Below are 72,089 nucleotides of genomic sequence, written 5' to 3'. Positions count from 1 at the left end.
GACGAGGGAGGAAGAGGAGGACAGGACGTGAAAGTATTAGAGGGGGGCAAAGCCGCAGAGGGTGCGGGGGTACAACCTCCCCCAAAACCCCCAGGCCAACTGCAAAACCTCCAGCTGCCTGAAAATAAGCTCTGATTAAATTAAAAAATAAATCATGGAAACGCCCCCCCCCCCCCCCCGGCGGCCCCAAGGGACCGCCTGCCCAAACAGGGGTCCCAGCAGAAACCTGCCCCTGTTTTTCCAAGACAGGGGGAAGGTCACCTGAGGTGGCAGAGCAAAAGGAGGGTTTATTGTGCAAAAATGAAGAAGTTCCCACAAAAAATAAACCCTCCAGGGCCTGTAGTGGCTGGGAAGCCTGAACTGTCCCAGCCGCTAAAGCAGGCAAAAGCCAGCATCAGCTGAAAGAAAACAGCTGATAAGAAATCCCCAGCCGCACCGTCATCAGGCTGCAGCATGGGGAAGGGACTGGAGCATCCCCCTTTGGTCTACACCTGGGGCGGACTTCCATTCCCCCCTGCCCCCCCCTCCCGTTGTTATGCCACTACCAGGGCCCATCCTTGTTCACATTACTACAGGGACCAACTGGGGAGGGTGCGAGAAAGCACTGGGGGGCTGGCAGGAGGCAGAATCAGTGATAGGAGGTGATAAACTGGGCAACTGCCCTGGAAGGAGGGAAGATAAGAAGCAGATGGAATGCTTATAGCAGAGATGCCAAGAGCTTAGGCACCAGCATCCCCAATATTTATGGGACCTCACACACTGTCATCGCAGACACACACAGTAGTTTTTCACTGCCACTCTGTCTTCTGTGGACTCGCACACTACAGCACCACTGAGCAGGCTCAGTAAGGACTTGGAGTAGGCAGGGAATGATGACGTGCACACATGCAGCCAGAAGCGAGCGGCCGACAACAGTGTGCTGCATGAGGGAAACATCAGCTTGACATCTTGGACTGAAGACTCATGACAGAGTGGCCTCTGAGTGTCTCACTGTCGACCTCTTTACATCCAGGATTGGGGGGAGGGGAGGGAGGTCAGGATCTGCAGTCCTCCAGGCCCTGACCGAAACAGCCTTGCTGTCCTGCATCGGGCTTAGTCTGGTGAGCTGCCTGCAGTGCAGGCGCCATAGCTCCTACCTGATTCGCTGCTCCTCTTTCCTTCTGCATTGCAAATATTCTGTGACTGAGCTTTTAGCTTTGTTTTTAAAATATTATTTGTTATGTGATTGTGAATTTGTTTGCTTTCTCATCCATCCTATTTTGGCTGCTCGTAATCTCGGGGTCATCTTTGACTCCTCTCTTTCCTTCACCGCCCAGATACAACATATCGCTAAAACCTGCCGCTTCTTCCTCTATAATATTACCAAAATCTGACCCTTCCTCTCGGAGTACACTACCAAAACACTTATCCATGCCCTCATCACCTCATGCTTAGACTACTGCAACTCACTACTCTCAGGCCACTTAGCCACCTCGCTCCCCTCCAATCCGTCCAGAATTCGGCTGCACGACTCATATTCCCAGAGAGCCGCTTTACTCACATTATCCCTCTCCAAAAGTCACTTCATTGGCGTCCCATCCATTTCCGAATACAATTCAAACTCCTCTTACTTACCTACCTACTTACTTACCTATCACTCAGCTGCCCTTCACTATCTCTCTTTACTTATCTCCCCCTATGATCCCCCCTCCCGTGAGCTCCCCTCAGCTGGTAAGCCCCTCCTTTCTGTGCCCTTCTCTTTGGCTGCCATCCCTTCTGCTTTGCTGTGCCGTATGCTTGGAACAAACTACCCAAATCCCTACGGCGAGCTCCCTCTCTGGCAGAATTCAAGGCCCAGTTAAAAGCCCACCTCATTGAGAGTGCTTTCAACCCCTAACTCCTCTCACCTTGGGCTCTGCATCCCCAACCCTATACCGTATGTCATGTCTGTCTGTCCAAGTTAGAATGTAAGCTCTTCTGAGCAGGGACCGTCTATAAATGTCAAAATGTACAGCGCTGCGTATGCTTTTCAGTGCTATATAAGTGATTATTAGTAATAGTAGAGTATGGAGGGAGTGGGATATTACTACTACTACTACTACTATATATTATTTATATAGTGCTGAAAGGTATACACAGTGCTATACATATTGATATTTAATAGACGTCCCCTGCTCAGAAGAGCTTACAGTCTAACTTGAACATGAGTGGGGGTGGGGTGCATGCTAGGACTCAAGAGGGCATGAGCTTTGAAACAGAGCAAGCAACATCATTTTGAGATGGGTATAAAAGGGGACTGAAGGATGGAGAGTGGTCTGAACAGGGCTGTGGAGGTCTAGGGGTAAGGAAAGTTGATGGAAAGTAGGATCTTTGCTGGGGCTGGGCAGGAAATAGGAAAGCAGAAGAGGGAAGGGAAAAGAGCACAGATTGGTGAGAGGTGGTGAAGCACTAGGCACAAGAAATTAGAGCTCAGCCTTGAGAAGAGATGACTCAGGGGAGATCTATAAAATATTGAGTGGAGTGGAACAGATAGATGTGAATCGCTTGTTTACTCTTTCTGAAATGAAGCTACTAAGTAGTAGATTTAAAACAAACCTGAGAAAATATCTCTTCATTCAATGTGTAATTAAACTATGGAATTCATTGCCTGAGAATGTGATGAAAGCAGTTAGCTTACCAGGATTAAAAAAAAAAAAAGGTTGGATAATTTCCTAAAAGAGAAGTCTATAAGTCATTATTTTTAAGATAAGCAGCACAAAATCTAGTTTTCTCCTTGTGATCTTGACAAGTTCTTGTGACAAAGTTTAACAAAATGTAAGATTATTTCTTATTTGGTGGTGGCTGAGGGAGGAAGGATGTTGGGCACCCCTAGTAATTTCAAAAAGTTGGCTGCTATGGCCAAGGGTGAACCAGTCCAAAGAGTGAGATTGAAAACCAAACAGTGAGATTTTTCAGATGATACATCTAGCATAGAAATCTAGAATGATGGCTACGTTTCTTTTAGCTTATCCCTGTAAATGTCTGGTGAGGTATTTGAGAATTAAGTATACTTTCTTCTCTCCAGACCATTTGAGGGAGTTTTGAGTTTCTAAAAGTCAAAAAGATCATCAAGGATTGGTTAAGGAATGGATTATTAGTTAGATGGTAACCGTATTCACACTAAGGGCTCCTTTTACTAATTTGCGCTAGCGTTTTTAGCGCACACAGGATAGTACCGCGCGCTACGCGGCTAGAACTAATGCCAGCTCAATGCTAGCGGTAAGGTCTAGCATGCATGGCAATTCAGCGCGCGTTAAAGCCCTAACGCAGCTTTGTAAAAGGAGCCCTAAGCTTTTTCCTCTGAACTTATTACTTTAAATTATCTCCATTATTATGTGATTATCACCCCCCATATTGTGGTCTAAGAAAGGGATAAAGCTATACTTCTGTATTTTGACAAGTTTTTGTTTAATCGGTAAAAAATTGTTTCTTTCTCTGTGTTGCATGAAACAAGATTTATTCTTGTGAACTGATGTGAAAATTTAATAAATAAATAATATTTAAAAAAAAAAAGAAATCTAGAATGATTTAAGTGTAGTATTGCTTTGCAAATGAATCAAGGCAGCATTAAATATTGGCTTTTCTTTGGAGCCTCTGAAAAAATATAGACAAAGTAGGGAGCAATTTGGATTAAAAAAAAGTGTGTTTAAAAAAATATATATTATTTACATTTTATTACAATTCGGCATATGCAGCAAGGACAACATAATACAAGAAAATATTTCAGTTACGTTACCATAATTCACATCAATATCCCTCTAGCCCACATTGTTGAAGGACCATTCATCTTTATATACATCAATAACAAGGTAATCCAGAGAGCATTTATACAACCAAAAGAAAAAGGATATTGTCCATATTAAACAAAAATAACCAATACTATACTCTCTATTCAATCACAGTGTGAACTAATTCTTGACTTCTCAAAAAAATCTATTATTTAGCATTAATGTTGTTCCCGTTGGATTATAAACCGTTCTAATCGATTAACATCCCAAAAAATGTACTCATGTTTTACACTTGATTATTATGTTTGAGAAGTACCATATCTTGCTGTTGTAACATTTGTTTATGAAAGTCAAGGCTTTTGTAAATGTAAAACATTGAAAATTCAATATAAGTGATGTTAAAAAAAAGAAGCTCTCACAGTCACTTCACCTCAGTAACATATATTCGTGGAATTCAGGGTGCTGGTTTCTAAAGGGAGACACAGTCTGTGGTCCTCCCTACCAAGGACTAATATGCAGATTGGTTTAGAAAAAATACAGGCTAAAGGAATCCCCAGTAACTACAAATGAAGGTTCATGGCACTGTACTTTTAATTGGGTGCCTTTTTATGTGATTACTCTACAAATAAAGGTTTCACCGTATCTGCTTTTATCCCAGGACAAGCAGGCAGCATATTCTCACACATGGGTGACGTCACCCATGTGTCAGTCAGTATACATGAAGGTAGTTATGCTATACAACAACCGCAGCATACAGGTGGAGACTAATGAGAGTGTGCTGCCAATCCCTCCTCCTATTCCTTCATACGTTTGCAGTTTCAAATCCCTGGAAGATAGAGGATGTTATTTACATAGAACCAATAGCCTTGGTCTCTTTTAGAACTGGGAAAGTATCAATGCTGGGCACATTACAGAAAGACAGTGTGTGGTGCAGCGGTTAGAGCCACAGCCTCAGCACCCTGAGTTGTGGGTTCAAATCCCACACTGCTCCTTGTGACCCTGGGCAACTCACTTAATCCCCCATTGCCCCAGGTACATTAGATAGAGTGTGAGCCTGCCAGGACAGATAGGGAAAAATGCTTGAGTACCTGAATGTACATCACTTAGGTTATAAGTAGTATATAAATGCTAAAAAACAAAACAAAACCCTAAAATCCCTCAACATAAGCCTTGCCATACTGGGACAGACCAAAGGTCCATCAAGCCCAGTATCCTGTTTCCAACAGTGGCTGTCCCAAGTACCTAGCTAGATCCAGTTTAGTAAAACAGATTTTATCCACTGCCATCTCAATGGATTTCCTTGGGTTTTGGCTAGGTACTAGTGAGAACGGGCCAGGCACCTATGAGAACGGGCTATTGGGCATGATGGACCATTGGTCTGACCCAGTAAGGCTATTCTTATGTTCTTAAGCCATCTCAATGATGGCTTATGAACTTCTCTTTTAGGAAATTATCTGAACTTTTTGTAAACCCTGCTAAGCTAACTGATTTCATTAAATTCTCTGGCAATGAATTCCAGAGTTTAATTACACGTTGTTTGAAGAAATATTTTCTACGGCTTATTTTAAATCTATTACTTAGTAGCTTTATTGAATGCTCCCTAGTCCTAGTATTTTTGGAAAGCGTAAATATGCAATTTACATCTACCCTTTCCACTCCACTAAGCATTTTATAGACTTCTATCATATCATGCCTGAGCTGTCTTTTTTTCCAAGCTGAAGAGCTCTAGCTGCTTTAGCTTTTCCTCATAGGAAAGTTGTCCCCATCCCTTTTATAATTTTTGTCACTCTACTCTGTACCATTTCTAATTCTGCAATATCTTTTTTGAGATAAGGCAACCAGAATTGAACACAGTATTTGAGGTGTGGCCATACCATAGAACGATACAAGGGCATCATAACATTTTTATCTTTGTTTTCTATTCCTTTTCTGATAATTTCTAACATTTTATTTGCTTTTTTTTAGCTGCCACCACACATTGAGCTGAGATTTTCAACGTATCCTAAATGATGGCACGTAGATCCTTTTCCTGGATAGTGACTCCTAACGTGGAACCTAGCTATAGTTCAGGTTCCTGTTTCACACATGCATCACTTTGCACTTGCTTACATTAAACATCATTTGCCATTTTGATGCCCAGTCTCCCAGTCTTACAAGGTCCTCTTGCAGTGTTTCACAATCCTCTTGCAATTTAACAACTTTGAGAAAATTTAATTATCTCACTAGTTGTTCCCAACTCTAGATCATTGATAATTATGTTAAAAAGCAGCAGTCACAGGACAGACCCATGAGGAACCCCACTATTTACCCTTCTCTATTAAGAATATTGACCATTTTAACCCACTCTTTGTTTTCTGTCTTTCAACCAGTTCTTAATCCATAAAAGGACATTACCTCCTATCCCATGACTCTCTAATTTCCTCAGAAGTCTTTCATGAGGTACTTTGTCAAATGCCTTTTGAAAATCCAAATATACAATATCAACTGGCTCACCTTTGTCCACATGTTCATTCACCCCTTCAAAGAAATGCAGTAGAATGGTGAGGCAAGATTTCCCTTGACTAGCTTTCTCTCATGAATCCATGCCTATGTATATATACTGTCATTTTGTTCTTTATAATAGTCTCTACCATTTTGCCTGGTCTAGAATTTCCTGGATCACCTCTTGAACCCTTTCTAAAAATTGGTATCATGTTGACCACCCTCTAGTCTTCTGGTACTATGCTGAATTTAAGAGAAAAACTACAAATTACTAACAATAACTGTGCAAGTTTATTTTTCAATTCTATCAGCACTCTGGGATGTATATGATCCAGTCCAGGTGATTTGCTACTGTTCAATTTGTCAAACTGACCCATTACATATTCCAATCTTACAGAGATTCGTTTTAGTTTTTCTGATTCATCAGAATTAAATATCATTTCTGACACTGGTAACTCCCCCACATCTTCCTCAGTGAAGATGGAAGCAAAGAATTCATTAAATTTCTCTGCTCTGGCCTTGTCCCTGAGAGCCCCTTTTATCCCTCAGTTATTTAGCAGTCCAATCGATTCTCTTCCCGGCTTCTTGTTTATACCTAAATAAAGTTTTTACTATATGTTTTTGCTTCCAGCACAATCTTCTTTTCAAGGTCTCTCTTTGCCTTCCTTATTATCACCTTGCATTTGACTTGCCATTCCTTGTGCTGTTTACAATTATTTTCAAAAATGATAACAAATACCACTTCCAGAGAGTATGTATCCAAAATCTATTCTACAATAGTTCTAGCTACTCAGGAAAAGGCCTCAGAATAGGAGCCTACGCACAGTCCTATCACAGACTGAAACTTCAGCGTAGCTGCTCCTTGCTCCAATCATTGGCCAAAAAACCTGAGAGTTTATTCAGTACATTTTAAATAATTTTTGAATAAATATAATTTTTTAAACTTTTTTTATACTTATTTTAAACTATAGGTACATCTCTCTACTAGTTTGAGAAAGAATTTGACAACTGGATATTTATCTCAATGTTGTCATAGTTAGTTCATATATTGCCTGTGAGCTGCCAATAAGTTGCCGACGTGGCCAGCGTTTCGTGGACATAACACTCGGTCCACTGCTTCAGGGCCAGAGGCTTTTGGCAGCTTACAACGGAAAAATGCCTGCATGTCTCTGCCTCTGGCCCTGAAGCAGTGGACCGAGTGTTTTGTCCACAGGCAATATATTGCTCACAGGCAATATATGAACTAACTATGACAACGTTGAGATAAGTATCCAGTTGTCAAATTCTTTCTCAAACTAGTAGAGAGATGTACCTATAGTTTAAAAAAAGTATTAAAAAAGTTTAAAAAATTATATTTATTCAAAAATTATTTAAAATGTACTGAATAAACTCTCAGGTTTTTTGGCCAATGATTGGAGCAAGGAGCAGCTACGCTGAAGTTTCAGTCTGTGATAGGACTGTGCGTAGGCTCCTATTCTGAGGCCTTTTCCTGAGTAGCTAGAACTATTGTAGAATAGATTTTGGATACATACTCTCTGGAAGTGGTATTTGTTATCATTTTTGTACATTGTGTTTTGAACCACTTCGGGTGAATATTCTTGGAGTTTACAATTATTTTCAGCCAGATCCTTCTTCCACTTTCTGAAGGATTCTCTTGTAGCTATAAGAGCTTCCTTCACCTCATTCGTTAACCAAGTTGGCTGCCATTTGGTCTTCCTTCTTCCTTTTTTAATACGAGGAAAATATATCTAGTCTGGGCTTCCAGAATGGTATTTTTGAATAGCATACATGATTGATTTAAATTTTTGACCTTTGCAGCTGCTCCTCTAAGTTTCTTTTTTACCATTCTCCTCATGTTATCATAGTCACCTTTTTTAAAGTTATACTGTAAATGCTTTTGTCTTGGATTTCCTGTGTGAACTTATTTCAGAGATTATATAAAATTTATATGAATTATCTTGTCAGTGGGATCACAAAAAGGACTCTAACTAGAGAAAATATACTTTGAAAACCAAAATTATAAAAAAAGGGAGAAGTTAGCTTTCATCACTATAGTGGATTGCAACTGATTGCCTCTTACAGATACTTATGTAAAGCACAGTTACTTACCGTAACAGGTGTTATCCAGGGACAGCAGGCAGATATTCTTGACTGATGGGTGACGGCACCGACGGAGCCCCGGTACGGACAATTTTAGAGTGATTGCACTCTAAGAACTTTGAAAGTTCTAGTAGGCCGCACCGCGCACGCGCGAGTGCCTTCCCGCCCGACAGAGGCGCGCGGTCCCCAGTTAGGATAAGCCAGCTAAGAAGCCAACCCGGGGAGGTGGGAGGGACGCAAGAATATCTGCCTGCTGTCCCTGGATAACACCTGTTACGGTAAGTAACTGTGCTTTATCCCAGGACAAGCAGGCAGCATATTCTTGACTGATGGGTGACCTCCAAGCTAACAAAAAAGAGGGATGGAGGGAAGGTTGGCCATTAGGAAAATAAATTTTGTAAAACAGATTGGCCGAAGTGTCCATCCCGTCTGGAGAATGCATCCAGACAATAATGTGATGTAAAAGTGTGAACTGAGGACCAAGTAGCAGCCTTGCAGATTTCCTCAATGGAAGTAGATCGGAGGAAAGCTACAGACGCTGCCATAGCTCTAACTTTGTGGCCCGTGACAGAACCTTCCAGTGTCAGGCCCGACTGAGCATAACAGAAAGAAACGCAAGCAGCAAGCCAATTGGAGAGAGTGCGTTTAGATACAGGATGACCCAACTTGTTAGGATCAAAGGACAAAAATAGTTGAGGAGATGATCTGTGGGGCTTAGTATGTTCAAGATAGTAAGCCAGAGCACGTTTACAGTCCAAGGTATGCAAAGCCTGTTCACCTGGATGAGAATGAGGCTTTGGAAAAAATACAGGCAGGACTATGGACTGGTTAAGATGAAAGTCAGACACAACCTTAGGAAGAAATTTGGGGTGTGTACGGAGAACCACCTTATCATGGTGAAAAACAGTGAAAGGTGGATCGGCCACTAGTGCATGCAGTTCACTGACCCTCCTGGCAGAAGTGAGAGCTATAAGGAAGACCACTTTCCAGGTAAGAAATTTGAAATGCGCTTTGGCCAAAGGTTCAAAAGGAGGCTTCATTAAAGCGGAAAGAACCACACTGAGATCCCAGACCACAGGAGGAGGCTTGCGAGGTGGTTTCACATTGAAAAGGCCCCTCATGAACCGAGAAACCAAAGGATGAGCCGAGAGGGGTTTTCCATGAATTGGCTCATGAAAGGCAGCAATGGCACTAAGGTGAACTCTGATAGAAGTAGATTTAAGACCAGAGTCAGACAAGGAAAGAAGATAGTCCAACACCAGTCCCACTGCTAGAGACATGGGATCATGGTGATGTAAGAGGCACCAGGAAGAAAACCGAGACCACTTCTAACATTGGAGCGTGGCCGGTTTCCTGGAAGCATCAATGATAGAGCGGACAGGCTGAGAAAGAAGTGAGTGAGCCGAAGTCAGCCCGAGAGATACCAAGCTGTTAGGTGCAGAGACTGTAGGTTGGGATGCAGTAGGGTCTGCTGATGCTGAGAAAGCAGAGAAGGAAACAGTGGAAGAGGTATGGGTTCCCTGGAACTGAGTTGAAGTAGAAGGGCCACCGTGGAGCGATGAGAATCATGGTGGCTTGTTCCCTCTTTAGCTTGAACAGTATTCGCAGCATGAGCGGTAGAGGGGGAAAAGCATATAGGAAGAGACTGGTCCAATCCAGGAGAAATGCATCGGGCGCCAGACGGTGAGGAGAGTAGAGTCTGGAGCAAAACAGGGGCAGCTGATGGTTGTGGGGAGCTGCAAAAAGGTCCACTTGAGGAGTGCCCCATTGAGCGAAAATGGATTGAAGAGTCGAGGGATCGAGAGTCCATTCGTGAGGTTGGAGAATTCTGCTGAGATTGTCCGCTAAGGAATTCTGTTCCCCTTGAATGTAGACAGCCTTCAGGAATAAGTGACGAGCTGTCGCCCAAGACCAAATCCGTTGGGCTTCCTGACACAACAGGCGAGAGCCTGTTCCTCCCTGTTTGTTGATGTAGTACATTGCAACTTGATTGTCTGTGCAAATGAGTAGTACTTGAGGAAAGAGAAGATGTTGAAACGCCTTGAGGGCATAGAACATCGCTCGGAGTTCCAGGAAATTGATGTGGTGTTTCTATTCCTGGGCAATCCAAAATCCCTGAGTTTGGAATTCGTTCAAGTGAGCTCCCCAGGCGTAGGGGGAGGAATCTGTGGTGATGACTAGTTGATGAGGAGGTAGATGGAACAGCAGACCTCTGGATAGATTTGAAGATGTCAACCACCAAAGAAGCGACTGTCGTAGAGACGAGGTCACAGATATGTGTTGTGAACAAGGATCCGTCGCTTGGGACCATTGGTTCGCTAAGGTCCATTGAGGAGTACACAGGTGGAGACGTGCGAAGGGTGTGACATGTACTGTCGAAGCCATGTGCCCCAATAGCACCATCATGTGATTCGCAGAAATGGTAATCTGTTGAAACACCTGCTGACAGAGATGGAGGATGGCGTGAAGGCGGTTGGATGGAAGAAACGCCCTCATCAGAACAGTGTCCAGAACGGCTCCAATAAATTGAAGTCGCTGGGTCGGAATGAGGTGAGACTTGGGTAGATTGATTTCGAACCCTAATAGTCGAAGGAAGTGAATGGTCTGATTGGTGGCAAGCAGAACCGCCTGAGGGAAATGAGCTTTGATCACCAGTCGCCAAGATAAGGGAAGACTTGAAAGTTGTTAGAGCGGAGATAGGCTGCTACCACAATCAGACATTTGGTGAATACCCTGGGAGAGGAGGCCAGGCCGAAGGGTAGCACTTTGTACTGATAATGATGTTGATTGATGAGAAAGCGCAGATATTGCCTGGACGTCAGATGGATAGGAATATGTGTGTAAGCCTCTTTGAGATCGAGGGAGCATAGCCAGTCGCCCTGAGCGAGAAGAGGGTAGAGGGTGGCAAGAGAGAGCATTTTGAACTTCTCCTTGACCAAACATTTGTTGAGATCTCTGAGATCTAAGATGGGTCTGAGATCTCCGGTCTTTTTGGGAACTAGAAAGTACCGGGAGTAAAAACCCTGACCTCGCTGATCTTGAGGAACTTCTTCGATAAGGTGAATAAATCACGACAAGAAAATAACGCGTGAGCGGGAAGGCGAGAAAAATTTGAAAAAATTTTCCAACAGCAGTTGGAACACGCGTCTTCTTAGCTCCGCGGAAACTAAGAAACTGGGGACTGCGCGCCTCTGTCGGGCGGGAAGGCACTCGCGCGTGCGCGGTGCGGCCTACTAGAACTTTCAAAGTTCTTAGAGTGCAATCACTCTAAAATTGTCCGTACCGGGGCTCCGTCGGTGCCGTCACCCATCAGTCAAGAATATGCTGCCTGCTTGTCCTGGGATAATAGAAATTCCCTCTCTAACAGGAAGTCTCTTTGTAGTCGCTCCATTGTTTCCCCAGATACAAAACTTTTCAAGCCTGAAGTTTATATAATTCTACATGGCCATCTAGTGGCCAAAAGACTTCATTCACAATACAAAGCAAAGCACCCATTATTTTGCCCCATATACGAGCTATATGAGAAGCTGCTGAAAGGTTCTCAGCCCAACTAACAAAGTTGGGGCAGTCTCCATCAAGGGCTATATACTTAGGGACTCTTCTATCAAACTGCGCTAACAGTTTTTAGTGCAGAGAGCCGCGCTGAATGGCCCACGCAGCTCACTGCGCTACAAACTGCTACGCAGTTTGATAGAAGAGGTCTAAACCAGTGATTTTCCACTTTTTTCATTCTGTCAGAAAAATACAGAACAAAAAAAAGTGGAAAATTGCTGGACTAAGTGTATAGCCCTCAATGGCTCCAACTTCATTGGAGAATTTTTCAGTGGCCCCTTGTACATTACAACATTTAAAATCTTAATTTCCCAAAGATAAGCAGATAGAATATCTGTGGAAACTTTTCAGAGAAGTTGCAGAAAATGGAGGATCCACCACAAGCAGCACAACCAGCATCAAGTCAGCCATACTCACCAAATGCAAACAACCCCAAACAAGAAAGATTGGAGCTATGCAGCTTGAATGAAGCCTCCCAGCAGGGCTCCACAACTACAATAAAGGAGAGACTCAACCTCAGTGCCAATGGTACTTCAGCCCTCCCCCACCCCACCCCCGCAGTCACAACCTCCACATACACACACCATACACCCTCCCCAGCCTCCCCACCCCCGAGCATACAATCCCACAATCAATCCCCCAGCCTACCCGGAAAGAACCTCCCCCTCCCCCCTACAAAAAGGTCCCAATTCTGCATCCCCACAAGAACCAAACAGCATAACCAGCAAAACCAATCCCAAGTACAAACAATGCAAACCAGATCTCGGCTGGAGAACCAGTGGCCCAAAATTAGAAATGTCCCTCTGATCACAGATGTAGATCCACAAAGGCGCAGGTGCTCGATACACAAGCATCCTCCAGTCATCACACCCCAGGGCAGCACCCACGAATGCCAGGCGAGGCTCCGGAGAACCCACTATCCACAAGAGCATAATGAAAGGGGCACACTCAGTCTAAATCAGTCAAGAGGCTCCGGAAAACCCACTGTCCAGAAAAGCACATCGAAAGGGCACACTCAGTCCAAAACAAGCAATAAGCCTCATCGGAGGCCACAGGATTAACCATCAGGGCCCCCCGCAGATTACAGCCTGCCGGCCATGAATGAACGGTCCAGCAAAACAGAACCAAGGGCACCCCGAGGTCCACAGCAAGGCAGGGGAGCAAAGTCAGGTGGGAAGCCACACTAGAACACAAGCTATTATGAAAATGTTCTTTTATTCATCCAATGGTTCAAATTACTTTATTCATCCAATAACTCAATGACTCAACATGTACATGTTTCGGCCAAACTGGCCTGCTTCAGGGGTTTAGAGAGTCTTCTGGGGACTACCAGATGATATTTTGAAAAATATTGGGACTGGGCATCCCTCCTGCCACTTCAGTTCGGGGGTGGGGTGGGGGGTGGAGGGTTCCTCTGGGCAGGAGGGATTGAACATAAGAACATAAGAACATAAGAAGTTGCCTCCACTGGGTCAGACCAGAGGTCCATCTCACCCAGCGGTCCGCACCCGCGGCGGCCCATCAGGTCCACGACCTGTGAAGTGGTTTCTGAACACCTCTACAACCTACCTCAAGTTCTATCTGTACCCCTCTATCCCCTTATCCTCCAGGAACCTATCCAAACCCTCCTTGAACCCTTGTACAGAGTTCTGGCCTATCACATCCTCTGGAAGTGCGTTCCATGTGTCCACCACCCTCTGGGTAAAAAAGAACTTCCTAGCATTTGTTCTAAACCTGTCCCCTTTCAATTTCTTCGAGTGACCCCTAGTGTTTGTGGCTCCCCACAGTTTGAAGAATCTGTCCTTATTTACTTTCTCTATGCCCTTTAGGATTTTGAAGGTTTCTATCATGTCCCCTCTAAGTCTCCTCTTCTCCAGGGAGAACAGACCCAGCATTTTTAACCTGTCAGCGTATGAAAAATTTTCCATACCTTTTATCAGTTTAGTCGCCCTCCTCTGCACTCCCTCGAGTACCGCCATGTCCTTCTTGTGGTACGGCGCCCAGTACTGCACACAGTACTCCAGGTGCGGGCGCACCATTGCGCGATATAGCGGCATGATGACTTCTTTTGTCCTGGTTGTGATACCCTTTTTGATGATGCCCAGCATTCTGTTTGCTTTCTTTGAGGCTGTCGCACACTGCGCCGATGGTTTCAGTGATGTGTCTACCATCACCCCCAGGTCCCTTTCAAGGTTACTCACCCCTAGTAGTGTTCCCCCCATTTTGTAGCTGAACATCGGGTTCTTTTTCCCTATATGCATGACCTTGCATTTCTGTACGTTAAAACTCATTTGCCACTTGTTTGCCCAGTCTTCCAGTCTCGTTAGGTCCCTTTGCAGGTCTTCACAGTCTTCCGTGTTTCTAACCCTGCTGCAGAGTTTGGTGTCATCAGCAAATTTGATAACCTCACATTTTGTCCCCGTCTCCAGATCGTTTATAAATATATTGAACAGTAGAGGTCCCAGCACCGACCCCTGCGGAACTCCGCTCGTGACCCATTGCCAGTCTGAGTATTGGCCTTTTATTCCAACCCTCTGTTTCCTGCCTGCCAACCAGTGTTTGATCCATCGGTAGATATCCCCTTGCACCCCGTGATTCCACAGCTTTTTATGTAGCCGTTCGTGAGGTACCTTGTCGAAGGCTTTTTGGAAGTGTGTTTGGCTGTGTTCATTCGGGGGGGGGGGGGGGTTTCCGGGCAGGAGGGACTGGGCATCCCTCCTGCTGTGTTCATTTGGGGGTGGGGGGACTGGCAGCTGCAGCCACTAAACTTATCGCAGCAGGGAGATCCCTTGCCACAATAAGCTCAGTGGCCGCATCTACTTACAATGTAGGTCAGCATTTTGCTGGCCTACATTGTACGCATCTCCTGCTGGCCAAGGGAGACGCGTATGGCTGCCTAGGTCCGCCTAAGGCTACTTCCAAGCCAAACCACACCCGCGCCTAGCCTTAGGCGAGCCTAGACAGACTTGTGCTCCTCCCTAGGCTTCTGGAGGCACCTCCAATGTAGGCGGCCTATCTCAGGAGCTTTTTTTAAAAAAATGTGCATCCCGTTTGGCTGGTTAGACAGCGATAGGACGTCTACCGCTACCTACAATTGGGATGCCGTTTATAGAATCCAGGTCTCAGTGTTTGAACATAGGAACATAAGAATTGCCATCTCCGGATCAGATCCTGGGTCCATCAAGTCCGGTGATCCGCACATGCGGAGGCCCCGCCAGGTGTACCATGGCATAGTTTTAGTCCCCATATCACTGTATGCTTCTCAAGGGAGATGTGCATCTAATTTACCCTTACCCATATCACTCTATGCCACTCTTAAGGAGATGTGCATCTAGTTTACCCTTAAATCCTAGAACGGTGGATTCTGCAATTACTTCCTCTGGGAGAGCATTCCAGGTGTCCACCACTCACTGCGTGAAACAGAACTTCCTGATATTCATCTTGGACCTGTCCCCCCTCAGCTTCAATCTATGTCCTCTTGTCCGTGTCACACTGGACATTGTAAATAACTGCTTTCCCTGCTCCATTTTGTCGAATCCTTTCAGTATTTTGAAAGTCTCGATCAGATCCCCTCGCAGTCTCCTCTTCTCAAGGGAGAACAACCCCAGTCTCCTAAGTCGTTCCTCGTAGTCCAGGTTCTCCATACCTTTCACTAGCTTCGTTGTTCATCTCTGCACCCTCTCTAGCAGTTTTATATCCTTCTTTAGGTACTGGACACAGTATTCCAGGTGCGGTCTGACAATGGCTCTGTAGAGCGGTATTATAACTTTCTCTGATCTACTCGTAATTCCCTTCTTTATCATGCCTAGCATTCTATTTGCTTTCTTCGCTGCTGCCGCACATTGCACCGACGGTTTCAGGGTCCTATCTATCAGTACACCCAGGTCCTTTTCCTGTTCGGTCTTTCCCAGAGTTACACCTGACATACTATACTTGTGATCTTCATTTTTTTCTGCCTAAATGCATCACTTTTCTGCCTAAATGCATTTTTCCACATTAAAATTCATCTGCCATTTATCTGCCCACTTCTCCAATTGATTCAAGTCACTCTAGAGTTCCTCGCTGTCCTTCTGCGATCTGATTTCCCGGCATAGCTTTGTATCATCTGCAAACTTGATGATTTCACTGGATGTTCCTTCTTCCAAATCATTTATGAAAATATTAAATAAGATGGGTCCAAGCAGGGCCGCCATCAGAAATTTCTGGGCCCCTTACTGAGCAATCCCATTGGGCCCCCCACGCACCCCTTTCCCCCAACCCCCCCCTTCTTCCATGGGCCGAATATACACATACATTTCTCTGTCGCCGCACTCTTTGACCAAAAGATTTGTAAGCCTGCAACCACGTCAAGGTAGACTCTTTCAGCAGGGCCCTAACCTAACCTAAACTAAACTAATCTATACCTATCTATTCTAAACTAACATATGTCTAATACTGAACTAATAACAAACTAACAAACATCTGCATAATAAATAACTAATAAATAATAGTGCTAGTAGCTATAATTCACTTTTGAATATAAAATCTCAGTTAAGGATTTCTTTTGACCTTTGTAGGCCAGAAGTAGATCACAATTGCACAATATTTTTTGTAACAAGTATTAAATGTGTTTTTATAAATACTGTAAGCTTAATAAATATATCAGAAAAAACTACACATCTGAGCGCATATCTAAACATACACATCTGAGCGCATATCTGAACATACACATCTGTATGATCCCATCCTCCTCAGCTTGCCTATAGCTGCATCATGCATGTTAAAAATGTACGATATGTTGATATGTGCACCTTCCTTCCTTCCCATCCATCCTCCTCAGCCTGTCCTTACACATCCACAGCTGCATGTTAATGATGATGTATATGTTATGATGATAAATAAGTGCATATGAGCACATCATGAACATGCAGCTATGGATGAATATATAATGATGTTATGAGTGTGCACCTCTTTCTTCCCATCCTCCTCAGCATGTCACATACAGCATGTTACATTACACAGACTTTGTGTAATGTAACATGTTGTATGTGACATGCTAAAGAGGATGGGAAGGAAGAGGTGCACACTCATAACATCATTATATATTCATGAATCAATCTGAAAATCATCACCACCAGGCTGTGTGTGTTATGGGATGGAGGAAGAAAGGTGCATGGGATGGAGGAAGAAAGGTGCATGTTTAAATTGATCACTGCCTTACTAGTTCTGCAGCTCCTCGTGCTGCTCCTTTCGTCCTGTCCTCCTAGAGACGTGGTGACGTCATCCGGCCGACCCGCTCTCGCAGATTCAGTGTCAGGCAAGTGATGTGTCTCCTGATTGGCTAGGCACCCTAAGCCCAAGCCAATCGGAGTGGAGACAGGGCGGGCCTTGGTGAAGGAGTCAGGAGACGAGAGGCACGCACCTAGTATATCGCCGGCTGCGGCCGCGGGCCAGGTAGACGGATCCACTTTTGTCCGGGGGGGTGCTATCAGGAAATCGGCAGGGGACAAAAAAAATATGACAGCAGTGTTTATTGTTTATTGTTGTGCACAGCAGAAGCATAATACAGGAATTTGTGCTACGGTGGCCTAGGACCCTGGGGTAGAGAGTTGCGCGGGGACAGAAATCCCACCCGTCCCCGCCAAAATCCCACCCGTCCCCACCCATCCCCGTGAGGACTCCCACCCATCCCCATGAGGAATCCCCTCCGTCCCCGCCCATCCCTATAAACTACAGAAATAGTTATTTCATTTAATTATGCTACTGAATTAAAGGCTCTGGTAGAAACCCATTTAAAAATAAGCAAAAAGACTTTATTAATTTGGAAATATTAATTGGGAAGAATACATACTTTGTAAACGGGTTTCTACCAGAGCCTCTAATGTTTATAAATTTTTAGCAACACAACTAATATACTACTTTATCCTGAAGCAAAAAAAAAAAATTTTTCCTACCTTTGTTGCCTGGTTTCTGCTTTCCTCATGTTCTCATTTAATTCCTTCCATCCACTGTCTCTCTTCTTTCTGTGTCTTCCATTTGCTCTGTTACTGTGCCTCTCCCTTTCTCCCCCCTCCCAAATTGGTCTGGCACCCATCTTCTTCCCTCCGCTCCCCCCATAGTCTGGCATCTCTGTCTTCTTCCCTGCCAGTGTCTTCTCCCCACTCTCTCTTCCCCATTTCCTTTCAGCGTCCTTCTCCTCCCATCTTCCCCATGTCCTGTCAGCATCCTTCTCCCCCTCTGTCTTCCCCATGTCCTTTCAGCGTCCTTCTCCCCCCTCTGTCTTCCCCATGTGCTTTCAGCGTCCTTCTCCACCCCTTTGTCTTCCCCATATCCTTTCAGGGTCCTTCTCCCCCCTCTGTCTTCCCCATGTGCTTTCAGCGTCCTTCTCCCCCCTGTCTTCCCCATGCCCTTTCAGCGTCCTTCTCCCCCCCATCTTCCCATGTCCTTTCAGCATCCTTCTCCACCCCTTTGTCTTCCCCATGTCCTTTCAGGGTCCTTCTCCCCCCTCTGTCTTCCCCATGTGCTTTCATCGTCCTTCTCCCCCCCTCCCGTCTTCCCCATGTCCTTTCAGCGTCCTTCTCCACCCCTTTGTCTTCCCCATGTCCTTTAAGCGTCCTTCACCACCCCTTTGTCTTCCCCAGTGCTTTCAGCGGCCTTCTCCCCCCTCAGTTTTACCCATTTCCCTTAAGCGTCTTTTCTTCTCCACTCCACATTTCCTCCCTTTCTCCCTCCCTGCCCCTTACCTTTGTGGCGCTTCCCCACCCAACCGACAACAGAACAGGCCCGGTCGGACAAACCTCCCTGCCCTGTAGCCGCGAATCTAAATTACCTTCTTACAGCAGCTGGAGTATTGAAGCTGCTATAGGAAGGTAATTTAGATTCGCGGCTGCAGGGCAGGGAGGTTTGTCGGCCGGGCCTGTTGTCGGTCGGTCGGGAGATGCGCCACAAGGCTAAGGGGACCTGACCGGCTGTGCACACTCCCTCCCCCCCCCCCCGGGCTCCATGGCTGCACCCAGGGCGGACCGCCCCCCCCTTCGGTACACGATTGCCTTTTCCCTACCTGCCCTGCCGCAAGCAGCCGACTGGAAGTCTTTCCGTTGTCAGCGCTGACGTCGGAGGAAGGGATGGCTTTGCTTAAGCCCTCCCTCCGACGTCAGCACTGATATCAGGAAGACTTCCGTTCGGCTGTGTGTTGCGGCAGGGCAGGTAAGGAGAAGGAGAGGAGACTATGCTTGCGACCCTGGGGGAGCCCGGGCTCCTGAATGCAGGACTGGTAGTACTGCCCTGATGGCGGCTCTGGGTCCAAGTACTGAGCCCTGGGGTACTCGCTAGTCACTTTTTCCCATTCTGAGAACTTCCCATTTATGCCCACTCTCTGTTTTCTGTTCTCTAGCCATTGGCCTATCCATCTTAGTATATCTCCCTCTATTCCATGGCCTTGTAATTTCCTGAGAAGTCTTACATGTGGAACCTAGTTGAACGCTTTCTGAAAGTCCAAGTATACAATATCCACTGGTTCTCCACTATCAATTTGTCTGTTCACTGTCTCAAAAAATTGAAGTAGGTTCGTCAAACATGATTTTCCTTTCCTGAAGCCATGTTGACTGGCTCTCATCAGGTCGTGTGTGTCTATGTGTCGGACTATGCTATCTTTGATCAGTGCCTCAACCATCTTTCCAGGGACAGACGTGAGACTTACAGGTCTGTAGTTGCCTGGAACTCCTCTCGATCCTTTTTTAAATATCGGCGTGACGTTCGCTATCTTCCAGTCGTCCGGTATCTGTCCTGTTTTGATTGACAAGTTGGCAAGTTTTTGCAATAGTTCTCCGATTTCAAATTTCAGTTCTTTTAGGACACTCGGATGAATTCCGTCTGGTCCAGGAGATTTATCACTTTTAAGTTTGTCGATCTGGTGATAAATCTGGTCCAAGTCCACTTCTACTGTGGTGAGGCTGTCCTGTATGACTCCCTTGAACACTTTCACTGTCAGGTATTATTGCGGTGTCTTCTTTTGTAAAGACAGATGCAAAGAAGGAATTCAGTCTGTCTGCAATTTGTTTGTCATTTGCATTATACATTTATAGATTACCTTTGAAGATTTCTTCTGATGGGTATTTGTCATTCAATGTTTGCATTATACATTCATGGATTTGCTTTGGAATTTTCTTCTGCAGGAATAAGAACTTCATGACAGCTCAAAATTCTTCACCTGAAAATTCTAATCAAATCTAATATTTGTGAGTCGCTTTAGGCCTACATAGGTTCAAGGCGATGAACAATTCAAGTGACAGGTAAAATTGAAAGAAGATTTAAGGAGTGAGGAGACTGTAAACAGGAGGGGGAGAGGGAAGGAAAGGGTGAAGAGTCTTCTACAGGGAAGAGGTGAGTACTTAAAAGAAGTGCAATTTACATTGGATGAGGGAGAGATCTTTGAATTGGAACAAGTTACTGATTTTCAATGGAGGGAATTGTCTCAAAGAGAAGAGTTTAATTTTTTTTTCGAACTCTGAGGTAACAGGGTTATGTTTTGATGGTTATCGGGAAGTTGTTCAAGGTCTTTGCGGCTATGTAGGTGATAAGTGTGTTAAATATATGCTTGTACTTAGGGCTAGATTCACTAAGGTGACGGATCCGATCCGATCCAATCCGTGGCCTGGGGGCTGATTCATAAAGTGCCTTCATGCAAATGAGGGCGATTGGAATCATGCCCCCAATTGATCACACAGATCGCTCTCCAGCAATCCCAACGCATGTACAGATCATCTGTAGATGGTCTGCGCATGCGCTGGCCCTCCGTGCCCGGCAGAGCTAGAAACAAAACTTTTTACTACTTTTACTTCGCGAGCCCTACTTTTTACTTTTACTTCACAAGCCCATAGTTTTAACCCACTTTAAATCCACGGGTTAAAACTATGGGCTTACACTGCGGGGAAGGGCAGGAGAGTTGGGGCAGAGAGCAGGACATCGGGGCAGAGAGCAGAAAGAGATTAGGGCAGAGAGCAGAAGGAGATCAGGGCAGAGAGCAGGAAATTGGGGCAGAGAGCAGGGCGGCCAGAGCAGGAGAATCAGGGTAGAGAGCAGGGTGTCCAGAGCAGGGGAATCAGGGCAGAGAGCAGGGTTTTTACACAAGCGACTGGTCCTCAGCAGTCGCTTGTTTTGGATTGGTCATCCCAGTCATTGTGCCTGCATTTGTTTAGTGAATCGTGTCCTTCCTACTTTGCATGCCATTTCCCCTTATTTGCATGCATGGATCGGATCGGAGAATGATCGGCCACGAGGTTAGTGAATCGGGTCGGAGGAAATTGGGTCACAAAGTGGTCGGTGTCCTTAGTGAATCTAGCCCTTAGTTCCTTTAGGAGATGAAAGGATCAGAAGTTTCTTGATATTTCTGATTGATGTGGACCAAGAATGGACATGATCGAAATATTCAAGATAATGAAGGGAATAGACTTAGTAGATAAAGACAGGTTGTTGACCCTCTCTCTCAAAGGTAGTGAGAACGAGAGGGCACTCTCTAAAATTAAAAGAGGATAGATTCTGTACAAATGTAAGGTAGTTCTGTGGGGTGTTTCCTTATTTGCACCTGAAGGTTAGGCCTCTATGACATCATCAAGCCTGAACCATCATTTAAGCCTGATCCATTGTCTGCAAGAAATCTTTCCAGCAAGAACCTTGCAAGAAGAAAAAGAAGAACATCTTTGCTGTTTCTGCCTGATGCATTCTGGGTATGTACCAGAACTGTCTTCTAGTCAAGGACATCCAGCTATGCCCATGTTAATCTTGGGGGAGGCATACTCCTATGCTGTGCTTATCTATCGAAGGTGCCTCTGTCTCCCAGATAGTACGAGACTTTACACAGAAAGGCTATTCATCTAAGTTCTGTTTCTGGATTGGTCCGAAGAGGTCATCTGACGAGATCCAAGGGAAATGTGCTAATTATAATTTAGTCTGTGTTAGGTTGTGGGTGAACTCGCATCTCATCACAGGTGTTCTCCACGCACCTCTTTTATAATAATTAAGACTTGAACAGTTACCTCTTGTGCCTCTCTGCCTGAGAGTGAGAACCGGACCTTTGAACAGATCTGGATTCCATCACATAAAGGAAACCTTTGCGGACAACCTAAGTTACAGCTTCTCCTGTGGCTGACAAACTCCTGTTCTGGTACCAAAAGAATTCTTATCTTCAGTGCTTAGTAGAGGACGACTTCCTTTTCACCTGATTTTGTGCCAAGGCATAATTGGATGGTGAGAATACCGAATTCTATTATCTTATCAGCTGGGGTTAGATAAGTGAATCCTATTGTGGTTCGGGATAAGGAGAAGTAAAGCTACTCTTGGTGATAAGCGATATATTTAGTTGCTGCTAATCAGGAATTGTTATTATAAGGAATTGTTTAGTGTGTGTAAGAATTAGTTTTACTTATTTATCTACCAAGTGTGTTGTGATAATTATGTACTGAGTTTCATATATATAATCGGATATTTTGTGAACAATATTTAGATATTGCTGCTGGCTTGTGAATTATATTTTTCTATTTTCATAATAAAAGTATTTCTCATTACCCTGGATCTGGTCGTGTAAGTAGGCTAAGCAAGCTGAACCTGGATGAGATATTATGGTCTTCCCTAGAAACTAACAGGCACGTATTTGTTTATGTAACTGATTAGTGGACCATAAATCTTCCTACAGTTCTTCTTCACTCAGAGAGTGGTAGAAAACTGGAAAGCTCTTCCAGAGTCTGTTATAGGGGAAAACACCCTCCAGGGATTCAAGACAAAGTTAGACAAGTTCCTGCTGAACCAGAACGTACTGCAGTTAGGGCACTGGTCTTTGACCTAAGGGCCACCGCATGAGCAGACTGCTGGGTACAATGGACCGCTGGTCTGACCCAGCAACGGCAATTCTTATGTTCTTATTTCACTCAATGTTCACATTCTCTGGTGTGAAAACTTGGAACAACCTCCCTACAATCATCAGATCCGTTTCGCAAAAAACTAAAGACCTTTCTTTTCGACCCCACAAACTCTACCGGCAACTAAACTCGACATCCATCTTCGTCCATCAGACTTAAACACATCAGACTCCCAGAGAAATAGAAGCACTTACCACTCTTCTTTCTAATACCACCATGGAACCAAGTACTCAGCTAACCACTAGCTAATAACTGAAATAGATTCTACCGCATGACATCTTATTGAATTCTCTAGCTCTCATGTTGCAAATATTCTTCCCTTAATGTTCACTCAATGTACCTCCAACAGCTTCACTGAGTTATATCAAACTACCTCTTTAATTGCATAATATGATAATCTCTATCTTAAAGAATCCCAAACGTCTTAATGTATCTCTAATGCATCCTTAAACTGTAACGATTATCCATACCTGTACTGTAATGCATATCTAATTCTCCAACTGTACTGTAAGTCACCTTGAACATCTTTAGGCATAGTGCGACTCATAAAATCCAGATTAGATTAGATGGCTTTTTACAAACAGAGGCACAAAATGTATAAAAACTTTGCTGATTAACCATTTTCACTTACTTTTTGCCTATGCTAAAAAAATAGAGACAAAGATTTTGTCAAAAAGGAGGGTTACTAGTGAAACTGATCTTCGCTACTGGATGGTTCAGGGCACTCAGGCCAGCCTAGGGTTACCATTAGCCCTGGAAAACCCAGACATGCCTTCTTTTTAAGGACTGTCCAGGCCCGAACAGTTTTTTTTTGTAAATGGGAGAGTGTCTGGGTTTAGCTGGCTCTCTCTCTAGAGAGCTGCATGGAAACAGAGGCAATGGGAATCATGCAGGGATCCCCTCCCATGCACTTACTTTCTTCAGCAGTGTTCCTTCCTACACGCTGCTGGTGGCTGACCTGGAAGCCTTCCCTCTGATGTGTGTGAAAGGGAAGGCTTCCGGGTCAGCCACCGGCAGCGTGTAGGAAGGAATGTGCTAGCGGCCTGAAGAGAAAGGCTTGTAAGGTCTAGAAACATGCTGAATGGGCTGGGGAGGGGAGGGGGTATGGGAAGACATCCTGCACAAATTGGGAGGGGGTGTAGAAAGGGAAGGAAAGAGATGCTACACAGGCTGGGAGGGGTGTTGGAAGAAAGGGAGAGATGCTGCCAGTGGGGGAGGGAAGAAAAAGGGAGAATGTTTGGATATGGACTGCATAGAGGAGGGAAAAAGATATGGTGCATATGGGGACAGAAAGAAAGTGAGAAAATTGTTAGATGGTGGTGGAGAGGAGGGAGGGAGAAATATTGGATATTATGGAGAAAGAAGGGTGGGACAGATGGAAAGGGATGCAAGAGAGAAGGGAAGAATGTTGGCCACTGTGGTGGAAGGAAGAGATGTGGCTTGTGGGAATGGTGGCACCATGGGGAGAGGGGGTTGGCAGAGATAGTGATTATAGTGGGTGAAAATATGGTAATGGAGAGTAGACTAAAGATAGAAGGGAACAGGGAAGAAGATGGAAATTTAACATGTAGCTGAAAAGTGAAGAGAAGGGAGAAAGAGAGTGAAATTTGAGTGGAGGAAAGAGCAAAATGGAAAGGTTAATGTGTCAGAGGCAGTCATAGTGAGAGAAGAAATGACTGATAGCAACCGCTTGAAGAAAAAAGAGAAATAAACCAACTTGATGGAAAAATAAATTTCAGAAAACAAAAGAAAGAAATTTACTGACTGAAAATATCTTAGATTTGGGGGTTGGGCCATGTGTCCTCTTTTTTTTTTTGTCTTCACAAATTTACCCTAGGTCGGCTACTCCGGCTCCACTAAAGCCAACAACCTGTTCAGCTACATTCCTCCTGCAAGAGAGGGCGGCTGCGAGACATTCGCAATTCAAAGCTCCAAACTTTCACTTTCTGTTCTTCCCTGACACTAACGAAGCTACACAGAGAAATCTGCTTTCCGCTGCCAACTTGAGACCCCCCCCCCAGCTCTCAAGTTAACACTGTTCCTCCCTCTAAAAACGGATTGCCCTGAACTGGGCGAAGCTAACAAGAGTCACGTCTTGGCCCCGCCTACTCTGACGTCGGCATTGAAGCTGGTTTCAGTGCTATTTTCCTTGAGCAGGGTGAAATCTTGTGACTGTTTGGATGCCACTTCTTGATGAGTTCCGTCTTTCTCTTTTCTGATCTCAGTGGAACACGGGGGAGGAAGTGGTTACGACCCTCGGACACTTGGCTTCACTTTATGGTAATGCAAAACTGATCATTTGTTTGAAATAAGAGAACGTTCCTTGAAGAAATTGTATTTTGGGAGCAGAGCTTTGTGGCTTTTTTTTTTTTTTTTTTTTAGCAAATGTGTATTTCTTATCCTACTGTTCCACTGTGCCCTTGCTTGGTTGTTGTTTTTTTCTGTTAATAGTGTCAGATCTTCAATGGAGTATTGTTTATAGACATTTTAAAGTAGTTGTTAGGTTGCATTTACCTTTGTAGTTTAGCTTGGAGCAGGGCAGGCTACACCATTAGGAAATATTAGGCAGTCACCTAGGGTAGTAGCTTTTAGGGGCCAGCAAAAAATAACTGTACAGTCAAAGCTAAAAAGTAGATCATTCATGATAGTACCAAAACTCAAAGAATCATCACTGAATACTTTTACCTTCAAGAATGATGAGCAATTTTCGGTTTACCTGTTTAAGTGGCTTTTGGAATTTGGCAACATTATTTGTGTGCATAAGATTATGCTATATATCTTGGGCTGGGAGGTGAGATAGGAGCTTGAAAGTTATTTGGGGAAGGTTGAAGATTCACTAGGACACCCAACAACCTTGTGCTCAGAACCAGATTAAGACATAGGCTACTAGGGTCCAAAAGTTTAAGGGTGGGGCCTAAAGGAACCATAGGAGAGGCTTAAGGGAGCTGACCAATTGGAATCTTAGGCCACTTCTAGTGCTTACCAGAATATACTGGGAGAGAGGCCTAAGATTCCGGTGGAGGCGGGCCTGCCGGCTGGAGGGACAAATCAGCACTCCGGCTGGCCAACTTAAAAAGGTACTGTGGGGCCCGGATGGGCTTTGGGGGCATGCTCTTGGGTGGGGGGTTCTAGCAGGAGGGAGAGGGCAACCCTCCAGCCGATGATCTTTGGGGGGGGGGGTGTTCCGGCAGAAGGAACTGGGCATCCTTGCTGCCGATGATCTTTGAGAGGGGGGTCCGGCAGGAGGGACTGGGCATCCCTCCTGTCAATGATCTTAGGGGGGGTTCCGGCAAGAGGGACTGGGCACCCCTCCTGCGAGGGGATGTCTTTGGGGTGGCAGCAGGAGGGATTGGGCACTCCTCCTGCCGTGAACATTCAGATGGTAGTGGCAGGAGGAATTGGACACCCCACCTGCCGTGGACATTCGGGGGGGGGGGGGGCAGACATTTTGGGGTTCCTGCAGGAAGTACTGGGCAACCCTCCTCATGGGGGGGAAGATGAGTTCCCTGTCATGACTGCTAAACTGATCTTGGCAGGGAGATTCCCTTGCTGCGATCAGCTTAGCAGCAACCCGACATGTGACATGGACGCCGGTTAGAGAATTGTGGTGTTAGGCTGGCTTAGGCGTCTGTCGATGAAGACAGACACGTTTCTATAAAGGACGCTTGTGTGTGATTCTCAAAAGCCGCTTATGCAACATCTGAGACCGGACGTCCTATACAGAATCTGGCCCTTTGTGCTTACTAAAAGTTTAACTGCTGAAGATAATACCCTAAACTTTTGAATAGCCATAAGGTTCATCTTTCGAAGCACATTGAGCAATATTGTAGTGGAGCATGGGTTATACTCTGAAAAGGGAAAACTTATCATATCCTCTGTGGAAGTTATGATTTGGGTTGCTAGTTAACTCCAATAGCTGTCTTATTTACAAAAGTGTTTATAAGCTGTGCCAAGGCTTAATTTGAAACTCACAATCCTATTAGGCACTCTAAGCACTTAAACACTCTAACCAACAGCTAAAAATCTTCAAATGCTGTTTAAACTTATATCATGCCTCTTATAATATATTTGAACCACATGTGGGGAATCTCAGAATGCCACCTGTTTGCTATAGTGTCATGCAGTACAGTATGGCAGCACTTGTCACTGGCTCACCCAATCGTGTATTTTTTAACCTATATTTTTTTCTTTTTTCTGAGTTTTATATTATTATCTTTTCTTGATATTTCTGCTCTTCATGCTATTTCATGTACTACTTAATAAATAAATAATCTAATAGTTCATATCAAAATCATTTCAAGGGTTTCATTTCATCATAAATTATCTATTCCATATAATTCATTGTCATTTCATTCATTTCAGTGGTTTTCATTATTTTTTCATTCCCCTAAAGAACATAAACTTAGCTTATTTGTTCAGTGTCGCTGTTACAGACAGGTGGCGTTCTGAGATTCTGAGTGTGGTTCAAATATATTATAAGAGGCATGATATACCTTTAAACAGCATTTGAAGATTTTTAGCTGTAGGTTACAAGACTTAATTTGAGCATATACAAGTTTTAATGGTATGTGGTGAGAATTTGTAGCAATGGGCTTTTTTTACCTCTGCCCGATAGCCACTTCAGTGCTACCATTTCTCCGCCTGATGACCAGCCAACCTGCACTGTTCTTATTGGCACTGTTCTTTTCTGGTCTGGAGCAGGGCCTTGCGCATCTGCGCATGCTCAAGGCCTCTGCTGGCTCCTTTCCTTTCCAACAGGATGAGGATGGGAACTGGCAGGCCTTGATCATGCGTAAATGCGTAAAGCCCCGCTCCGGCTCAACACACAGCATTGGCCTCAGCTTCAGACCGGAAAAGAACAGTGCTGGTCGGCCAGGGGGAGGGACAGATGTGCTGGTTATTGGGTGGGGAGGTGATAGCACTGAAGTGGCTTGGTAGGGGTGAAAATAAGTGAAGGTTAGTGGGTAGGGAGGTGGTAGGCCTGAAGTGCTTGTCGGGTGCAGTCAGGAACAGAAGTGCTGGTTAATGGTAAGGAGGTGGTAGGCCTGAAGTGCCAGGTGGGGTCAGGTACAGAAGTGCTGGTGAGCCGGGAGGGGAGGGAGATGTAATCTTCGGAAAGAGGGAGGAACAGAGGGAAGAAGCAAGAAAGATCAAGGCTCTAATATAAATAGAGACCACCCATTTTGGGTCCTTTTCTTGGCCCCAAATATCTCGATTTAAGAGGTTTTACCCAAAAGTTCAGGGAATTCAATTGTAAAAAATCCTGCTTACCGAAATTCTTAGTTTCCACCATCTCCTTTGAAGTAGTCCCCTTGAGAATGTATACAGCAATCCCAGCGTTTTTCCATGAGTCCATGCATCTATGGAAATCTTCTTTGGTGAGTGCTTTGAGGACCTCTTGCAATTCTGCCTGAATCTCTTCAATCGTGTTAAAATGACACCCTTTCAGTCGTAATTTCATTTTGGGGAATAGGAAAAAATCACGGGGCAAGGTCAGGCGAACAGGGAGGGTGTGTAATAACTGTAATGTTTCTGGAAGTCAGGAATTGTCGAAAAACAAGTGATTCTGTGAGCGGGCGCATTGTCATGGTGGAGCAACCAATTATCTCAGGACAAGCAGGCAGCATATTCCCACACATGGGTGACGTCACCGACGGAGCCCCGCAGCGGACAGCCTCGAAAGCAAACTTGCTTGAAGATCTCGATCTTTCGAGGGCTGCACCGCGCATGCGCGCATGCCTTCCCGCCCGAACTAGGGGGCGCATTTCCTGAGAGGATCCTCAGTTCGTTTAATTCCGCGGAGACAAGAAGACACGTTTTTCTTCAGCTCTGCAGCACTTTTGCCTTCTCTTCACCGCGGCTGTTTCTTTTTTTTCTCAAAGTTCGGTCGCTGTGCTTTTCTTTATTTCTCCTTTCTCAAACCAACTAGAGGTTTCAAACAGACTCCACGTCGTTATCCTCAGAAAACGACTCCTGCTTTTTCCAGGCCTCCACCTCGTCGTCCTCCTCAACAACAGCGCCAGCAAAAGTCTCAGACTCCTGCTGCCACCAAACCAGCTCAGTCTTTTTGACAGTCTCAGCCTGAGCATTCCAATTTCTCTATTTCCAAATTCTCCCCTCCCCATAGGGGGTCGTCTGTCCACATTTTATCACCAGTGGGAGCTCATTACATCAGATCTCTGGGTGCTTTCCATCCTACGAGAGGGATACTCTCTTCGGTTGCTACAGGTGCCTCCAGATCGCCATCCAAGAGAGTGTCCTTCCGATCAGTCGCATCTTCCCCTTCTTCTTCAAGAAGCTCAGGCTCTGCTTCGCCTGCGAGCTGTCGAGGAAGTTCATCTTCCACAAAGGAACTTGGGATTCTACTCCCGTTATTTTCTAGTTCCCAAAAAGACGGGGGATTTGCGACCGATCCTGGATCTCAGAGCTCTCAACAAATATCTAGTCAAAGAGAAATTTTGAATGCTCACTCTGCCAACTTTATATTCCTTAATGGATCAAGGGGATTGGATGTGTTCCCTCGATCTCAAAGAGGCGTATACTCATATCCCTATTCATCCAGCATTTCGCAAGTACCTCGGATTCCAAGTAGGAAGCCTTCATCTACAGTACCGAGTTCTCCCCTTCGGATTGGCTTCTTCTCCCAGAGTTTTCACAAAATGTCTAGTGGTGGTGGCTGCAGCTCTTCGAAACCAGGGTCTCCAAGTATTTCCATACCTCGACGACTGGCTCATCAAAGCTCCCTTCTTTTCAGGGGTTATTGCAGCGACCCAACAGACTATTCTTTTTCTACAAAGTTTGGGATTTCACATCAACTTTCCCAAATCTCAGTTGACTCCTTCTCAGTCTCTCCAGTTCATAGGAGCAACTCTGGACACTATCAATCTGAGAGCCTACCTTCCACAACCACGTCAGGCCGCCCTTCTTCAGATTTCTCAACAAGTCTTCCACCTTTCAACTGTTCCAGCACGAAAGATGATGGTTCTGCTCGGTCACATGGCTTCTACAGTTCATGTGATTCCTTTTGCCAGACTTCACCTTCGTATTCCTCAATGGACACTGGCATCCCAATGGCAGCAATCCGTGGATCCACCAACTCGACTAATTTCCATAACTCCTTCATTGCGGAAGTCTCTCCGTTGGTGGATGCTCTCTTTGAATCTTTCAAGAGGCTTGCTGTTCCACCCTCTTCCTTATCAGAAAGTCCTCATAACCGACTCGTCAACGTACGCATGGGGAGCTCATGTGGACGGTCTTCGCACTCAGGGTCTCTGGACTCAAGCAGACCGTCGGTGTCATATCAATCTGTTGGAACTCAAAGCGATATTCTATGCTCTCAAAGCTTTTCAACATCTCCTTCACGACATGGTGATTCTTGTACGTACCGACAACCAGGTAGCCATGTATTATGTCAACAAACAGGGAGGGACGGGATCTCATTCCCTATGTCAAGAAGCTCTGAAATTGTGGCATTGGGCAATTCTTCACAACCTCTTCCTCAGGGCTGTTTACATTCAGGGTCAACACAATTGTTTGGCGGACAAATTGAGTCGTCTTCTACAACCTCACGAATGGATGCTCAATTCTCCTACTCTTCACCAAATCTTTGCTCGTTGGGGAACTCCGCAGATAGATCTGTTTGCATCACCTCTCAACTTCAAGCTGCCTCAATTTTGCTCCCGCATTTACACCCCTCAACGTCTCGAAGCGGATGCGTTTCTACTGGATTGGAGGAATCAGTTCCTTTATGCCTTTCCTCCGTTTCCTCTGATTCTCAAGACTCTAGTCAAACTGAAGTCAGAACATGCCACCATGATTCTGATAGCTGCTCGGTGGCCCAGGCAACCATGGTACTCCCTTCTACTTCAACTCAGCACCAGGGAGCCTCTACTTCTGCCAATCTTTCCTTCTCTACTCACGCAGAGTCAAGGATCTTTGCTTCATCCCAATCTGCAGTCTCTACACTTAACAGCTTGGTACCTTTCTGCATAACAGACTTTCCTCAATTTTCTCAGTCTGTTCAAGATATATTACTTGCTTCCAGAAAGCCATCAACTAGACAATGTTATGGCCAGAAGTGGACTAGATTTTCTACTTGGTGTTCTACACGTCACTTGCAACCTATCTCGTCCTCCTTAGCATCAGTTCTGGACTACTTGCTTCATTTGTCACAATCTGGACTTCAAACTACATCTATTCGAGTCCATCTTAGTGCTATAGCTGCTTTTCATCAGCCTCTGGATGGAAAACCTCTTTCTGCACATCCTATGGTTTCTCGCTTTATGAAAGGACTTCTCAATCTCCATCCACCACTTAAACCACCTCCAGTGGTTTGGGATCTCAATGTTGTTTTAGCTCAACTTATGAAACCTCCTTTTGAACCGCTTGACAAAACTCACCTCAAATATCTTACTTGGAAAGCTGTATTCCTGATTGCTCTCACATCTGCTCGACGAGTCAGCGAGTTACAAGCGCTGGTTGCAGATCCACCTTTCACAGTTTTTCATCATGACAAGGTGGTCCTCCGTACTCATCCTAAATTCCTACCTAAAGTTGTTTCAGAATTTCACATCAATCAGTCTATTGTTCTACCTGTATTTTTTCCAAAGCCTCATTCTCATCCTGGAGAAGTGGCCCTTCATACCTTGGATTGTAAATGTGCCTTGGCTTTCTACCTCCAACACACTCAGCTGCACAGAACATCTCCTCAACTTTTCATCTCATTTGATCCGAATAGGTTGGGACGTCCTATCTCAAAGCGCACAATCTCCAACTGGATGGAGATTGTGCTATGCTCAGGCTGGTCTTTCTGCTATGCTCAGGCTGGTCTTCCTCTACAAGGTCGAGTGACGGGCCACAAAGTTAGACCACAAGTGATTCTGTGAGCGGGCGCATTGTCATGGTGGAGCAACCAATTTTTGTTTTTCCACTTGTCTGGATGTTTGTGCCGAATGCTCTCGCTCAACCGCTTTAAAACCTCACAGTATGACTGTCCTACAATCTCACAAACATCGTGGATAGTTTGCCTACGATCTGTAAGGATAGTCTCACGAACTTTTGCTATGGTTTCCGGTGTTGTGCTTGTTGACGGTCATCCAGAACGGTCATCGTCGTGGACAGATGTTCGTCCATCCTTGAAGCGTTTGTACCAAAGAAAGGTTTTATGTCATTATCTCCAAAGGCTTCCTGGATGGGTTTCTACAGCAGTTTTTTAAAGTTTGAAACAAAATTTGATGCAGATTCTTTGCTCAGTAAAATCTGTCATATTGAAATCCGCCGAGTCACTAAAACAGAACCTTACAAAATCGCATAGCACAGATCAAAACAACGCGACCACTCAGCTGCACTCCCATTGGCACACTGATTCAAAAGAATACTCTAGTGGTGGAAGGGCATACTATATCCAGTTTGCACGCTGTTCACATTCCCCAAACCTTTTGGGTAGCACCTCATATATTCCAGTATATACGGTAGTTATTCTGACATTCACAGGTGAAATCCAGCTGTGATATGAGTTACTATTTTCTATTCAGTATTGCTTTTGTCTGTTTTGCAGACTTTTTTCTGAGCTGGTTGTGAACCTTCTTGTCCATGGTCCACTATTCTGTGCTGCAAGTCTCAAGCTTTCATCTTTAGATTTACAGCTCTCCTTCCGAATTTGCGGTTTCCCTACTCGCAAATTCGATTATTTGCAATTATTTTTTCTTCTTTTTGCAGGCTGCCCGAACCTTCCCGGACCTTACCTGGTGGTCTAATGGTGACGCGGGGCAGGAAAGATCTTCCTATGCTCCTGTCCCGTGCAAAATCATCATCAAAATGGCTGCCGTGAGTTCCCGTTGTAGTCTCGAGACTACAATGGGAACTCACGGCAGCCATTTTGATGATGGCTTTGCATGGGGCAGGAGCATAGGAAGATCACTCCTGCCCTGCGTCACCGCTAGATCACCAGGTAAGATCCGGGGAACGCAGAAGGAAGGCGGGGGTGGGTCAGAGCCGGCACAAAAAATTATTTGCAATTTTTCTCTATTCGCGGGCCGACTCTGCACCTAACCCCCGTGAATACGGAGGGAGAGCTGTAAATGCACTTCTCCTTACCCATTCATGTGGAAGTAACTCTGTATTTCCCACTGTATTTGTGCTTTAGCAAGTTGGTTTGTCCTTACTTTGTTATGTGGAAATATGGGTCAACAAACAGATTGTAGCTGATACCTTATTATTGGGATGACAATATATTATTAATTTTAGATTTTACTCACACCTTTTTCAGTAGTGGCTCAAGGTGTTAACATTCAGGTGCACTAGGTATTCATATCAAGCGAGATCCTCGCCATCGGTCCCCAGTGTTTTATGAATTCTATTCTTTTTTTTTTCCCCCTTTTGCTCATGGATTTTCACTCATTCCTTCCAATATGGAGACCGATTCTGGCTGTTTGCTTTCATACTTATGCGCCTGAATATTTGGGTCTGTTAATTATGCCTGAAGGCATATGATAGTACCAAATATAAACCGAGGTAACCTTTTTTTCTCCCAAAAGAGGGGAAAAAAGGTTGACTCAAAAATAAACCGTGGGTTTATATTCAAGTGTAGGTAATGTTTGCTCTCCTTTCTTCCCCTTCCCTGATATCCACGTACCTGCCTTCACCGAGGTGTCCTGTCCTTCCTGTCTCTGCACCTAGCCCCTCTCTCCTTCCCACCCCCAATGCCCTATGCAGGCCTCTCCCTGGGCTTACCTTAAACCTTGGTGGGCCAGTGGTGAGCCAGAAAAAGAGCAATCACTCCTTGTCCTGTCCTGGCCAATTCTGTGATTGATTGATTATTGAGAGCTTCTATACCGCTACTAATGAATGGAGAGTCAATTCAGAGCGGTCTACATGAGCCTCTGCAAAGGCGTTACACTACATGAGCTTCTGTAAAGGTGTTATGATACATTAGCTTCTGTAGAGATGTTACTATAAGGAGTTGTGAGGTGTTACAATACATGGGCTCTGTACTGAAATACACGTAGCTCTGTGGTGGTGTTAGAGTTATTAATACCGGCATGGTTATGCCATAATCCATCATCCTACTTATATGCACATGTTTATACCAAATCAGTTGTCCTATGTATATACACATGTAATACTAGGTTTACTCTTGCAGCTGAATACACTATACACTTTTTTTACAAAGCTCTTAAGGAGGTTGGCCATTTCAACTAAATATAATCTATTTACATGCCTCCCTGAAAGTTCTAGTTTGCTTTCTTTATCAACTTCATAATTTCAGTTGAAGTAGTTCCCTCCCTGACCCATTGCAGGCCTCCTTCAGGTCTATTTTGGGCCCTGGTGATCCAGCAGTGAGTCAGAACAGGAATGACTCACTGCTGGTAGCACTGAAGTGGCTGTCAGGCAGGGGTGAAAACAAGTCCATTGCTACAAATTTTCTTTAGCAAGTTAAAGGATTCATTTAAAGAAGGAAGGATTTGCATAATCTGAACTGTTATTCTTAACACATACTATTAAAACTTGTATATGCTCAAATTAAGCCTTGGCACAGCTTGTAAACATAGTAACATAGTAGATGACGGCAGATAAAGACCGGAATGGTCCATCCAGTCTGCCCAACCTGATTCAATCTAATTTTTTTCTTCCCAGTTTTGTGCTTGAGTTCCAACTACTGAAGTCTCCGTCAAAGCTCACTCCAGCCCATCTAAATCACCGCAGCCACTGAAGCCCTCCCCAGCCCATCCTCCCACAAAAGGCCATATACAGACACAGACCGTGCAAGTCTGCCCAGTACTGGCCTTAGTTCTTCAATATTTAATATTATTTTCTGATTCTAGATCCTCTGTGTTCATCCCACGCTTTTTTGAACTCCGTCACCGTTTTCCTATCCATCACCTCTCTCGGGAGCGCATTCCAGGCATCCACCATCCTCTCCGTAAAGAATTTCCTTACATTGCTCTTGAGTCTCCCACCCCTCAGCCTCAAATTATGCCCTCTGGTTTTACTATTTTCCTTTCTCTGGAAAATATTTTGTTCTACGTTAATACCTTTCAAGTCCTTGAATGTCTGAATCATATATACATTTCTGAAGCCCAATAAACACTCAGATGGAATTTAATCCAATAACGTACACAAAATCTATTGACGTTTTTACCTAGTGAGAATGTGGTGAGCTTAGTTTTACCTCTCAGCCCCTCCGTGACATTAGCAACCATGCCAATGACATTTGCAGCATTGAAAACACTTTTGTAAATAAGGCAGCTATTAGAGTTAACCAGCAACACAAATCATGACTTCCACAGAGGATTTGATAAATTTTTCCTTTTCAGAATATAACCCATGTCTTATCCCACCGGTTCTGCATCGCCCCGCCTCCTACACCTTGCAAATACCTAGCTTGCATGCCCTGGTGGTCAAGCAATGAACCGGGGCAGGAGTGCTCCTCCTACACTCCTGCCCCGTACAGAGCCGCTACTGAAAATGGCTGCCGCAAGTTCCTGCAGCAACCTCACAAGACTGCAGGAACTCATATATATGGTAATGTCGTTCAATAAGACCAAGGAGTTCCAGAGAAATGAGCATCTTCTCTTCTCAAAAAAAAAAGCCCCAAAAATTTCTGTGCAAAATAGTCCCAGCTTTTGCAGCATTTAACCTTTGAAGCAATGAAATATATCAGTTTGAGAATTCCTCCTTTCAGTCTACCCTACCCTTCAATGTTAAACCAACCTGACTGATAGCTGTAACAGCACAGACTAGAGAGCTGCACAGGAACGGGGATGACGGGAATCCCACGGGACCCGCGGGTTCCCCCTTTGGGTCATGGGGATCCCGTGGGGACGCCCCCTAGGGTCGCGGGGATCCCGTGGGGACGCCTCCGAGGGTCGCGGGGTTCCTGCGGGGTTGGATCGCAGCGGGGTTGGTCGAGCCGCGAGGGTAGTCTCCTTCTCCTTACCTGCCCTGTCGCAGCACACAGCCGAACGGAAATCTTCCCGATGTCAGCGCTGACGTCAGAGGGAGGGCTTAAGCAAAGCCCTCCCTTCCTCCGACGTCAGCGCTGACATCAGGAAGACTTCCGGTCGGCTGTGTGCGGCAGGGCAGGTAGGGAGAAGGCAATGGCGAATGAAAGAGGGGGGAGGGGGCGGTCCGCCCCGAAGAATGTGCACAGCCGGTCAGGTCCCCCGATCGACCGACAACAGGCCCGGCCGACAAATCTCCCTGCCCTGTAGCCGCAAATCTAAATTACCTCTTACAGCAGCTTCACTACTCCAGCTGCTGTAAGAAGGTAATTTAGATTCGCGGCTACAGGACAGGGAGATTTGTCCGACCGGGCCTGTTCTGTTGTCGGTCGGGTGCAAAAGCGCCACAAAGGTGGAGGCAGGGAGGGAGGAAAGGTGGAGTGGAGAAGAAAAGACGCTTAAGGGGGGAGAAGGCCGCTGAAAGCACTGGGGAAGACAAAGGGGTGGAAAAGAACGCTGAAAGGACATGGGGTAAACGGGAGATGAGGGGGGGAAGGACCCTGAAAGCACTGGGGAAGACAAAGGGGTGGAAAAGAACGCTGAAAGGACATGGGGTAAACGGGAGATGAGGGGGGGAAGGACCCTGAAAGCACTGGGGAAGATAAAGGGGTGGAAAAGAACGCTGAAAGGACATGGGGTAAACGGGAGATGAGGGGGGGAAGGACCCTGAAAGCACTGGGGAAGACAAAGGGGTGGAAAAGAACGCTGAAAGGACATGGGGTAAACGGGAGATGAGGGGGGGAAGGACCCTGAAAGCACTGGGGAAGACAAAGGGGTGGAAAAGAACGCTGAAAGGACATGGGGTAAACGGGAGATGAGGGGGGGAAGGACCCTGAAAGCACTGGGGAAGACAAAGGGGTGGAGAATGCCACTGAAAGGACATGGGGAAAACAGGGGTGGAGAAGGCCGCTGAAAGGACATGGGGTAAACGGGAGGAAGGGGGGGGAAGGACCCTGAAAGCACTGGGGAAGACAAAGGGGTGGAGAATGCCACTGAAAGGACATGGGGAAGACAGAGGGGGGAGAAGGCCGCTGAAAGGACATGGGGAAGGCAGAGAGGGGAGAAGGATGCTGCCTGACAGGACATGGGGAAGATGGTGGGGGAGAAGGACACTGAAAGGAAATGGGGAAGAGGGAATGGGAAGAAGACGCTGGCAGGGAAGAAGACAGAGGTGCCAGACTATGGGGGGAGCGGAGGGAAAAAGATGGGTGCCAGACCAATTTGGGAGGGGGGAGAAAGGGAGAGGCACAGTAACAGAGCAAATGGAAGACACAGAGAGAAGAGAGGCAGTGGATGGAAGGAATTGAATGAGAACATGAAGAAAGCAGAAACCAGGCAATAAAGGTAGGAAAAAAATTATTATTATTTTTTTTTTTTTGCTTAAGGATAAAGTAGTATATTAGTTGTGTTGATAAAAATTTATAAACATTAGAGGCTCTGGTAGAAACCCGTTTACAAAGTATGTATTCTTCCCAATTAATATTTCCAAATTAATAAAGTCTTTTTGCTTATTTTTAAATGGGTTTCTACCAGAGCCTTTAATTCAGTAGCATAATTAAATGAAATAACTATTTCTGTAGTTTATAGGGACAGGTGGGGATGTAGGGGATTCCTCGTGGGGACGGGCGGGGACGGAGGGGATTCCTCGCGGGGACGGGTGGGGACGGAGGGATTCCTCGCGGGGACGGGTGGGGACGGGTGGGAGTCCTCACGGGGACGGGTGGGACTTTGGCGGGGACGGGTGGGATTTCTGTCCCCGCGCAACTCTCTAGCACAGACTCCTTTTATTACGTGCTGCATACACCTTTCAGCACTATAGAAACGATAAATAGTAGTAGTGATAGAGACAAGCTATGTAAAGATAATTTTCTGTCAACAAGCAGGACTCAAACACACAAGTGGGTGACATCATCTGACAGTGCCAGGATGGAAACACATCTCGGAACTCAGAACTTAGTGTAGAATTTTGAGCATATGTGACCCTTTTCATACAAATTGGTGATCCTCTATGCTGGGTTTTTCTGATCAGTGGAATAGTCTTTTTCACTACTGAAAGTCTGTCTCATGCTGATCTCTTCATTCTACCTTTTTGTTCTACTGGCATGGATGAAATCTGGTCTTTGGTGACAAAGTGTGACAGAAGAATCCAGAAGTTTGACACACTTAGGGGCTGATTCTATAAAGTGGGCCTAAAGTTAGGTGCCTAACTTAGGGTTACCAGATTGGAACTGAAATCCAGACCCATGGCCCCACCCCTTTTAACCTGTTCACTTGTTGGGAGGGCATCCGTGCAAGCGCTGACGGGATGCACCGGAGAGGGGCCTGAGGTTCTGATTGGCCCAGGTTGTATAAGGCCCCTCCCATGGGATGCAGCGTGAAGGAGCCTAAGGCTCTGATTGGCCCGGATGCCCCATAGGAGGGGCTTTAGGCGTCTGGAACGGAACTAGGGAGGGGAGTTCCCTTAGACAACACAGGCAGCTGGCAGGAGTGGATCCGTGTCCCTCCCGCTCTTCAACTTGGAGGTAAGGGGGAGGGGTGGTGGAGGGGTTGCAGGGGAAAGTTGGGGGGGTTACTTGCCAGCGAGAGAGTGTGGGCATTTCTACCGCTGCAGGGGGAGGCGGGTTAGTGGCAGGGAAGGTTTTAGTGCAGCGGGAGAGTGTGGGTATCTCTCCTGCTGTAGGGAGGTTGTCGGTCAGTTGTGGTGAGGTTTTGTGTTGCTGTGTTTTTTTGTGGCGGCAGCATTTTTTCTGCGCATGTGCCCATCAGCGATGGGTAAATGCAAATTAGAAAATCTTCGCTACTATCAGCGCAATTTTTTAAGAATGTCTTGGGTTTTTTGATTCGGTATCTAAACAGCTGCATTAACAGACCTTCGCTTTTTAAAGCGGGTTTTTGAAAATAAGTTAATAAAAGAAACAGAAAATGTTAGGTGAAGAACAATGGGCTTAAATTAAAATGTAGCTCCACTTAGCAGATGATTCTTTATCTTTGAAAACAATGTGAGTCATTCCTGGAATTTTTCCTTGCATCTGTGAATTTATAGTTCCGGGTTTATGCAAAATATTTGTAGGAGACAGAGTTGTGAATTCCTAGATGTGATGGAATAACACCAGGACTGGTTCAACCTGTTCTGATCACCTGGTAATATAGAAACATAGAAAGATGACAGCAGAAAAGGGCTAAAGCCCATCAAGTCTACCCACTCTACTGTCCCACCCCATTAAGTCAGAGTGCTGCTCGACCCACGTAGAGATCCCACGTGGATGTCCCATTTATTCTTAAAGTCGAGCACGCTAGTGGCCTTGATCACTTGCACCGGTAGTTTGTTCCAGTGATCCACCACCCTTTCTGTAAAGAAATACTTCCTGGTGTCACCACCAAATCTCCCTCCTCTGAGTTTGAGCGGGTGCCCCCTTGTGACTGAAGGTCCCTTAGGAAAGAATATGTCGTTTTCCACCTCAACACGACCTGTGACGTACTTAAATGTCTCAATCATGTCACCCTTCTCCCTGCGCTCCTCTAGAGAGTAGAGCTGCAACTTGCCCAGTCTTTCCTCGTATGAGAGACCCTTGAGTCCGAAGACCATCCTAGTGGCCATTCGCTGGACCGACTCAGCTCGAAGTACATCTTTACGGTAATGTGGCCTCCAGAATTGCACACAGTACTCCAGGTGAGGTCTCACCATGGTTCTGTACAGTGGCATTATGACTTCAGGTTTACGGCTGACGAAGCTTCTATTGATACGTCCCATCATCCGCCTTGCCTTGGATGAGGCCTTCTCTACTTGTTTGGCAGCCTTCATGTCTGCACTGATGATTACTCCCAAGTCCCGTTCTTCTGAGGTCGTAGCTAGTGTATCTCCATTCAAGGTGTATGTTCTGCATGAATTTCTGCTGCCGAGATGCATCACCTTACACTTCTTTGCGTTGAAGCCCAGCTGCCATGTTGAAGACCAGTTTTCCAACTTGATCAGATCCTGCGCCATACCATCCGTGAGATCACTTTCACCTACTATATTACACAGTTTGGCGTCATCGGCAAACAGCACTACTTTACCCTGAAGCCCTCAGGTCAAGTCCCTTATAAATATGTTAAAAAGGGATGGTCCCAGGACTGAGCCCTGTGGCACTCCGCTAGTCACCTCCGATGTCTTAGAGAGGGTGCCATTGACCACCACCCTCTGAAGTCTTCCACTCAGCCAATCATTGACCCATGCCATTAGTTTCTCACCTAATCCCATCGATTTCATCTTGTTTAATAGTCTACGGTGTGGGACACTGTCAAACGCTTTACTGAAATCCAAGTACACTATGTCCAGAGACTCTCCCAAGTCTAGCTTTCCTGTCACCCAGTCAAAGAAGCTGATAAGATTGGATTGGCATGACCTGCCCCTAGTGAATCCATGTTGACAGGGATCCCTCAGATTCCCCTCATCCAATATCGTGTCTAATTTCCCTTTAAGTAGAGTTTCCATGAGTTTACACACTATTGATGTGAGACTTACTGGTCTGTAATTCGCAGCCTCCGCTCTGCAACCCTTTTTGTGCAGAGGAACAACATTGGCAGTTTTCCAGTCCAGGGGGACTCTCCCCGTACTTAGGGAGAGATTGAAGAGCATGGCTAACGGTTCCGCCAAAACATCGCATAGCTCATTGAGCACTCTTGGGTGCAGATTGTCCGGTCCCATGGCTTTGTTCACCTTGAGTCTTGACAGTTCTCTGTAAACATCAGCTGGTGTGAACTCAAACTTCTGAAATGGGTCATCCATGCTTTGCTTTGCATCCAGCCGAGGCCTGTGCCCTGGTGCCTCGCAGGTAAAGACTGAACAGAAGTAATCATTCAGTAGTTTTGGCTTTATCGGAGTCAGTTTCCACATAATTCCCGTCTGGCGTTCTAAGGCGTACTATCCCGTTTGAGTTCTTTTTCCTGTCGCTAATGTATCTGAAGAAGGATTTGTCCCCTTTCTTGATGTTCTTTGCTAGAGTTTCTTCCATACGAAGTTTGGCCTCCCTGACTGCTGTTTTGACCGCTGCAGACTTTGTCCTGTATTCAATGTTTGCTTCTTTTTCCCCCATGCGTTTGTATGATAGAAATGCTCTTTTCTTCTCCTTGACGAGGTTCATCTGTGAACCATTGGGGGTTTCCTTTTTCTTTGTTGTTTGGTTACCGATTTTATGTAGCGGATAGTTGCCTCATGAAGGATCGATTTCAAGGTTGTCCACATAGCTTCCACATTATCAGTTACTTCTTGAACCTGCAGCGTCTGGTAGACGAAATCTCCCATGCGTGCGAAGTCAGTGCCCCTGAAATTGAGTACCCTTGTTTTTGTTTGTGATCTAGGGAAGCCTTTCTTAAGGTTAAACCATACCATGTTATGGTCACTGGTGGCTAGCGTCTCTCCCACCGAGACGTCCGAGACGCTTTCCCCATTCGTAAGTACCAGGTCCATGATGGCCTGGGCCCTAGTGGGCTCTAGTACCATTTGTTTGAGCCGTACTCCCTTCATGGACATTAATATCCTCCTGCTATCACAAGTTGTCGCTGATAGTGTGTTCCAGTCTACATCAGGCATGTTGAAGTCTCCTAATAGAACAGCCTCCCCCCGTAAGGTGATATTCTCAATGTCTTCAATTAATTCTGCGTCCTTTTCCTCCAATTGTCTCGGAGGTCTGTATACCACACCAAGGTACAGGCATTTTTCTCCACCTCTGGCCAAGTTTACCCAGATGGATTCCCCAGTATACTTGACATCTGTGATCCTGGTTGTCTTAATGTTCTCTTTGATATAAAGTGCTACCCCACCACCTAACTTACCCTCTCTATCTTGTCTAATCAGGTTGTATCCCGGTATGGTTATATCCCACCCATGAGATTCTGTGAACCATGTTTCGGATATTGCTACTATGTCTATGTCTGCATTAACTATTTCTGTTTCTAGTTCTAGAAATTTATTCCCTAGGCTGTGTGCGTTAACATACATAGCTCTCCACTCTTTCTGTTTGCTAAGCTCCTGTTGTGAGCCACCCATTTGAGTCAAATTGTCTCCTAGCGATTCGTTTGCAGTAAGGGTACTTACCTCAGACCTAGAAGCGTAATGTTGGTTCGCAACATCAGGATTGTTACTTACTGCTCCGGTGTAAAAGTGGGTACCCACCCCCGACTTACCTAGTTTAAAGCCCTTTGAAGTATGTCTCTGATCTGGTGTGATCTTAGATGTTGGAAAATTCAGCACTTGCAAATCCCACTGATAAAATCTTCACTTTTTTAAAGAATTCTATAGTCAAAGTTCAAATGAATATTTATTTTGATTCAGTTTTCAAACATTGTATAAACCGTGCAAGAGAAAATACTCGTAGGTTTAAGAAAGTTAAAACAATCCATGAGACAGTAACCTCCCCCTCCTTTTACTAAACCGCAATAGCATTTTTTAGCACAGGGAGCTGCGCTGAATGCTCTGTGCTGCTCCTGGCGCTCATAGCATTCCTATGAGCGTTGGGAGCAGCGCAGCTCCCTGCGCTAAAAACCGCTATCGTGGTTTAGTAAAAGGGTGGGGGTTAAAATTGTAACATTTATTTATTTTAAAAATTGATATACCGTTTATAACTAAACGATTCACAGAATTACATACATAATTTAAAAACAAAATCATTATTACATATATATAATCCTAAAAACTCATGTTAAAATATTATTAAAAACTAAAACCATAACAAGAATGATTGTGAACAGATCATTAGCTTTGCAAAAAAAAAAAAAAGAAAGCAATTATTAACTACAGTAAAAGAAAGCATTTACGAACAGCTGTGTCTTGAGTAATTTCCTAAAAATGCCCTTTACACAGCAGTTTTGTATTTGGCCTACAAGGGAATTCCATTTTTTAACTCCTGCACAGCAAAAAGTCATTTTGCTAGTCTCAACAAGCCTTGGGTTTATATTCGTCTTCAGTAAAGCTAAATTTTCAGAAAGCAATGATCTGTTTGGTGTGTAACTGGACATATTAATTTTGAATAATTCTGGGATGTTTTCATACAAGAATTGATGGCAGATCATTACTGTTTTGTTGTATATTCTGAAGGTGACTGGAAGCCAATGCAATTGCTGTAGATATGGTGAAATATGGTCAAATTTGGACAACCCTTATTCACTCAAAAACAAGCCCCACACGGACAAACGATACACACACCCAGCAACACTACAAGGCCTTACTTACAACCCACAACATTCACACTCCCCAAGGAGAAAGGGAAAAAGAAAAGACCCATTGACTTTCATCTGTATTAGGTGTGCTGTTTGATACCACCTGGCAGGCTACTTCAGTTGCCTTGTTTTCTTGGACTATTTTTTCAGCATTTACACATAAACAGCTTTTGTAGGAGTGGAGTTTTTTTGGCCAGATGAAGCTGAACTGAGGCCTTTTTCTCCACTTCTTTTCTTTTTTCTTTTTCCCTTTCTCTTTGGGGAGTGTGAATGTTGTGGGTTGTAAGTAAGGCCTTGTAGTGTTGCTGGGTGTGTGTATCGTTTGTCCGTGTGGGGCTTGTTTTTGAGTGAATAAGGGATATATTCGGGCCCTAATCCTTGAGCATTTATTTCTAGTGGAAAAATCGAATGGCGCAAGCATTGGTTTCAATCAATGTAACAAATGAATTTGTGCAAAACATGCTTGTACAGTCTTAATTACTTGCAGCTTCATGGTAAGGTCAGAATCAAGTCGGACATCCAATATAGTCATAGGCTCGTGAACAGGAAGAAAGTCATCAGTGACTTTCACTTGTTTAGGCCAGTATTGATCTTGTTTTCCTACAAACATTATTTTGGTTTTATCTATTCTCAAAAATGTAACTCTGCCTCCCTCTCTGTTTACTCTAGTCCTCTAAATTTCCTCTTCATCTTTCCCTCCACTGGAGTTCCTTTCCACACTAATTCTTGTTAACCATGTCGAGCTCTGCGAATGTTGAGATGATGCGGTATACAAACCTAAGGTTTAGTTTAATTTAATTTCAAACCTTGGCCTCCCATCCACTCCTCAATTATACACAAATAATGACCCAAAGATTCTTCAAAATTTTTGTCAAATCTATCCACTGGAAAGAAGAATATAATATCATCCGCATATATTCGATATTTGACTCTCTGGGCTTCAAAAAGTTTATCTATAGCAGCCATGTAAATGTTAAACAAAAGGGCAGAAAGGGCCGAACCCTGAGGTATTCCAGTTCTGGCAGAGTATTCGTGTGAGATCTTACTTCCATTTCTTACTTGAAAAGAGCTTCCTAAAAGATATGTTTTAAACCAGTTGAAAACAGTATTGTTCATTCCAAGATTGAGTAATCTAATCAACAATTTATTCAAATCTACTGAATCAAATGCATAAGATATATCTAAAGACACAAGACAGTATGTCTTATGCTGGTCAACCCCTAATCGCAGAGTATCAATTAGAGAGATCAATAGTAATTCCACACTGTGATCTTTACGAAAACCAAATTTCCAACTGTCAATCTCATGGATAAAATCATCTAACTGGGAAAGTACAATCTTTTCTAAAACTTTTCCAATGAATGGTACAATTGAGATGGGTCGAAAATTTTTCATAACACTAATTTCCAAATTTTTACGCTTCAGGACTGGTCTAATAGTTGATTGCTTGCAAACTCCCGGAAACACACCATTCTCCAGGGGTTTGTTTACAATTTTGGAAATTACTGGAGTAACCTTTTTGTCTAATAATTATTGAAGAGCACAGGTCTTGTATTGCATGAGTAGGTGTACATTCACATATCATTTTATGAACCTCAGCCTCATCAACTCTATCAAATGAAGACCATTTCTCATTTTTTGCATTCTCTTCCATACACAAAATAATTTCATCATAGTACAACTAATAGAATGAATCGCATTATAGATTCATTCCATAATATTTATTTACTGTAATTGTAACTGAGTACCCACCAATCTATTGAGCAATTAAAGGAGAATCCCTTCAATTTGGCCTTTGGATTTTAGGAACTTTCCTGAATACTTAAAAAGGAAGAACTGATAAAATGTTTTAGATTTCTTGTCAGTCTAGATCAGTGGTCTCAAACTCAAACCCTTTGCAGGGCCGCATTTTGGATTTGTAGGTACTTGGAGGGCTTCAGAAAAAATAGTTAATGTCTTATTAAAGAAATGACAATTTTGCATGAGATAAAACTCTTTATAGTTTCTAAATCTTTCCTTTTGGCTAAGTCTTAATAATAATATTGTCATTTATAGCTAAAGAGACAGATGATCAAGAAACTGTTTTATTTTACTTTTGTGATTATGATAAACATTCCAAGGGCCTTAAAATAGTACCAGGCGGGCCGCATGTGGCCCCTGGGCCGCGAGTTTGAGACCACTGGTCTAGATGCTACCAATTTTAACTGATGGCAAATACTTTGCCCATGTTGTATCTGTTTGCTTTCATTTTTATTTTTCTGGTTATATTACATGAAATACAATTTTGTTATTTTTGGACTTTCAATACAAGTCTTTATCTGCAACCACCTGAGGTGTTTTCCTCATATTATAGATTAGAGTTTATTCAGTACTCTATATACATCTGAGTGATTTACAATAAAATTCACAGCCTGATGTATCCATACCCTTTCTTTGCTGCCCTGCATTGAGTCACCCTTATTATAGATCCCTTCCCTATTTCACACATCCAAGGGCGATCTAATAAAGTTACCATTCTGGACAATGCATCTAAAAAAAAAAAAAATGGGGCACAATCTTTGGCAAACTTAGGTTTTCACTTTCTTAGTTCATATGTTATCTGTTCATTCTAACAATCTCCCAAACTTTCCAGAGCTGATCTGTAATAGAAGGGAGCACTGGTCTCTTCCCCTTCTTAGCCTCCTGCCCAGTCATTAAAGTAATAGCCTTCAACAAGCAGCACAGACCGTAGCTCCTTATGGAGTCCAAAGTGTATCTCATTCAGGGCTGCCCAAGCCTGGTCCTCGAGATCTACTGGCAGGCCAGGTTTTCTGGATATCCACAATGAATATGCATGAGAGAGATTTGCCTGCACTGCCTTCTTGGTATGTAAATCTCTCTCATGCATGTTCATTGTGGATATCCAGAAAACCTGGCCTGCCAGTAAATCTCAAGGACCGGACTTGGGCAGCCCTGCAACATAGTAAATGATGCAGACGAGAAGCAAGAAAGAAAACTTCGGGGGTCATAGTGATGCTGCAGCGGTAAATTAGCAGCAAAGGAACCAAAGCCCAGAGGAATTGAATGGGCTTCAGTGCATTTACCACGGCAGCATCACTACTGCAGCTTTGTAAAAGGGGATTTTGAAATAAGACCTAAAGCAAATATTTAGGGTCAAAACACACAAGTCAGTGGTTTGAGTTGTTTAGCCAGCATTATTGCTTTGAGACTGTAATGCAAACTAACTGGGGCATATTTTTTTTATATCTATATAAGTAGACAAATATTCAAAGTGCTAATCTTCAGTGAAGAAATCTTCCTGGTATCAGAGATTGACTTATTGATTGTTTTTTTGTTGTTGTTTTTTTCAAAAAGGCAAAATATGAGTGAAAAGTCAAGGTTGCTCCAGGATTAACTGCTGAATCTGTTACCGAGATCCAACCCTGGTTTACCCCTACAGGTAAGGCTTGCATCTAGACTGCAAGCCTTACCTGTAGTGGGGCTGAAACCAAGACATGATTAGATTTTTTTTTTTTTTCCTGGTAGAGGAAGAAGCCAGTTTGTACTCCTAGCTGGCACACTTATGGAAAAAAGAGATGAGTAACTGAGTGGCAATTAGTGGCCAGGTCATCAAGAATTATTTTTGTGGCTGAACAGGAAAGGAAGGAGTTTTAAAATTCTATTTCCAAGCATGCTGGGAGTTACAGTCCTATAAACAAAACTGTCAAATATCGGGTTTAAGTAGAAGGAAATGAAAAACCAGGATTGCTTCCACAATAGCACTATATTTCCCAGCTTCAAGGAGATAGCATAGTGGGCCCATATTGAGTGTTTTTGTTAGAATTACCATCTGGCTCCATGTTCTTTAGACCGTTTCTGGATGTGTAATTCTAAATTTGCTCATTTTGTTTTGATTGTACAGCATTCTGTTTGTGCATATGCTCAGAAGTTTTACAAAGTGAAAGCTCACTTGTTACATAAGAGGGTTGTTTTTTTCCTTGTTTCTGTGAGATTATTAATGGTTTTTTGTTTGTTTGTTTTTTCATTTTTGTGGTAGACTGTGGAAACCAGGGCCCTGAATGGAGCAAGGACATAATGGACCAAAAAAGCAGTCAGTGTCCTCATACACCAGAAAGCGATACTATGCATTCTAACAAGTGGAATGTAGAAGCCAGTCAAAGATCAGACTGTTTCATTTGGTGCAGCTAGTAATTAGTGGCTTGGGGGAGGGGAGGGGCTTCGCCTCGGGTGCCATCATGGTGGCCAGAACCTCTCTGCCCGGGCCCCCATGCTATGCTCACGTCCTCCCTTCCCTGCCTCCCAAACCTCTTTAAATCTTCACTAGCGCGATCAACTACTCTGGCCTGCTGCTCACGCTGGCCTGGCTCCCTCTAAAACCACTTCCAGGTTATAGGGCCAGGAAGTGATGTCAAAGGGAAAGCTGATGCCAGTGCACGCAGTAGGCCAGAGAAGCTGTTTGTGCTAGCAAAGATTTAAAGAGGTATGAGGTGGGAAGGGAGGGCACGAATGTGGCACGTAGGGGCGGATAGGAGGGGGGTGCCACCGCCCTGGATGCCTCCTACTCTTGCTACGCCACTGCTAGTAATATTTTACTATGGAACTGGGGGAGGGGATTACTGCATAGTATAAGCTTATGATTGAACAAGTGTCTTTTTTGACTGCCATTCAGACCCTGATCTTTTTTGAGACAATTCTTGTAGTTTCCTTTCTGTGGGTAGTTATTTCTGATTCTAAGTATTAGCAGTGAATCTTTTTGTGCAAAAATTTAACTTCTGTTCAATTTTCACTTGTGGAACCTCCATCTGAGCTGAGAGTAAAGTTGTTACATCACCCAGAACCTCTCAAAAAGGCTGATCCACTCATGTTTCATTGCCATCATATTCATGGAAATGTCTGATTTCCATAAGACAAGTAGGACTACATCGCCATTCTTGCTTGCAGTGGGGTAAAACCAAGGGTGTCTTGGCTTGTTCAGATTGAGGGGGTAACTCCAAAATAATCTGGATCTTCTTCTCCTCCCATCCCAACATCTGAGGATGCAAGATTGTATGTTATCATTTATACACTGGCTTTATCACTGTGTGATCATTTAAAGGTGGTAAAACTATCTGATTTTTTGTTCACAACTATGGTGACAATGATATGCAAATTAGTGCAACAGAATTGGCAGACATCAGAAACTAACAAAGAAAAAATGGCTGCTTGAGCAAAATATTGTAGTTTCTGTGTTAGTTTAGTTAATATATTGAAATACTGTATATACTCAAATATAAACCGGGATTTTTGGGCCCAAAAATTGGCCCAAAAATGGGGGTCCCGGTTTTTATTCGGGTCATCCCCCAGTGACCACTCGAAACCCTCCCGGACTTCCTGCAGGTCTGCCTTAGGCCGGAACAGGAGGGATCTCTCCCTTCTCCTGTCCTGGCCGACACTAACAATTACCACCCTCCTTCCTTCCCTCCCTCGCATACCTGTTTGTTCCCTGGGGGTCCAGCGTGTAACCTCCGCTGAAATCCTCCAGAAGATTGTAAAGGTAAGTAGCCAGTGGCACACCCAGGCCGGCACGCAGCAGCGAGCTTTTCGTGCTCCCGGCCAGCCCTGCACTGCTCCTTGATAGGCTGCCACAAGTTCTCGTGGGATTCACAGTTATTGCGGCAGCCTATCAAGGAGTGGTGCAGGGCCAGCTGGCAGCACGAAAAGCTCGCTGCTGCATGCCGGCCTGGGTGCGTCGCTGGCTACTTACCTTTACAATCTTTTGGAGGATTTCAGCGCGGGATACACACTGAACCACCAGGGAACAAACAGGTACGCGAGGGAGGGAAGGAGGGAGGGTGGTAATTGTTAGTGTTGGCCGGGGCAGGAGATGGGAGGGATCCCTCCTGTCCCGGCCTACCACTAGGTGGTTTAAGTTAAGGGGAATGGTTACCGGTAATCTGCTGGCTGGGTTAGAGGGCAGAGGGGAATACGGGACAATCAAGCCATTATGACATCACTGATGAGGTTGGCTCTTTTTAGGGGGAAGGAAGGTGGGACAGTGTTCAGAGCCTGGCAGGGATAGGGAACAGTATTCAGAGCCTGGTAGGGAAGGGGCCTTGGTTCACAGCCTGGTAGGGAATGGGACTGAGTGCAGGGCAGGTAGGGAAGGGGGCTAGGTGCAGAACTTGGCAGGGAAGGGGGCTGAGTGCAGAACCTTGCAGGGGAGGGCGTGACAGAGGAGACACTGGGTGCAGATCCTGGCCTGGCACTTGAATATTAAGCCTCCGACTTATATTCAAGTCATAGAGTAGAGTAACATAGAGACATAGAGTATGATGGCAGAAAAGGGCCGACGGCCCAACAAGTCTGCCCACTCAAGAACCCTCCCTCCCTCGAGAATCCATCTTTTAAGCATTCCTTTGGAGCGACCCCACCTGTTTGTCCCATCGTCCCTTGAAGTCGAGCGTGTTACTGGCCTCGACTACCTGACGTGGAAGACCATTCCATCGAGCACACAAAAAGGGGGGAGGAATAGCACTGTATATAAAGGACTCCATTCCCTCATCCAGAACAGAAACAACAATAAGGGCGGACAGTCTGGAGTCACTATGGGTTAAGCTGACAGGAGGGGAAGGAGCTGACATCAAATTGGGATTGTACTATCGCCCACCAGGACAGTCAGAAGCAAACGACCTGGAACTGGAGGCCGAACTGAGGCAGGAGTGCAAAAGTGGAAGGGTGGTGGTTATGGGGGATTTCAACTATCCGGGAATAGACTGGGACATTGGGCACTCAAATTGCACGAGAGAAACTAAATTCCTAGAGGCGATAAGGGACTGTTTCATGGAGCAGCTGGTCACGGAACCAACGCGAGGGGATGCCACGCTAGACCTAATCCTCAACGGGCTAGAAGGACCCGCAAAGGAAGTGGTGGTAATAGCACCATTAGGGAACAGTGATCACAACATGATCCAGTACAAATTAAACATGGGAACATCAAAGGTGAAAAGAACCAAAACGACAGCACTCAACTTCAGAAAGGGAAACTACAAGGACATGAGGAAAATGGTAGGAAAAAAGCTCAACAGCAACTCAGGGAAGGTGAACATAAGAACATAAGCAGTGCCTCCGCCGGGTCAGACCACAGGTCCATCCTGCCCAGCAGTCCGCTCCCGCGGCGGCCCAAACAGGTCACGACCTGTCTAATTCACCAGAAGGGGCCCCCATGCCGTCTTGGTTTCCCTTCCTAGCCGTAAAGACCGTAAAGGAAGCCTGGACACTGCTTAAAGGCACAGTGCTCGAGGCACAAGACCTGTACGTCCCAAGGTTCAGGAAAGGGTGCAAAAAAAATCGAACTAGAAACCCAGCATGGATAACAACTGCAGTAAATAAGGCGATAAGCGACAAGAAATCATCCTTCAAGAAATGGAAAAAGGAACCAACAAAGGAAAACCAGGAAGAGCACAAAAGACACCAGAAAGAATGTCATCGAGAGGTCAGGAAGGCAAAGAGAGAATATGAGGAAAGACTGGCAGGAGAAGCAAGAAACTTCAAACCCTTCTTCAGGTATGTGAAAGGGAAACAACCAGCCAGAGAGGAAGTGGGACCACTGGACGACGGAGACAGGAAAGGAGTGATAAAGGAGGAAAAAGAGATAGCTGAAAGGTTAAACAAATTCTTCTCGTCAGTCTTCACCAGAGAGGACACATCCAATATCCCAGAACCCGAGGTGATTATAAACGGAGAACACGACGAAAGGCTGGTACAACTAGAGGTAAGCAAAGAGGATGTCCTCAGACAGATAGACAGACTAAAGAGCGACAAATCACCAGGCCCGGACGGCATCCACCCAAGGGTACTAAAAGAACTGAGAAACGAAATAGCAGAGACACTTCGCCAAATATGTAACCTCTCCCTAAAAACTGGGGAGATCCCAGAGGACTGGAAAATAGCAAATGTCACGCCCATCTTTAAGAAGGGATCAAGGGGTGACCCGGGAAACTACAGGCCTGTGAGCTTGACCTCGGTTCCTGGAAAGATGCTGGAAGCAATGGTAAAGGACACAATCTGCGAACACATAGAAAACAATGGACAACTGAAGGCGAGCCAGCATGGCTTCTGCAAGGGAAGGTCATGCCTCACGAACTTGCTGTACTTCTTTGAGGGAATAAACAGTCAGATGGATAAGGGTGAATCCATAGACATCATTTACCTTGACTTCCAAAAAGCCTTCGACAAGGTACCACATGAACGGCTACTTAAAAAACTGTGGAACCACGGGGTGCAAGGGGATATCTACCGATGGATCAAACACTGGCTAGCGGGCAGGAAACAGAGGGTTGGAGTCAAGGGCCAATACTCAGATTGGCAATGGGTCACGAGCGGAGTTCCGCAGGGGTCGGTGCTGGGACCTCTATTATTCAATATATTTATTAATGATCTGGAAACGGGGACAAAATGTGAGGTTATCAAATTTGCTGATGACACCAAACTCTGCAGCAGGGTTAGAAACACGGAAGACTGTGAAGACCTACAAAAGGACCTAACGAGACTGGAAGACTGGGCAAAAAAGTGGCAAATGAGTTTTAACGTGGAGAAATGCAAGGTCATGCATGTAGGGAAAAAGAACCCGATGTTCAACTACAAAATGGGGGGAACACTGCTAGGGGTGAGTAACCTGGAAAGGGACTTGGGGGTGATGGTCGACTCATCACTGAAACCATCGGCGCAATGTGCGACAGCCTCAAAGAAAGCAAACAGAATGCTGGGCATCATCAAAAAGGGTATCACAACCCGGACGAAGGAAGTCATCATGCCGCTGTATCGCGCAATGGTGCGCCCGCACCTGGAGTACTGTGTTCAATACTGGTCGCCGTACCTCAAGAAGGACATGGCGGTACTCGAGGGAGTGCAGAGGAGGGCGACTAAGCTGATAAAAGGTATGGAAAATTTTCCATACGCTGACAGGTTAAAAATGCTGGGGCTGTTCTCCCTGGAGAAGAGGAGACTTAGAGGGGACATGATAGAAACCTTCAAAATCCTTAAGGGCATAGAGAGAGTAAATAAGGACAGATTCTTCAAACTGAGGGGAGCCACAAGCACTAGGGGTCACTCAGAGAAATTGAAAGGGGACAGGTTTAGAACAAATGCTAAAAAGTTCTTTTTTACGCAGAGGGTGGTGGACACATGGAACACGCTTCCGGAGGAAGTGATAGGCCAGAACTCTGTACAGGGGTTCAAGAAGGGTTTGGATAGGTTCCTGGAGGATAAAGGGATAGAGGGGTACAGATAGAACTTGAGGTAGGTTATAAAAGTGGTCAGAAACCACTTCACAGGTCGCAGACCTGATGGGCCGCCGCGGGAGCGGACCGCTGGGCGAGATGGACCTCGGTCTGACCCAGTGGAGGCAACTTCTTATGTTCTTATGATCAATTACCCTTTCGGTGAAGAAGTATTTCCTGGTGTCCCCATGAAATCTTCCCCCCCCCCTGAGTTTTAGCGGATGCCCTCTTGTCGCCGTGGGACCCTTAAGAAAAAAGATTTCTTCCTCCACCTCAATGCGGCCCATGATGTATTTGAATGTTTCTATCATGTCCCCCCTTTCTCTGCGCTCTTCGAGAGAATATAAGCGCAGCCTTCTCAGACGTTCTTAATATGGGAGATCTTTAAGTTCTGAGACCATTCTAGTGGCCATTCGCTGAATCGACTCCATTCTCTTCACATCTTTTTGATAATGTGGCCTCCAAAACTGAACGCAGTACTCCAGGTGAGGTCTCACCATGGATTTGTACAACGGCAGTATGACTTCAGGCTTTCGGCTGATGAAGCTCCTTTTGATGCAACGCAGCATTTGTCTAGCCTTTGTTAAAGCTTTCTCCACCTGATTGGCAGCTTTCATGTCTTCCCGGATGATTACTCCCAAGTCCCTTTCTGCTACAGTTCTTGTTAGGTTTTCACCATTCAGGGTGTATGTTCTGCATGGATTTCCGCTACCAAGGTGCATTACCTTACATTTTTTTGTATTAAAATTCAGTTGCCAAGTACTGGACCATTGTTCCAGTAAAAGTAGGTCCTGCTCCATAGTATCGGGCATGGTTATGCTGTCAGGTTTTGCTGCACTGCCCATTTTTCCTCCTTTTTGGGGGGAAAAATTGGGGTCTCGACTTATATTCGGATCAACTTATATTCAAGTATACACTGTAAGTCAACAAACAAGTTAACTGTGTGATTTTTTCTTCACTTTGCTGAAGAAAGATGCATAGCTCGCCAAATCTCTTCATTATTGAGCTAGTCCAATAACACCCAACAGATATAAATCATCAAATTTTTACCAAAACTGTTTCTATTTAAAACTTTCTATTTCTCATTATGCCACTTTTGGGAGCTTCTCTATTTACAATGAGGATAATTCTTTAGTTGACAAGAACATGTGTAAATGCTGGTGTTCTAGCTATTTACACACATAAGTAGACAGATGATCAAAAATGATTCCAGTTACATGGCATTCGGTAAGTATGAGTCAGTATTCAGTGATTCCAAGAAGCAACCAGGTGGTCTAGAAGGGCCAGGCTGGAAGGAAAAATGAGCAGAGCAAAGAAACAGAAGACAGGAAGTCTAAATTATGATCCAGTGCTTGAAAGGGAAAGTCATTTTAACCAGATTGGGTTCAAGCTGTTCTCTTATAGGCCTTCCAGGGCAAAACATGGCAAATTTGAGCGTAGCTTTTACCTTTTTCCCTGCTGCTATTTCTAATAAATTATTTAGAACATAGTTTGGATTTCTTGTCCTCTGTTTCTTCATTCTGCTTACTTTTCCTGTCAGTATTCAATAACACATGCTTTACAGGTGGGCATTCACATAAGTGGAATTGGACAGAGCACATGCTTACATGTGTATATTATAGCATACTATAATCTATCTGAGTTATTTTGCAATCTAGCCATGAGCGTTGACATCAGCTGGTGGTGTCTAGCATTCTATAAAGAAAAGTAGGTGCCTGCTTTCTTTACAGAATAAGCTTCAAATAGGTGTTTTCCTAGTGTCTAAATCTAGGTACCCTGGTACAAAATTATCCTTCACGTATGGAAATAAGAATCAACAACCAAGTTGCAGGTGATCAACCTTTTTTATTGGACTAACCTCATTTTTCGCACACTTTTTTTGGTTAGCCTCTTCCTCAGATCAGTGAAGAAATAATGTAGTTAAAATGGGTTTAAAAAGTAGACTCATTTAGGCTTTACGTTATCTGCATACATACATAGTTAAAACATACATAAAAATTCATACAGAATTCAAAGTACAGCTCAGCAAAAGGGATGGGTGGATGGACAGATCTCAGTGAGTTTGTACTATACATTATTGATTTTCATATTATCATGTAGTTATAATGTACTTTTAATCTTTTTACCTATACTTATTTTAGTTATTTTGTGTTTTCCTTATTTATTAATTTTAATGCTTATATTAGTTACTTAGAATTTTATTATGTATGATGTTATTATTATATTGTATGCTGAGTGTAAACCGCTATGAACTGCTGGTTAGGCGGTATATAAAAATAAAATTTATATATTTTATTTATTTAGATTTTTATCCCGTCCTCCCAGTAGCTCAGAACGGTTTACAAGTAAACATTCACAATGGAGTGAATTGGACATACAAGATTATACAGTAGATTTAAATACTTGGACATACAAGACTGTGCAGCAGTTTAGATATAGGGACTATACGGCAAATTAAGAACAGTAGTTTAAATATAAGTAGTTTAGTTTAGATACAAGTTATTTGAGCATAGGTTGAGAGTGGACTATACAGAAATTTAGGCAGAAGATTAGAATGGAGAAAGAAGGGTAGAGGTGGGGTTTAAGGGGGTTGGGTGTAGACTGAGGGTGACCTTTAATTGAAGAGGAGGGTCTTTACCATTTTCCGGAATGTCATTAGTGAATTCTGTAGTCTGAGTTGAGGGGGGAGTTGGTTCCAGAGTTGGGGAATGAAGTGGCTGTAGGAGCGTTTGCTCTAGCTTCATCATGTCAGTGAAAAAATAATATAGCTACACCGAGTTTAAATCAGTGGTATAGCCAAACAGCCAATTTTGAGTGGGTCTGAGCACAAAGTAGACAAGCATACAATTTTCTCTCTGCCTCCATCCCTCCCCCCTGGCACTTCCCAACTCAAATTATAAATACTTTAATGGGGATCCCCAGGGTCTGTCAACTGAAGACTTCCTCCAAAGGTAACTAGAACTCCTTTTTGCCAAGCTTGGCAGAGAGCAGAAACGGCCATGAGCCACTCCAAGCATTCTTAGTTGTCCGTGGCTCAAGGATGCTGCTGCTGACTGCAGAGCTTGGTAAAAGGGAGTTCTGCTGGGGGGGCCACCACCAGCTACAGCAAGGGCTGATGTTAGACATGCTAGGGCCCAGGAATGACAATGATATTAAGACACTGCAAAGGAAAGGAAGTGATCACTGATAGATTCAGAAGTTATGGGCTCCTCTTTAACTTTGAAACTGCTTGGAAAAATGTTAACACTCTCTTGGCTTTCTTGTCCTGTTATTTACAGAGGTTGCAGAGAATTCTGCCTCATGAATGGGGGTCCACAGTGAACCATGTCTGGTAAGCCAACACAATGATAATGTTTGTGTGTGAGTATTACCATATTTTTTGTAGAGTGCTTCTACTCTTTATTGACTGTCTGAGTAATTTCTGTGGCAAAGACTAAAATATTAATAATAATAACTATACCGCCATAATCTTGCGACTTCTAGGCGGTTCACATTTAAGAGAGCTGGACAATCAGCGAGTTACAATATGCAGATAGTCAGTGGAATTATATTGTACAGAATCTTTAAAAAAATACAGCGAAATTACAGTATACAGTTTGTTAAGTATTTCAGAGGGGACATATTAGAAAAAAGGTCCCAAATTACAAAATACAGTTTGATTCGGATTTCAGAGGGGGCATTTTGGGAAAGAGAAATGAAAAAAGTGTTTGGTGAGATATCTGTCGAATAAGGCAGTTTTTATGACTTTTCTAAAAGCGATGTAGGTCAGTCTAACTTTACTAATGTAGTTGTCTAGCCAATGTTGTTGTTTGTTTGCTTGGTACATGAAAGTTCTATCCAGTAAGAGAATTCAACAAAGCTTGGGATAAGCACAAGAGATCTCTAGTTGCAAAGACACAAAGATGAAAATAGAAATCACATCAGCTCTGTGGTACTGCAGAAGGGCAGACTAAGAATATTATAATGCCTCTGTACTGCTTCATGGTACAACCTTACCTTGAGTATTGCATTCAATTATGGTCGTTATATCTCAAAAAAGATATAGCGGAATTAGAAAAGGTTTGAAGAAGAGCGACCAATATGAATAAGGGAATGGAACTACTTTCATATGAGGAACAACTAAAGAGGTTAGGGCTCCTCGGCTTGGAAAAGAGATGGCTGAAGGGAGATTTGATTGAAGTCGACAAAATCCTGAGTGTGTAGAACAGGTACAAGGGAATTGATTTTTTACTGCATCAAAAATTACAAAGACTAGGGGATACTTGATGAAGTTACAAAGATACACATTTAAAACCAATGGGAGGAAATGTATTTTTTAATTCAGAGTATACTTTGGAACATGTTGGTAACAGCAGTTAATGTAGATGGACTTAAAAAAAAAGGTTTGGACAAGTTCCTAGAGGAAAATTCCAAAGTCTGCTATTGAGACAGATATGGGGGCAGTGAATGCTTGCCCTGGGATCGGTAGCATGGAATGTTGCTACTATTTGGGTTTTTGCCAGGTACCTTTGACCTGGTTTGGCCACAGTGGAAACAAGGTACTGGGCTAGATTGACCATTGGTCTGACACTTTGTAATTGTTTAAACATTTAGGTCTCCTTTTATCAAGCAGTGGTAGAGCTTTTTACCATGGGCCAGCAAGATAAATGCTCCGACACTCATAGGAATTGAATTAGCGACGGAGCATTTACCTTGTCGGTCTGCTTGATAAAAGTTCTTAGAATGACCTCTCAAAATATATTAGTATTTGGATTTTTTTCTTAGTTAATTCATAATTTGTGTTCAAAGTATCCCCCTTCAACCTTGACACATCCACGATGTCTTTGACTTCACTGAGCTACTGGCTTAATAAATTCTGGGGTTTCATTAAGAGCTCAATTTTGTTTTGCACATTCAATGCACTGGATCTCCATCCTGTTGAAAAATAAAGCACTCAGAAATGTCTCAAATGTCAGGCAGAAGATTCTGCTGCAGTAAGCCATTTTTAGGTTTGGAAAAATTTTAGGGGTCCTGTTTTTTTCTACACACTGTGTAGTATAATTGGGTACATACACGCTTAAGAACAAGCACTTCTACTAGCCATAAAACTGGTGTAAGTGTTGGTGCCTAAGTTCTAGTGATATGCGTATAGCATTCAATATTCTGTAAATTATAACTATAACTGTGTGCGCTGCTTAGGCTATGCTTCTCTGCATTCACTTGCAAACTATGCACTTTCAAAGATATGTAGTTACAGAATGATGCTGATTTTGAATATTGGCATTTGCACATATACAGTATGTACACACAGGCATATGGCACATGGTACACACACGAGTCAATGATACCTAACACACATTCTAAATATTTCTGCATTAAAACATTTTCCGAGGACACATAATGTTAGGAGGTAATTCTATAAAGTGGAATTCGTTGCCAGAGAATATGGTAAAATCAGTTAGCTTAACATGGTTTAAAAATATGTTAAGCCATTATTGAAATGGACTTGGGAAAATCCATTGCTTATTTCTAGGATGATCAGCATAATATCTAAGTAAGAAGCTAAGGACAACCCCCAAATGACAAATACAAATACTCTATACTCAGCATAGATAGCTTAAAATAATAATAAAGAAACAAAACAAAACTCAGTGCTGAAGCTAGATTTGAGCTGGCAGGTTGGCAATTTCATGATTTCTTTACCTTCTATTTCTACAACAGTTTCAGAATGAAATACAGCATTTAAAAAATTTCTATAGATTAAAAGAAAATTTGAAAAAAATAGAATAATAATCACTCTCTAAAACCCCTTAAACAGAGGTAAAATAATGTTTTATCATTATTTTTATTTTTAGGAAGAAGTGTAGAAACATGACTGCTATCATGCTTCTTCCTAAAAAAATCTGAAAATTCAACTCATTTACAGTTCTAACAGTATCTGTTCACAAGGATGCAGACCAGTTTAATTAAACACCATGGTCCTTGTAGAAGTAAGGTGAATCTCGTCCAACAGGGGAAGATGTAAAAATCCTATCTGGGAAGAACATATCTACACTGGTTTATAACTGGTGGTGGCTAAGTACCATCCCACAAGGCACGGGACATTGCAGGTTCATTTACCCAGGATTTTGTAGAACCAAGGCGTGATAGGTTACTGACCCCTGAGTTCCAGTGCCTAGAAACTGGGATACATCCTTAGCAATATAGAACAGACTGGATGGGCCACATAAAGGGTAGTTCTATTGGGGAAGTGGATGTTTTGGGTGGATTAGATTGTTATACTCAGTAGTGAGGAGCTATGAGAGTCAAAGATCTCTGGTTCCTCTGCTATAATGTATTGTTTTGTATTTGTTGGAACTCTTGTTGTATTGATTAGTTGCTGTTTTGTAATTTTTAAATCTTAACAAAAAGATTTTCCATAAAGAGTAGTCCAATAACTGGGTACCCACATTTGCACTTTGCTTGTATGCATGAATATACAGAATGCTACCACCTGTGCAGATAAGTGTACACGTAGACACAGAAATGGCAGCAGTGCAACTATGTGCTATTCTGCGTGTAAGTATCATAGCACATAAAAGCACAGGAGGTGTTCCAAGTTGCTTGTGTGTGTTCCCTTACTGCATTTAAGCATACGTAGCTATGCAAGGTCTGTGGCTGGTGTAAATGCGAGCACCCAAATTTTATGTATGACGATGCTGGGTTAAGCCATTATTTTATAATGGAACACCCAGATTTTATATAGAATAAGCTCTCAGCATGCAGTATCAGGGTGCCTAAAAAGAGACACCTACTTAATTGTCTCATTTGTCTTTTTATCTTTTGTCACCTACTACAGTGTGTTGCCATTTGCTGACTGAAATGTTAATGGTAATTATAGTTGTTTTCTTTTTTTTGCCCTCCCCCCAATGTGTTTCCATATGCCCTCAGTTTGGTTTCAAAGAATGATACAGAAGTGCAAGAAAAAACCTATTCCCGTGGCAAGTGGCCCAGTCCAGAGCCGTACTGTCTGCTCAGCAGGGGTTCCACAGGAAAGCAACATGTCGCCTCTACCCTCCTCACAGACAGCCATGATAAAGAGTATTGAATGTTCTGACCATGCCAGGTGGTTCAAGCAGTATGATGTGTGCATCTGCCACAGTCAGCAGGACATCCATTATGTGATGCAGCTGGTTTCCTACCTGGAACAACAGCCTCAGAAGTTCCGTTGCTTCCTGCAGCTGCGTGATGCGGCATTGGGAGCTGCCATTCCCACAGAGCTGTGCCAGGCAGTGAAAAACAGCCACTGCTGGGTGATGCTGATCACCCAGAACTTTCTCCAGGACCCCTGGTGCAAGTACCAGATGCATCAGGCACTGGCAGAAGCGCCAATCACTAATGGAAGAACCATCCCTGTGGTGAAAGACTTGGATCGGGCATGCTATCCAGATGAGCTGCGGTTCATGTACTATATCAAAGCAACGCTGGACAGGGAAAGTGACTTCCAGCAGATTAAGAGGGCCATCCTCCTATGTAAGTGAAAGCCATTGGCACCATAGGTTGGGCATGGAGAGAGTGGTGGGAAGTTAAACTTCTATTTGTAAGTTTCAGAGTTGACGCTGCCTCTGCAGTCTGCACAGGACTGTTGGAACTACTATATGTACTTGAATAGAAACAGATTTTTGCGGGCCAAAAATAAGCATCAGAAATTGCATCTTGGTTTATACCCCCCCCCCCAAGACGAGTTCCCAGCAAACAGATGAAGCTCCCCTCTCTCCCTAGTGACGAGATGGAGAAGGAATGATCTCCACACATCCTACCCATGTAGTCTCTCTAGTGAAAATGGCTGCTAGAGGTCACAGCAGCCATTTTGGAATTGGAGCTGGCACAGATGAGGCAGGGAGGGGGAAGTGGGTGAAAGTGAGATTGGGAGCTCTTCCAGTCTGGGGGGGGGGGGTGCAGTTTTCTTAGTTGTATGCAAATGCTCCTATGCTAAAATTTAAACAATATTTATCAGACTTATGCACATAAATTGTTCACCAAAATCTATAATAATAATAATAACAGTTTATATACCGCAGGACCGTGAAGTTCTATGCGATTTACAATGATTAAGAAATGTTACAGATTGAGTAGTACTAACAAAATTAAAGTTTAGCGGTCAGTTATTGTGGGGAGAGATTGTGCAGTGCAGCTGCCTACGTACTTTAGGAACAGATAAGTTTTTAGGTGTTTCCTAAATTCCCAATAAGTATTTGCAAGCATGAGTAATTGTTTCAGGTCTTTACCCCATAAGGCTGCCTGATATGAGAAGAGATGTTGAAGCAGGAAAGATTTTGGGGAGCAGTTTAAAATAAATTGATATGGGTTAAATCCCGATGGACAATTCAGTACTTACAATATTTCCCTGAAGAAGCCCATCAGCATAAGCTGAAATGGGCCCTGTTGGATGGTTGCTATTTTTTGCTGATTTATATTCATGGTGATGTTTATTGAAGTCATCAAAGCAGAGATTCTTTAAGAAAAGTGTTAAAAAATTTTAATATGTGTATGAGTTTGATAATAATTTTTTGCACATGAGCACTTGCACACAACTAAGAAAATTGAGGTTTTTTGAGACCAATGAATGATATTGGAAACCTGTTAACTATGAGACTATAAAATTGATTGAAGTTTATAGCATGGGCTTCTGAGGTCTCTTTTCCTGTGGGCAAACTGTTTTGTTTTATGCGAGAGGAAGGTTCCTATCTCAACATTGTAAAAAATATGGTATAAGAGAGAATAGATTCATATAGGCTTGGGGAGATATGGGCTCTGTTATCTCTATGTTGAATTTCTTGCTTAACCTCTTGCCTTTTTAATATCATGCATTCATATTGTTTTCCAGATCTACAGAACTTGGATAGTAATGATACATTCATTAGTGGAAATGATTCTAACCTGAACAGTGAAAGTACCAGTCACCCGAGCTCCGAGAGCCCCCACAACAATGATATCCACACTGACATTAGTGACAAAAACTTGAGTACTGAGAACACCAGCAGCAGTGACACACAAATAGATATCAGTGACAGTCATCAGAGCAGTGAGAGGAGTGACAGTGGCTGAGCTCTGAGGGTACCTGCAGAAGTGACAGTCTCCTAAGCAGCAAGAGTAAATGCACCTGCAAAAGGGTCACAGAGAGGAGCAATACTGACCCTCATTTGAACAGCCAAAGTAGGAGTGACGGTCATCTGAGCAGTCAGATGAGGCACCAATAACACTTAAGCAGTGAACATAGGAGGAACATAGGAGCGACAGTTACTGAGTCCAGGCTTACAATGAACTAAATGCTGGTATGCGCAAAGCATCTTCAGGCCTTATGAACTGATGTATTAAATGCATTCCAGCTACTTTCTCCTCCTATTTCTAGGATCCCCTATGTCGGTGTTTCCAAGTCGGTCCAGGTTGATTTGCATATACAGGCAGTCCCTGGGTTAAGAACGCCTGACTTACGTTGGACTTGTACTTACAAACCAAGGTCCTGCCTTTCTCTTCTTGTCCCAAATCACCCTTTATCATCCTTCCAGCCCTCTGTTTTGTTTCCCAGATTCATTCCTCCCTCCTGTGGGTGTTTATCTCCTCTGGCCTGCTCCCTCCTCCCAGCTGCTCCCTCCTCCCTTTTCTTCACAAAGCTGCATGCGACCTGCGGCTGACCTGGAAGTCTTCCCTCTGATGTCAGAGGATGCAGCACCTCTCACCCTCTACCCCCCCCTCAAGTCCAGCGCATCTTTCTTTCGCCACCATGCAGCACTTCTGTGCCTCCTTATCCCCGCCATAGAAGCACTTCTCTCTCCCTTCTTGTCATCTCCTCAATAAAGCACCTCTCTCCCTTCGACTTGCTGCTTTTCCTCTCTATACCTGCCATGTAGCACCTCTCTCCCTTCTTGACTCCCGATTCCAGTGCTGCTTTTCCTCTCCATACCTGCCATGCAGCACCTCTCTCCCTCCTTGCTGCAAGTTCAGAGCTTGGGACACGTTGGGAAGTGTACATTGGGAAGAATAACCCAAATCACTGTTACCAGATTCTAGAGTTAGCACCCAAGAAAAGGATCTGGGTGTTATTATAGATAATACAATGAAACCTTCCGCCCAATGTGTGGCAGCGGCCAAAAAAGCAAACAAAATGCTAGGAATTATTAAAAAAGGGATGGTTAACAAGACTAAGCCTCTATCGCTCACCTGGAGTATTGTGTTCAATTCTAGTCTCCTTATGTCAAGAAATATATAGCGGCAATAGAAAAGGTTCAAAGAAGAACAACCAAGATGATAAAGGGGATGGAACTCCTCTCATATGTGGAAAGACTAAAAAGGTTATGGCTCTTCAGTTTGGAAAAGAAATGGCTGAGCAGCAATATGATTGAAGTCTACAAAATCCTGAGTGGAGTAGAATGGGTACAAGTGGATCGATTTTTCACTCCCATCAACAATTACAAAAACTGGGGGACACTCAATGAAGTTACAGGGAAATACTTTTAAAACCAATAGGAACAAATATTTTTTCACTCTGAGAATAGTTAAGCTCTGGAATGTAGCTGGTTTCGACAATTTCCTGGAGGAAAAGTCCATTGTCTGTTATTGAGAAAGATATGGGGGATGCCACTGCTTACCCTGGATTGGCAGCATGGAGTATTGCTATTCCTTGGGTTTTGGCCAGGTACTAGTGACCTGGATTGGTCACCGTGAGAATGGCTACTGGGCTTGATGGACTATTGGTCTGACCCAATAAGGCTATTCTTATGTTCTTATTCTTTCCCTCTGTTTGCCACACCTTGCAGCATCTCTATCCTTCTTGCTTCCCCCCCCCTGAGTCCAGTGCTTCTTTCTTTCTCCATGCCTCCCATGAGGCACCTCTTTCCCTCCTTGCTAACCCTCCTCCAATGCAGCGTCTCTCTCCCTCCTTGCCCTAAGTCCAGAGCTTCTTTCCTTCTCCTTGCATCAGCATGTGCATGCTGCCACTGCCTCTATCTGATACAAAAACAGGAAGTTACATCGGAGCTTGTAACTTTCTCTTTCTAGGTCAGACAAAGCCAGCAGCAGCAAACATGTGCTGATGCTAATGGTACAGCCACTTTCAGACCTGGAGAAAAAGTGTCTCTCGACACAAGAGGAGACGACCAGATAATCACAATTACATTTTTTAATCAGCATTAAAAAAGTAGTGTTTTGATCACATTAATGCACTAAATCTGCAGCTCTGCTAAAATTGTTTTAGTACAGGAACTTCTAGGTTTTTTTAATTTTAAAATTTGTCAAAGCTGAACCAATTGAAATGAAGAAGACGTGCTGAAACAGGAGAATGCAGCTAAAATAGTTTGGAAGTTAGATCATTGCACTAAAATTCAGGCATATTCTTGGGTCTTGTGTTCAAGACTTGTTGTCCTTTGGTGTGACTGGGTGAGTTGGGCCTGTTCCCAGTCTGATTCTACCAGTGCCTTTTCTCTGCCATCTCAGGCAATGTACTGTATCTTTCTACTCCAGGGATGAAGGAGGAATCAAGTATATGTCTTAATCTAGTTTACCTATGCAATACATTTAAAGGAATATTCTGCCAGTTGCGGGTCCTCTGTTTTGCCTTTTGTCATCAACCACCAGAAAATAATAACAGAAGACTAGTCGATAATGCTAATATTGGTATAATAAACTTGTGGAGGGTTTAGTTTAATGATTTTCAGACAAAGTACGTAAGCATTAATGTGCCGTCTTAATGGTGTTATTTTTAATGTATGCTAAAATGTGTGCCTTCTAATGGACTTTGAGGTCAACTGAGCTGAATAGTCATGTGCATGGTCAGACATGTACACAGCACTGGTTGCCCTTATTTCCAAATCATGTGCGTGTGTGTCCAGTGTGTTCTTCCTGGTTAGCACACTGGAGCATCTCCCAGACAATAACCACCTGTTTTAAACTCAATCAGCAATTGAGTGGCTCAGGCAAACATTTTAGTTACCATTAGAGAATGACACGGGGAAAAATTCTGTCACTATCCCGTCCCCGGACCACCATTCTCTGCACCGCCCCGTCCCCGCTGGTCCTTTCACCGCCCCGTCCCTGTCTCTGCCGTCCCCTTTACCACCCCGTCACCGTCCCCGCTGTCTCTTTCACCGCCCCGTCACCGTCCCCGTCTTCAGCGTCTTCTCCTCTCCATCACCCCATTCCCAGCACCCTTCACGCGGTCCAGCAGCTCCCTCCCGCCGGCCAGCCGTGCATTTCCCTCCCTCCCTCCTTTTCCCTTACCTTTTCTTCTTGAAACTGGCGATTTCTATAAGGCTACGAGCTGTATTACAGCCGGAACCTTGAAGTCGCGTCGGGTTGCCTGATAGAAAAGTCTCCTCCGATGCAACCGGAAACAGAAAGTTGCGTCAAAGGAGACTTTTTCCAGCAGGCAACGCAACGCGACTTCAAGGCTCCGGCTGTAATACAGCTCGTAGCCTTATAGAAATCGCCAGTTTCAAGAAGAAAAGGTAAGGGAAAAGGAGAGAGGGAGATGCATGGACGGCCGGCGGGAGAGAGGGGGCTGCCGGATTGAACGCTCGTTCACCGCATGTTCACCGCCTCGTGCTACCATTCGTCGCTCCACGGGGCGGTGAATGGCCTTGTCCCTGAACTCGCGGTGATCTTTTTTTTTGGTCACCGTTTTGGCGGGTTACCCGAGGCTAGCCGCGGGTAACAACCACCGTGTCATTCTCTAGTTACTATCAAAGTGGCTGATGCAGTAAAGTGTGCAAGATTTTGCACAGGGCTAGTGCAGATTTAGTGCACAGATGCAGAAAAGGATATTGCACAAAGTCTTGCATTATTTATTTGTTCAATTTTTTTAGCCCGCCCTCCCAAAGAAGCTTAGAACGGGTTACAAATCAGTTACTTAAGCATTTTCCCTCACAGTCTATCTAATGTTTCTGGGGCAGTGGAGGATTAAGTGACTTGCCCAGGGTCACAAGAAGCAGCATTGGGTTTCAACCACTACACCACACTCCAGCATAGCTCATTAAAATCCATGTTATTAGCTATTCTGCCCTAATGCAGAGAAGTGTGCGGGAGACTTGAGGGCTGAGCGCAACATTGGGGCTGTACTGTCAAATCTGAGGAGATGTAAAAGGATTAGATGGCTTTTTGGCATGAGCCTCTGAGGATTTAATTCCTGTACCTTCTTTTTGCTGCAAACATGATAGTACTTGCAATTTTTTTGAGACCATGATGAGTATGAGGGGCATTTTTGATAGGACGAATAAGTCTAATTTGTATGTTTTGGGAAAAAAACGTCCAGAAATCCAGTAGAGAAAATGTCCATTTTCAAAACAGCCAGACGTCTCTCTTTTATTTTTGAAAATGACCTGTGTAGACGTTTTGGTCCTTAGTACGTCTATCTTTTTTGGCCATTTTCAAAAATAAAAAATGTCCACATGAAAAATGCACAAAAGCAAGTTTTGCAGATGCAACCAAATGCCTTTTCTGATCTTGGCAGGGGAATCTCCATCAGCTGAACCGGTTTTGGGGATTCCTGTCAGCATAGCTGATGGTGATTCCTCCTGCCAGGATCACCTGAACTGGCAGGGAGATTCCTCTCTCCCTCCCTCCCTCCCTCACAGGCACCAATCCCCTCAGTACACCTCCAAAATAACCAAATAAAAAAAAGCTGCCAAGCCCTACACCCCTGAATTCCCCCCAACATTCCTGGACCCCGCCCCCCCATACACACATATCACACAACATTCCTAGACCCCTCCAACATCCCCTGACACCCGCATACCTTCAGATGACAAATTGCTCAGAATGATGGGCTTCCCCCTCCGAATGCATCTTGGAATGCAGGGGTGGGGGGAGCGTGTCATTGTCGGGGAACTACCGTAGCTCTTCCAAGTGTGTTGTATGAGTGTACTGTATATAATGCTGCTAATACTAGATTCCAAGTATGTGTCGAGTTAGGATAAAAACTTGTATCGAAAAAAAACCTGTAATTATAGCAAATTATAACCTGTTAACTGAGCTCTTTGGGGAAAATGGGATAGAAAACAAATTAAATAAATAAAAAATAAATAACACAGGCACGGGACACACACTCACAATGGTGATGCGTCAAAAGTGCGGAGGACAGTGGTGTGCCGGCAATCCTGTGCTGACATTTGAGTGCAGGATAAATGCGCGCTGCAGCTTTGAGGCCTTCCCTTTTGCGCTCTAAGGGTGTGTGTGTGGGGGGGAACCCACCACTACAGTTGGAAATTCTCGCACTCCTATTGGGAAGGGGGCGTGGTGGGGAAGCTCCCGAACTGAACCATACACTGATAACTCCCGAACAGCAAAAAGGAATGAGAGTTTTCAGTGTATTGGGGAGTGCGACTACTACGTGTAGTCGTGGGGTTCCCCCCATACCTCCCCTCACAGCGTAAAAAAGGAAGGCCTCAAAAGCTGCGTAAGCAGTGGTGCGCATGTGTCCTGCGCTCAAATGTCGGCACACCACTGTCCGCGCTTTTGATGGTGTACCTTCGCAACACACATATAACAGCAGTTTAAAAAAAAAAAAAAAGGCTGAAGCAGAGTTGGCAACCATGCTTTATTTCACACTGAGATGAAAACAATGAAGAATCATTGTGAGACTTCGGGCAGCCTTGCTCTCCCCTGCCTGCTCATCTGATGGGGGCTCTGGGGTGGGAGGAGCTATGCCTGCTGCTTTGTTTTTCTGATCTTCTGAGCAGGCGCCAGGCACAGCTTCTCCCCTCTTTTACAGGGTTACTCAACACAATGAGCATGCATGTGATTTGCATGCTCTGCCAAGCAAGGCCCTGCAAAAAGAAATCGCTCCCTGGAGCTTTGTGCTGGCTTTTTCATCTGCGCTGGCCAAAGAGTGAGAAATTCAATATATTATCTTTTAAAGCGAAATAGCAAATAAAGCCAATGGACTCCATATTTTGTTAAATAAAACACTAGTCTCTAAGCATTCTGCGTTCACTCTGTCATATCTATATGTATTACATACGTTTGTCCACCAAAATGTATAATTTAACCTATCATGATTTTTCCAGTTTTTTGTGATTATTTGAACCGCAATTCCAATTAAAATCAAGAAAAGATGCTTTAAAAGATAATATATTGCCTTCTGAGTTTTTTCATTACACATCTGGGATGGGATGGGGGGGGTAGAGTAGGGAAAGGTACTGAAAAAATGGATATTAAAACTTCATATTAAAGATGCTTAGTATTGTCAGTATTAATAATTGATGGAAGGGGGCTGGGTATAGTTATGATTCTATAACATTTGTTTGAAATAGTGTATTCGTTGTAATATTTTACTATTTTCAATTAAATGTATTACACTATTGTAATTTAATAAAATAATAAAAATGTTTTAAAAAACAAAACTGGAAGGAAATTTCTTAATTTTCGAATAAGAACTATAAACTATGGGCCGTCCCCTTTTTTACAGTGACTCCTCTCAGGTGCCAGCTGCTTTGTCCACCTACACATAACTGAAAGTGCCAGCTAACCACCAAACTCTTGCACAGAGTACAGGACTCGCTTATTTCCTATAAAGAGAAATCACCAGTGCAGCATGAAGCAATAGCAGTTTTTAGTGTATAACCTGGAGATATGTTTAATGATGGCAGAAAAATCTTTGCAGGCCAGGAAGAAATCACGAAATAAGAGGCAGCATTTTCTGGAAATTCAAAGCACATTGGTAACTTACATACGAAGAATTTGGTATTTCTCAATTCAGGAATGCTGCAGTGCCTCAACCAGTTCACCTAACAATTGCCATATGAAAATGCATAACCAAAGATATGCCAGATTACACTGATAATACAGATTTAGCAAAGGAGAGCACAATGACACCAGTAAACCAGAAAAGTGCACATTGTACTGATAATACCAATAAACCAGAAATGGGCACACTGCACTGATAAGTAGTAGTATGTTATTTAATAATTTTTTTTTTTTAATTTAACAGCCGTATAGCCTAAGTGGGTTCTAAAAAGAAATGCATACATACATAATCACACTCTCACCAAGATATATATCAAGCTCAATATATACCTCAAACTCCTCACCTCTATTGTATAATCCCTAGCTCCTCAGAAGTACCACCTGGGCTCAAAAGCTTTCACAGCCCTAGGCTTTATGTACTACCTCCTCACTGGAGCCGTTATCAATTTTTACTCACAAACTTTATTTTAAAATATTTATTTAACAACCCTTCTAGCATATTTCAAGGGTACTTAGCTTTTAATTATGGTCTTCTTTTGAGGGAAATAGTCATAATGATAACATAACATAAAAAATTATTTTTATACCGCAAAACCTCACACTTAAATGCGGTTAACAAAGTCAAAACTGCACAAGCACAGTGAAGTACAAAATTGACTTTAAAATTTTTTTTCAAACAAGTTTTCAACAATTTTCTAAACTCTCATATTTATATGTTATCATTACATTGGCACACCAGAATGTTTTATTGAGTAAATTAGCAGATTTCCAGTTAGAGAGAATCATCTGAATGGTTAATGCGATTAGAATGTCAAATAATTTTTCCTGCTCAGTTGTCAATGAGTCGGGCAGGGCTAGAGATCTGAAAATGAGTATCTCAAAAGATAGGTTTGAAGAAATGGGGGGGTATTTACAGATGAGTTCCCATACACCATTCCAGAAGTGTTGTATGATGGGGCAAGAAAAAAACATATGTTTGAAATCCCCAAGATCAGAGAGACAGTGCCAGCAGATATTAGATTCTGTTAGCCCGGCCCTGTGTAATTTGCTTGGGGTCCAGAAGGCTTTATGAAAGAAGAAGTAGAGGGATTGCATTAAGTTGGTAGATAGAATGGGTCTATATACTTTCATAAAGAGTGTTGACCGTTGAGCGGATGTGCCGTTCTAGGAGGAGTCGTCTAACCAGGCCTTTTTGGATTTCAGTAGCAAGGAGAAATGAAAGTCTCTGAAAATCTTATAGTAGTGAGGTAGTATGAACCTGAGAGTGACCCAGTCAATATAAGAAGTTAGTTTTGGATGAGGTTGGGGTTAGAGAATGACACGGAGACAGTTTACTGCTGTAAACCGGGGTCACCCCAGCAAATCCGCATTTATGGGGACATTTGCAACTGGTTTACCGCAGGAATGGGGACAAGACCTTTCACCGCCCCACGGGAATGGAGACAAGACCTTTCACCGTCCCATGGATGCAGTGAAAAGTCTTGCTCCTGTGGTAAAAAAATTGCACCCATGTCAGACTCGGCATCTCCTCCCCAGCTCCTCATGGGCCTATTTTATCTTCAGGAGCCAGCCATGTCACGATGAAGACAGAAGGAACCCAAAGCCTGAGACCAATGTGATCTGAAGAATAAAATTGCCAGGCAACAAAATGTAGAAAAAAAAATGTATTTTATATTTTGAGATTACAATATTTCAGATTTGAAATATGTATCTTGCTAGAGCTGGTATTAGACATAACTGGGATCCGCAAAGTCCAGGCTGTGCTTCTTTAGCTTCCAGCTGGCTTAGGGCTCTCTCTCTGACCAGGGGCAGTTGCCCTAGTTGCTCTCCCCTAACATCATTCCTGCCATGTGTGACTGAAGTATTCTGTTAGCTTGCTTTTTCTATGTAGCATTCTATAGTAATTTGGTTTATTCAGTTTTAACAATAGTGGAGGAGATATTTGTGAAAGGGAGGGGAGACGGGTTTTGTTGATCCTTGCTCTGTATTATTTGTGTTTATAAAATGACAATTGTATAGAATAGTCTCTTTTTATACTTTAATAAAATAAATTCAGTATAAAATCATAACTATTCGAGGCTTGTGCAGCAGGTGGGATCTGATAGTTTGCAGGGCAGAGACAGGGACTGAGCTCGCGGGGACGGGGCGGGAATGGTGATAAATTTTTTTCCCTGTATCATTCTCTAGTTGGGGTGGATAATTCTAGAGGCCATTTAATTTTAGTTATGCAGTGGGTTAATTGGATCCATCTATAGTTCAGAGGAGGGAAATTGAAATGTGAGTTGTAGGTCTGCAAAGTGGATTATAGTCACATTTTTGATTATTTGATTTAAGGACATATGCCTTTATTTATCCATTGGGACCAGAAAATGGGTTTATTCTCTATCAGAATATCATTGTGCCAGATAGGAGCTTGGAGGGTTTGGAAACCGGGTGAGTGGAATACATTTTCCAATTTAATAATTGCTAATCTAGTAATGTGTATCATAGCAAATTGATGTAGAATGTGAGCCTTAGACATTTATGGAACACATTTCAAGGGAACAGGATGCATAAGGTGTGATTCAGTAGCATGCCAGCCTGGTAAACAAGTTGTTAAATGTGCCTCTACATGTCAGTTTCTCTTTGGTCACAATTATCAATTACATTCAAATATGTATCTATCTCATGACCTGTTATCCCTTTTTCTGTTTGTATGGTTTTTTTGAAAAATTCAATAAAAAAGTTTTAAAATGAAATGAACAATTTTCTAGAATTCTGAGAGGAAGTTGAATGTACTATCAAATTACTAAAATTCTTATCCCAACATTGACTTTACAAAGCAAATTACAAATTATAATAAAATCTACATTTAAAGCTCTACGTTCACTGCACAACATCTGTTCCCTCCTCTCCTAAATAAAAAAAACAACAACTGAGCAAACAGATAAGTTCTCAAAAGTTTCATAAACTTTTGTAAATTATCAACCAATCTCAAATGCCCAGGAAGATCATTCCAAACACTCACTCCTGCTAACTGAAATTGCTGTCTTACACATTGGGCCAGTTTTACAAAGCCGCGTGGTAACGGCCCCGAAGCCCATACAGATTTAAAGGGCTTCGGGGCTGTTGCCGCAGGCAGCCGCTAGCGCGGCTTTGTAAAACAGGCCCATTGTGTCTCATCTGTGGAAACTAATTTTCATATATTCCAGGTAATGTTAGTTTTTACGGCCTCAGCTCCACTACTATTTGAAAACTTTTAGGGTGAAGAATTACATGGGTTCTCATCAACAGCCTTAAATATATATTTCATCCTCACAATAAATACTTAAATAAATATTAATGCCTTGAAGATTTTTAAATAGATTTTCAAATAAATAAAGCCACTTATCTTAGCAGCTAGTGCTGGCCTGGGAGCAATAGAGCCAACATGTTTCGCACATCATGCTTTGTCAAGGATCCCCCACAGCCGGTATTGTCATCTGACGCGCAGACAATTTTTGCATATATATATATGAACATATGAAAATTAGTTACTTATTGGAGAATGTTCCAGTGTATACATTAACTTAAAATATTCATCAATTGTTGGTTATCTGTGGAAAGACATTGCTGATTCTGTCTCAAAGAGCATCAAGGACAATAAACAGGGCCATATTCTATAAACAACGCCTATGTTAGGCACCACTAGAAACCCTAAATGTGGCGATTTAGCAGTGTTTAAATTTGGGATCTAAGCCAAACTTACCCCCTTTTATAAATCCATAGTGTGTTTTTAGCACCAGCAGCAGCAGTAACAGCTCTGACGCTCATAGAATTCCTATGAACGTTGGGAGCTGTTACCGCCTCAGCCAGTGCTAAAAACCACGCTGTGTTTTTGTAAAAGTGTGTGTGTGTGTGTGAGGGGGGGTGTTAATTTTTTTAGTTGGTTTAATTGGTGTAGTAATTGACCACACCGGTTATCAGCCCATCAAAAAAAGATTAAGCAATTTAAGAGTTCAGCGCCGAACTCTTAAGATGCCTAAGTGGAGAAGCCCTTCCATACCTAACAACACCTATGTTAAAAAGTAGGCGTGGTTATGGGCGGAGAATAGGTGTGGTTGAGTTAGGCATTGTTAGGCATGCGACATAGGTGCCACCAAATTACATAGAAACAGAACCATGATTTCAGATAAAGGCCAAATGGCC

General features: G+C 43.8%; 1 protein-coding gene across 2 annotated transcripts; it reads left to right on the top strand.

Annotated features, from left to right (window-relative positions):
• Positions 1 to 24,900: 24,900 nt before the first annotated feature.
• On the top strand, positions 24,901 to 62,329 carry TIRAP (TIR domain containing adaptor protein). 2 transcript variants are annotated; one of them, XM_033946184.1, is made up of 4 exons: positions 24,901 to 25,051; positions 55,505 to 55,557; positions 59,136 to 59,717; positions 61,072 to 62,329. In XM_033946184.1, the coding sequence occupies exons 2-4, from the start codon at positions 55,551 to 55,553 to the stop codon at positions 61,290 to 61,292; spliced, it is 810 nt and encodes a 269-aa protein (XP_033802075.1). In that variant the 5' UTR covers positions 24,901 to 25,051; positions 55,505 to 55,550; the 3' UTR covers positions 61,293 to 62,329. The 2 variants fall into 2 exon arrangements, with proteins under 2 accessions (XP_033802075.1, XP_033802074.1); XM_033946183.1 differs by having other exon boundaries at positions 55,505 to 55,586.
• The last annotated feature ends 9,760 nt before the right edge of the window (positions 62,330 to 72,089 follow it).

Source organism: Geotrypetes seraphini, chromosome 5 (genome assembly GCF_902459505.1).
Source record: "Geotrypetes seraphini chromosome 5, aGeoSer1.1, whole genome shotgun sequence".
Taxonomy (NCBI): domain Eukaryota; kingdom Metazoa; phylum Chordata; class Amphibia; order Gymnophiona; family Dermophiidae; genus Geotrypetes; species Geotrypetes seraphini.
The sequence above is the reverse complement of the archived record's forward strand: the minus strand, read 5'-3'. Positions and strand labels throughout refer to the sequence as shown.

What these genes read in the sequence shown, in the direction of transcription:
- TIRAP (XM_033946183.1), top strand. An exon ending in TAAGAGGGCCATCCTCCTAT is followed by an intron (nt 59,718 to 61,071) that starts GTAAGTGAAAGC and finishes ATTGTTTTCCAG; the next exon opens with ATCTACAGAACTTGGATAGT.